Source organism: Ipomoea nil, unplaced genomic scaffold (assembly GCF_001879475.1).
Source record: "Ipomoea nil cultivar Tokyo-kokei standard unplaced genomic scaffold, Asagao_1.1 scaffold1303, whole genome shotgun sequence".
NCBI classification, from domain to species: Eukaryota; Viridiplantae; Streptophyta; class Magnoliopsida; order Solanales; family Convolvulaceae; genus Ipomoea; species Ipomoea nil.
Window position 1 is genome coordinate 98,818 of NW_017617731.1, and position 72,089 is coordinate 170,906.

Genomic DNA, 72,089 nt, shown 5'->3' on the forward strand with positions numbered 1-72,089 from the left:
TACTGGAAATTCTGAAATTTCCGACCACCTGAAAATGATCTTAAATTAAGTTGATACCAAAAAGTCCAAAAAGTGGTCGGAAATAGCAACAAAGGTTTTTCTGGATACCAAAAGTGGTCGGAACAAGACTTTCAACTTGATTTAAGATCACTTTCAGGTGGTCGGAAATTTCAGAATTTCCAGTAGTGGGATTGGAGGTTAACTTTCCACCAACTAATAGCACAATTACAAAAATTGAAAATATAACTAAAAAGTGACCGAAATCTATCAAGATCACCAGCATAATTAGAATCTACAAAGCCCACAATGCCAATAGGTATAGAAGAATTCTGATACAAAACCATGCCCAAAGAAGAAATACCCCTCATGTACTGTAAAATCCATTTGATAGCGTTCCAATATTTCTTACCAGGGTTATGTATATATCGGGTCACAGCACTTACATCATAAGTTAGATCATGTCTAATGCATACCATAGCATACATAATACTACCTACATACAACACTAGAGTAAGGAACCTTTTGCATATAAGCCACATCAGCGTCTGACTTAGGGCATAGTTTAGAAGATAACTTAAAGTGTGCACCAAGTAGAGTAGACACGAGTTTACAATTAGACATATTCAAGCACTTTTCGAACATATTTTTTTGGGATAGATAAAGCTTACTAGCTTGACTATCCTTGTGTATCTCCATGCCAATAATTTTCTTTGCTACCCAACCGTGTCATCCATCGTGCTTTCTCAACTCCAGGGATTCCTTATTTCTTTTAAATCCACTTACATACCAATATGTGTTTACCCTCTAGCAACTTTACCAGCCCCCAAGTCTTATTTTTGTGAAGATTTTCCATCTCTTCTTGCATAGGAACCACCACTTGGATGAGTTAGTACATGAAATAACCTCAAAATAGTAGGATGGATCACTATCAACCTCCTGCGCAACTAAAAGAACATAAGCAACCAAGTGAACTTCAACATAAGCAACCAAGTGGACTTCAACATAAGCAACATACCTAGCAGTTTTTTTAATTGTCATCCTAGGCCTATCTTGGGCAATAGAATATTCTTGTTGTGGCTCAACGAGAGGGTGCAATACCAATAGATACATCATCTGTAATATTATCATCAACAATAATAATACTGTCACTAGGCCTCAGTTCTAACTCCACATTCTCTCTAGTACTTTGTTTATCACTTGTACTAGGAACAATAGAATCTTTTCTAGAAGAAAGTAATGCATTGTCATCAAAAGTAATATCTCAACTTAGAATAATTTTTGAGAATCAAGAGGCAATAGATGAGAACCTTTTGACTCAGGGGCATAGCCAAGAAAATGCATTTGATAGCTCTAGGATATAATTTTCCAGAATGAGCATATGCAGGACATCCAAACACTTTCAAGACAAAATAACCAACGAGGTTACTTGACTAAAACTCTTCTAGAATTTTGAAACCAATGGATGAATACGGAGATCTATTCACTAAATAGCATGTAGTAGAAACAGCTTTGACCCAAAAATTGTGTTGCTTCCGCAACCCAGCATTAGAGAGCATACAACTAGCTCTCTCTAATAGCGTCATGTTCATTCGTTCTACAACACCATTCTGCTAGGGTTTACTTGCCAAGGTCTTGTGCCTGGCGATTCCATTAGCTACGCAGAACTCATTGAAATCTGACTCACTGAACTTCAAGTCATTATCCGTTGTGAACTTCTTAAACCTTTTCCCTATCTGAGTCTCAGCAAGTATTTTTCACCTTTTGAAAATAGAAAATGCTTCATTTTTATGTTTCAAAAAGTAAACCAAGACTTTATGAGAAAAATCATTAATGATAAATGTTGGTCCCGGTGACAGTTAGAGTATAAGTCTATAAGGGGGAGGGGGTGAATAGACGTGTATAAATTTAGAGAACTTACACAATTCGTTAAAGTACCCAAGAGGTGACTTTAACATTTTGGGAGTATGCACAACTAAAATTGAATTAACCCTTTTTAAAGTTTATTTGCACGTAATTTTTAATCTTTGTAAAATGTTGGTTTTGGTTATGAATATAGCAGTAAGTATAGATAGATAGATAGATAGATAGATAGATATATAGATAGATAGATAGATAGATAGATAGATAGATAGGTAGGTAGGTAGGTAGGTAGGTAGGTAGGTAGGTAGGTAGGTAGGTAGGTAGATAGAGAGAGAGAGAGAGAGAGAGAGAGAGAGAGAGAGAGAGAGAGAGAGGGGGGGGGGGGGGGGGGGGGTTCGGCTAACGCAGCCTACTCCACTCTTCTCCTTGGAACTCCTAGGAGGATTGCACTAGTCCCTTAGTACAATAACTGGACGTTCACGCTTTGAACACAAAGTCAATCGTGAACTCCACTAGGTTTTTCAACTCTTCACTGGGTTTACTCCGCCTCTTTCTACTACTATCGAGTAGAGACTACAAGTTGGAAGAAAATAATTCTTTCTCCAACAAAGAGAGCTTGGCTTGATGATCTTGTTATTCTCTATGAAAGCAGCTCAAGTCTCTTGTAATGTGGATATAAACTTTGTAGCTTGTCCCTCTTTCTCAAACACTAGTCGTTAGATGAAAAACACTTGTAAGCTTTGAACACTTAAAAATATTAAATTTGACCAACTCCTTTTTCAGTCTTGGAAGAAAGTATTTATATGGACGTTGAAATGGTTCCATTGGAGGGAAGCCAATTTCAAACGACTATTGACCAGCGTGTAGAGACTAACGGGTAATCCACTGGTCTGTTAGCTATATTTGTTAGCTATGTTGAGAATAGTGCCGCTTATAGATTTATGTACTTAGAAAGTCGTTCAATATGTGAATCTAGAGATGTTATCTTCTTTGAACACATCTTTCCTTTAAAGAACTCACAATTTATCTGGTGATAGTATTCAAAGAAATGAACATGTACTACTTCATGTGTCTAGTGTTGATAACAATCCTGATGAACCCAGAAGGAGTAAAAGACCTATAACAGAGAAAAATTTTGGTCCAAATTTCATAACCTACCTAACTGAACTGAAAGACATAAATGAATTGTGTGATCAATTCATCGGTCAGTTAGTGTTAGAAGAAAAATCAAAAACCTTTGAAGATAGAGGTGAATTGGATTGCCCGCCATTGAGCATGTGAAATGAATAAATCTAGGCAAGAAGTAGAACTATATGGTGAATTGAGTCTATGTGAGATGACTTCCAATGCCTTGTTCCTCTTGGCCTACATGGACTATCATAGGCAAGGAAGCACGCTAGTATCATCATTCCCTATGAGGCATTTAATCAAACATGTTGTCTACATCTCATTCCAGACCTTCTCTTCTCGGACTTAGGGCGTGAATTGCAAGGGGAAGGCGTCTAGGATTAGGCATCAATCTCTTGCAAGCATAAACCTACCTAAACCTTCATGCATGTGGTGCATTTCACACACACGAGTCAATATAAGCATTCCTCTTACAACAAGACATCAACACATAGCCACAATTACCTTGATCAATTCATACATAACACAAGGAAATGAGATCCAATTCACATGAAGATTCTAGCCAAGAATTATTGATCTAGATTGAAATACAAAAGCAATTGAGCAATCAATGGAGGCAATTATAAGAATTAGATGCAATGAAGTTACCTATTCAATAGCAATTGCAATCAATCATCATTGAAGAAGACAATCCAAGATTACAAGAGAAGTTGTCAATTCCTCCTACAACCTTGAAGATCCTCTTGCTAGGATGGAGAGATTAGAGAGAAAGCTAGCTTGATCTAGAAGTGTATCTAACCTAGAGAGAGAAAGTTCTAAGCTACAAAGCTCTCAAAATTACAAAACGGAAAGATAGAATGAAAGGTAGATAGTCAATCCCGCCACAAGCCTTTATTTAAAATGCCGATTCTGATGGGTGTACGAGCAGGCGTACCCTCGTACGCTGCCCAGTTTTCAGCATTCGGCCCCAGTCATGAACGTGAATCAACTTGTGACATCTTCTGGTTCCCTATCACGACCTGGTCACGAACGTGGCTCACTCGTGACAAGGTCTGCAGCGTTTTTCTCCATTGCACTCTTCCTCTGTTACTCCATTTCAAGCCCATATGCCCCCCTTTAAGCTCAATAGACTTCAAAACACTAAAGTGTACATATTTATAGGGCTATGCAACACATTAGCACATTTCAAAGCATTTCCAACACAAATCAACCACAAAGGATTCCAATTAAGTACAACACAACCCCTAAATGACTCATAAAAGGTAGTATCTTTAGCACTTATCATACACACATAATTGAAAACTTTAACATGCTTGGTGTAAAATGGTGAGATTTTTGGAGAAATTCTCTTTGAAAAAAGTCATAAACAAAGAAATGATGAGCAGTGGTGGACCCAGGATTTTTCTTCAGTGGGGGCAAAGAAGCAAAGGGAAAATAAATTAAAAAATGTTCAAATACAAAGTTCAAATACACATAAGATAGTTAAAATACAAAATACATTATAAATTACCATACAAGGTTTATGATGAACTACGGGATAATATTCCTCTATTCTCTTTCATATTTTGAAATCGTTGTAGAACTGCTTCATTTGAAACTTGATCAAAAATATCTTTTTCAACGTACGACACTAAGCAATCATTTAATAAATCATCGCTCATCCGGTTGCGTAAAGATGTCTTGATTAACTTCATAGCAGAAAATGCTCTTTCCACACTAGCAGTTGCAACCGGTAGGATCAAAGACAACTTTAGAAGCAAATACACCAACGTATAGTCCAAATGTCTTCCTGTTTCCACCATTTTTTGAGCTAATTCATCAATACCATCCAATGTAGAGAAAGCAGGATCAGAAGTTACATCAATAAAATAAGTCTGCAGTTGGGTATCTAGTACTTGAAGTTCAATACTAGAAAAATCATTTGGATAGAACTGTGCCAATCGAACCAATTTATCTTTATCAAACCTAGCAAATGAATTCTTTGGATAAAAACATGCCACGCATAAAAGCAACTCTGTATTCTTCTCATTGAAACGGTTGTTTAGCTCCTGAAGTTGTAGATCTAAAACCACATAAAAGCTTTCAACATGGTACCTATGAAGATGAGTCATTTCTTCAGCTTTACGGCGAGGTCTTCCTGGAACTACATAAACTTCATCCATATTAGGTATGGGAATTGAATGCTTGTTGCAAAAGAGTGAAACTTCGTGTAAAAGAGCTTCCCACCCATCATCTCTCATCATTTGCAATCTCTTTTTTTTTTTTAGAGATCAACTAGTCTCATGGCATTCACAATGTTCTGATCTTTCTTTTGTAGCGCATGTGACAAATCATTGGTAATTCCTAAGACATCCCTCATTAAGTGCAACCAAAACACAAAATCAAAACATAACATATTCTTCAATACTCTAATTGCATCTTGTTTTGGATCCTGCCTTATTTCGTCAAGAACATCAATCACCGGAGAAAATAATGTGACAATGCTCAAAAGTGCACCATAATGAGATCCCCAATGTGTATCACCATGACGTTTTAAAACTCTTTCTTGATTCAAACCAGTTCCCATTTGAATTGTATCATCAGAAATTGAATTAATTAACACCTTTAATTGTTTGTCTTGTAAACTATCCATGCGCTTACATGAAGCACAAACAATATTACACAATTGCGAGACAGTGAAAAAAAAATCTCGAACTTCTTCATTTTCCTTTGCAACACCCACAAGTGCTAGTTGTAATTGATGAGCGAAACAATGAACATAAAAAGCACTTGGATTCTCATCCATAATCAAATTTTTAAGACCATTGAACGCACCTCGCATATTACTTGCTCCATCATAGCCCTAGCCTCTTATTCTTGAAATGCTTAATCCACGCCTTGTTAGAAGATCTTCAATGGCTACTTTAAGAGACATAGAAGTAGTGCCACAAACATGAACAATGCCAAGAAGACGCTCAACAATATGTCCACTTGAATCCACATACCGAATAAACACAATCATCTGCTCTTTAACTGATATATCTCTCGACTCATCAACCATTATTCCAAATAATTCTTCATCAAGATCTTTGATTATTACTTGGGTTACCTCACTTTCAATTGCATTAGCTATATCTTTTTGAATTTTAGGGGCAGTCAGTTGGTGATTTTCAGGTGCATTTTGCAACACTACTTTGGCAATATTTTCATTATTTTTAGCAAGTAACTTTAAGGCCTCAATGAAGTTCCCTCGATTAAGTGAGTCGTAGCTTTCATCATCTCCACGAAAAGGAAGTCCTTGCCTTAAAAGAAACCGCATACATTCAACTGATGAATTCAATCGAATACGATAGTCTTGTTTCGATTGCTCTGAGTGTTTTGATACACAAACTTGTATGTGTTGCTCTTGAGTCATTAAGTCTCGACAAGCTTGTACGTTCCTTGCATGAACACTATTATGATTACCAACATGTGCACGCAACCTTTCCGGTCCTTTTTTCCAATTGTTGAAACCTTCTGTAACAAATGACTCTCCTCCTGCTTGTTGCCCGCTGCTTTCATCTTTGAATATATAACAACATAAACAATATGCTGCATCTTCTGATACACTATACTCCAACCAATTACTCTTAAACCATTTAGGATTAAATCTCCTATTAACACCCGTAATCACTCTAGTAGGAAAAGTATGATTTTTTGGTTAACAAGGACCAATTTGTAGATATGTTCGTCGCACAATATCTCTATTATTGATATGACACTCATAAATACTTTTCCTTTTAGCCGGATCAACTTCAAGTTCATCTATGTTAAATTCAATACGAGGCCTTGCACTTGACACTTCGGGACTACCCTGACTAGATGAATCCCAAAAGTTGATTTTCTTTTAAAGAATTTTTCCATAACTGAACCAAATTTCCAACAAATGAATAACATATTAACATATAATTCATTATTCATTACAAATTGACAACCAAGTGAACCAACATAATTTACACAATTAAGAAATCACAGAATAATACAGTAGCAATATTCAGATAGGCAATCATAAACGGTTTATATGAGCTTTTAATCACAATGAAAATTAATTTGTTTTTTTTGCCTTTCTGGCACTTTTGCCCATAATGAGTCACAATTGTTACCAAACATTGCAAATTGCAGTGCCAACTGCCAAGTATATTAAGTGCAGCTTACATTCTAGATAATTAAACACATTATAGTTTACATAATCACAATGAGCTTTAATAATGCAGCTTGAACATTCTAGATAACCTCTGTTTAAGTGCTCTTTCAAATTAAGATTTAGCCATTTAAAACAAACATAATTAAGAAATCACAGAATAATACAATTAGAAATTATCAAAAAATTTCCTGATTCGGTCATTCCTCATTCCTCAGTAACAATTTCCTCATTCGGTCATTTGGTCATTCCTCATTTCTAAGTTTCCTCACTGCTCACAGAATAATATAGTTATACAGACATACAATAACAATGTTTTGCTTCCTCATTCCTCATTTAGGCTTTAGCTATTGTCTATTGAGATAGCTAAATCAAAAATTATCAGATTATGCCAAAATTAAATCAAATTAGGATTTAGGGTAAGAGGGGAAACAAAAATCAAATTAGGATTTAGGGTAACTGGGTAAGAATTGAACATGAACATAAATTAAACCAGCAAATTAAAGAAAATTAAACCAACAAAATTGAAGTAATTTGAACATTTGAACCTTACCTGGCAGAGTGGCAGTTCCGACTTGTAATTTTGCGAGAAAGGCCAGAAAGGCAGAATGTGTAAACCGCACACGGAAGAGAAGAGAAGAACGGACGAACGGTGAGAGGTTGAGTCGCTGAGAGCATACCGCACACGGAAGAGAAGAGAAGAACGGGCGAACGGTGGACGGTGGTGGGCGGTGGGCGGTGGCGTCTCAGATCTGTCGAGCTTCGGCTCTTTCTTCTCGCAACCTCGCAGGCCAAGCAAACAAATGAAACTTTATATATATATATATATATATATATATATATATATATATATATATATATATATATATATATATATATATATATATATATATATATATATAAAAGCCCCAAAACGACGTCGTTTTGGGGCTGAATAATTCTGATGATGAGTGAACTTTGGAAGAGATGAATATTTGCATTTTAGTTTTAAATAAATGCCTTCGATTCTTGTTTCCTTCATATTTTGAACCTGCACTGTGATATAATTTTTTCGAATTTGGCTTAGGTTGTATTTGGTGAATTTTTCATATTTATTTTATTGGGTTTTTTTTTTTTTTTTTTTTTTTTTTTGTATATCTCATATAAATGGTAGTAGCACACATGCACATATTTCCTTATTTTTATTTGAATAGCATGATATTATAATACAAACTTCTAGTCAAGTGTTTTATGCATTCTTTGAGTTGACATTAATTTGTATGGATGAAGCAAATAAATTTGAAAGGCTATTTGGGTAAAGCTCGATCTAATACTTGATTTTATTTTTATTTTATTTTATTTTTTCTTTTTAATAATGTCTTTGCTTGAGAACATGCAAATAAATAAGTGTGGAGAAATTTGATGAAAATTATTTTATTATTGTTTTAAATAGACTTTTTACAATAAATATACATTTTAAAATATATTTTTATTATGTGTTTTGCAATTAGTCTTGTTTAAGTAATAAAGAATTGTGCTTATTATTATTATTATTATTATTATTATTATTATTATTATTATTACTATTATTACTATTATTACTATTATTACTATTATTACTATTATTATTATTATTATTATTATTATTGTTATTATTGTTATTATTGTTATTATTATTATTATTATTATTATTATTATTATTATTATTATTATTGTTATTGAGTTATTGTCAAGTGGACTTTTAGCATTTTTAGTTGGCCAGCCCAAATTGTAAGCACATGGTTCTCTTTTCTGCCAGTCAATGATGTACTCGATCGAAATAGAAAGGCGCAGAGCTAATCGACGCAAACCAGAGTATCGGAGGAGTCGTCAAACCAAAGTCCGGACGGCGTGGATCGTTAACAAATCTGGTCTTTTGGGGAATCAGTTGAATAGCGGAAGGCCTGGACGAGAGAAATACTCTGCGTTCCCTAGTTAACACTCTTCAATGAAAACCTAGCATCAGAGAAATTATGGTAGAGATAGGAGAAGCTGTTGGGGTGAAAAATTATAAATAGAGGTCGAATTCGAGAAAGGCATCATCACCTGAGGCGGTGAGCAGAGATTTTCCATTCGTCGGTAGATTTTGGTCGATGGTGGTTGTAACACCCCAGATTTTCAAGACTTTTAAAACTTATGAAATAAAGGTGAAATCTCATTAAATCCCAAAACATAATACAAGAGTACGGGGTGCTATGCCACACCTGAGCTAGAGAACTCAGGTGCACAGGCTAACTAACTAATTTCCTCAATAATGTAAATGCATAAACATGGCACGCAGGCCGAAAGGGAAACTATCTACTTCTACGTTCCAAGTTCTAGCGCGCTCTAGTGACTTATTCTTTTGTGCCTGAAAGCCAAATATATCTGTTCAGCGAGAGATGCTGGTAACCCACTCCAACGCGTTGAAATACAATACATACATATATATATATATATATATATATATATATATATATATATATATATATATATATATATATATATATATATATATATATATATATATATATATATATATATATATATATACATAGATATACGAAAAGTCATTTCGAAGCATGAAGATATATCCTACGAGACTCTAGCTTTGAAATCAGGGAACCGACTCGACAAATAGGGGTACACACCGTCTATAGTCACAACCAAGCATATACAATTCTCACACAGGAAACAGTCATAGATAAACACAACCAATAATCACAATTTAGCATTACTAGCAAGAGTCCTATCACAGTCACAACATCAATCCTTCTTATCTCATCATATAGCACACTTTGTTTGCGCCACAGGACCAATTGCATGCCCATACATGAGGGTCAGCGCATATAGCTCTGACACGGCCCCGCAGCACCCTGCCCCATCTCACACTACGGAGGGGTCGATCGCAACCGACCGATGAGCCGCAGCTCTATATAATATTTATATACCTGACCGGTCTTTACCAGCCTGGTTAACAGTTGGGATGGTTCTCAACCCATTCAACTGCCCGTATAGTGGACCTTTGTCCTATATAATATTTATATACCTGACCGGTCTCTACCAGCCTGGTTAATAGTTGGGATGGTTCTCAACCCATTCAACTGCCCGTATAGTGGACCTTAGTCCTATATAATATTTATATACCTGACCGGTCTCTACCAGCCTGGTTAACAGCCAGTATGGTTCTCAGCCCACCCGACTGCCCGTATAGCCCGATTGATCTCAACCAAATCGGGGTAACATGCACACATAACACATAGCAAGCACATGCAACCCACATTAACACATTGGGAAGGGGGAGAAAACGTATAACAAAACCTATGCGTGATCCTTCACATTCTAAGAATAGTCTTATGGGGTTCATACTTCTTTCACCTAGGTCAACGGGATACCAATTCAACTAGCATGCAATATATAAGACTCATGCGGCCTACGAACGGTACCCGAAAATCAAACTAGACATAGACACGATAGACGGAGTCCGTTGGGACACCACGGGGGTCAGGGAACATCAAACGGGGAAGCCAAAATCCCCAATTGGGGTGCAAACCAGCGGGTAGCCGGTGGGTGAGGGTTCACCCGCCGGCTGCCCGGCGGCGGCAGCCATTCCGGGCAGCGGGTGCCCGGCGGGCAGCTGCCCGCCCGCCGGCTGCCCGCTGCCGGCGTTGCCCAAGAAAGCCGCGGGTAGGTGGCGGGTCCCCTACCCCCACCTACCCCACACTGACTCTTTTTCACAAAAAAAAAAAAAAAACGCCCCGGGAACCTTTGTGGAACCCGAAACCATGCTTAGACACTTTCAAATGCAATTGATAACACACGTAGACAATTAACGGATCAAAATCAAGAAACAAACAGCACATAACCTATCATGCTTTTCTAAACATAATCAACACCCAATCATGCGAATTCCCACCCAATATACCAAGAATAATACCATACGAATCCCACGATATAACCTAGGGTTCTAATTATTTTTAAATCAACAAGAACACAATTCATCAAGATTCGGTAGGAATATCATATAAATACCAAGAACATCATATAATCATTAAGAACATCAAGAACACCATATAATCATCAAGAACGTCATATAATCATCAAGAACACCATAATTATCAAGAACCTCTCCTCATCAAGATTACCCATGGAATCATCCCACCAATCATAAATAATAATATCACAATTAATCAATACACAATAATATGGGGAAATCCTAAGAGGGGAAACATAGCTATGAAAATAGGTTTTGTTGAGACATGGGTTACCTCTTAGCCTTAATTAATTCCTTGGCTATGAAGGGTCTTTCTTTAAGCTTTCTTGCTTTCTTGATTTCTTCTAAGGGAATTCTTGGAGCTCTTTGGGTGGTGAGACATTATTGTGGTGCGGGGGGGGTGGGGGGGGGGGGGGTTCTAGGTGCCTCTTAAGTCCCCTATTTATATATTTAGGAGTCCTAGTTAGGAACTAATATTATAGGCTTGCTAATTCTATTCCTTTTGGGACTAAGGATTGGGTTTGGGGATAAGGGCCAGTGGACTATGGTGGGTCTTTCCTAATTAATTATTGTGATTTAATTCTTTCTTTTGGGTAATTGATTAAATGATTTAATTGATTTTAGGGATCGTAACACGGGGTGTTACACTCTCCCCCCCTTACGAGGGGCTTCGTCCCCGAAGCCCGGTGTGTTAATCCATTCTTTCACCCCTAGGCATCCCGCATCTTGGCCTCCTGGTTAGGAATGTGGCCCTACGTTTTGCCTTAGCTGGGGTAGACTGGATTTCTGGTGGTGTTGTGATAGAAGGGTTTTAGGTCTACCTCGGTCTCCTGCTCCTGAGCTGGACGCCCCGCGAGTGCCCAAAGTGGCCTCGATTGCTGCCACCCTCTGATCTAGTGCGCGTGTCGTACGGATCAAGGATGAGAATCCTTCCTCCATGATTTGGTTTTGCCGGTTGAGCTGTGCGAGTATGCGTTCATTGATTGAGCCCTCGTTTTGCTCCCTTGGGTTCCCTCCTGATCGAGGTTGCACCGCCAGGTGGGGTTCGTCATCCTCCTCCTGGTCCTCATTTCCCTCCAGAATTCCGCAATCTTGCATTGCCCGTTTGAGCTTCTTGTTGGAGATGTCTAATTGGTCGACCAATTCTCTTCGTTCATCCTCGGGTTTTTGGCAAATTTCTTCGAGGGTGAGGTAATGTCCTCCCTCGGTGTAGTAGATGTCATTGCGGCGTAGGTTCTGGGCGTTAAAGACCATGCCATTTGCGGTCTTGACCTCGGTGTGGCTTAGTCCACCCCCTTTTTCTCCATGATCCAACTTAGGATCATCCCGTAGGGTAGGCTAAGTCGGTTGTTTGTCTTGCAAAACTCCATGTGTTTTAGCATGAGTGCCGGCAGGTTGAACTTGATTTTATGTTTCAGGAGATAGGCAAAGGTGCACTCTAAGCTCCCTACGTCCTTGCTCTTATTATTGGTGGGCAAGAGGCTATCGGTCACAATCATGACCAATATCTTTTGCTCTGCCGATAGCCACTTTCGGTTCGGTCGCGTGGCCGAGGTGAACCCGTCCTCTCTCCCGAGTAGGTACCCGAGATAGTCCTTGTACCCCGTGTTTTGGGTATCTATCCATCCCTTTCTGTCGTAGTTAGACACACCCGTGGTGGTCAATTTTAAGAGCTTGGCCAGACGGCCTTCGGAAAGCACAATTTCCTTGCCGCGGACCTTGGTGGTGATTTCTAGTTTGTCACCCCGTTTGGTGGCTACAAGATGTTGATAGAATTCTCTCACCAATTCGGGGTACGTGTCCCCCTTGATGGTGAGATATGTATCCAGGAGACCTTGGTGTTTAAGCATATCAACCAATTCCGGAGAAAATTGGTCGGGTTCAAGGGCTTTACCTCCGATTACGGTGTAGTCGGCGTTGCTCCATTCCGGGGTGCGGGTTCCGAGGGGCTTTTTCGGCATTTTCTTTTTCTTTCAAGTGGCGTTTTCCGGCGAGTGCTCCGGTGGTGTGACTTCTCCGGCGGCGTTTCCGGCAGGGCTCCGGCGTATTTTCCGGCGGCGCGTTTTTCCTTGCGGGCAAGGTGGGCGGCGGTGAGCTGCGCTCCAACGGTGGCTTGGCGAGGGGAGGAGGTGGCTCGGCGGGTGTTGGGCGATGCGTGGCAGCGGGCGGCGGCTGGGCGTTCGCCGAGCGAAGGTGGCGGGGTGCTGGTGTGGCGGCGTGGGACCGGCGGGGAGTGGTTGGCCGGCGGCGGCGTTAGGTTGGTGGCGGCGTCGAGTGGTTGGGGTGTTTCTCCGGTGGGGTGCGGCGAGGGGCGTGAGGGAGAGTAGGGAAGGGAGTGGGGAAGAAGAAGGAGAAAGGAAAGAAGAAGAAGGGTTTTTGATTTGGGGATTTTGTGGGTTTTAGGGATTTGTAGGGGCTTTAACAAGGGAGTGTTCCCTTGAAGTTTTAAGAAACACTCATGGGCTAGTGGTTAGAGTCTTAGTCACTTAAGTGGAAGGTCAAGAGTTCAATTCTCATTGGTAACAATATGCCCTATGATGATGGGGCATTTGTCTTTTTCCTTCTTTTGTCTTCTAGTGGTGAGACTTGGCTAGTTTGTATAGTTCTAGTTCTACCCCCTGTAAATAAGACCGAATTTTGAACCGATCTTTTATTTATAATATCTCCGAAGTAATTAAGCTAAATAAGTAGTTCTACCATGAAGGTGATTACAAGAAATTGCCAACCTAACCTAGACAGAATTCGTCTTCTTGGTTTTCTCCCATGGGGTTTGCGTGGTCCTTGTCTTCTGGGCTTAGGTTTCCTTCCTCGAGATTGCTCTCGTTCCCGAGGTCGGCTTGAGTGCGGCTCATGACGAATATTTTTCCAGGAGCGTCGTAGTTTCCTCGATGAGCGGTGCCCCCATATTGTCCCATGGTGGTAGTGCGTGGTTTTTGGGGTTGGGTGCAAAGGAAGGCCTTGTGTCCTTCCTCTCCGCAGTTGAAGCATCGCAAGGGATTGCCCATGCAATCCTTGCCTCTATGGTTCTTGTTGCATTTCGGGCAAGGAAAGCTTCTGGCGCTAGCGTCGTTGTTCCCCAGAGGTGGCCTTTGGTTGGTCAGGTTACTTGGTCTTGTGTTGGCGTCGTTTCTTGTTCTTTTTACTGGTGGTGCCCTTCCTCCGGGGTTCCTCTTTCGTATTTGCTCCTGAACCCCGCGTTGGAGTAGTTGGATTCGGTAGAGATTAGCGGCACTGGAGTAAGCCTCATTGAGAGTCCGAGGTCTGCTTACCACTAGTGCTTTTCGGGCTTCAAAGTTGAGGCCCGATACGAATCTCTCTATTTTGGTTACCTCGGTGGGGACTAGTTCTGGTGCGAAGCGTGCTAGTTCAAGGAATCGCTTATGGTATTCCATGACGGTGGCTGTCCCTTGTTTCAGATGGAGGAACCCTTCGTACATGGATGCTTTCACGTGTGTTGGGTAGAATCGTTCTCGTAGTCGTGTTTTGAGGTTTTCCCAGTTGAACCCCGGTTCTTGTTGGTAAGCGGGACCCTCGTGGATCCACCAAAGATCGGCCTCGTGTCCGAAGAAGAACGAGGCTATCTCTACGCGACGTTCTTCTGGGCATTCTACTAACCCGAGAATCTTGTCGAGGGTCCGGATCCATTCCTCCAGAATCACGGGGTCCTCTTCTCCTGAGAACGTGGGCGGTCGATGGTTTGAAACTTGTCGGGCGACGTCTGAGTTCGTGTTTGATGGAAGAGGCGGGGGCCTGTTATTGCGAAGAGCTACGTCGCTTAGTGCCTGGGCGACTTGCGTTAGTTGTTGTAGTGTTTGGGTCAGGGGGTTGTGTGTGGCGGGTTCTGGAGTCCTTGATTGTCTTCTGTTTGGTGCCATGTTGTCGTCTTTCTGGGTCAATGTTTATAAGAATGTTAAGTTAGAGCTTGGTGCTCTTCTTTCGATGCGATAAGCGGGGGAAAAAGTTCTCTTTAGATAGGGGAGGGATAAAGTGAGGGGAGGTTATGTGTAGGTTTCACAATCTCACCGCGCGTCCTAGGATTCCCGAATCCTATGTCCCTAAAGTTCAAGTCTATGTCCTAAGGTCTGTCTTAATAGTCATATCCTAGGGTCAAACTTAGGCTCTGATACCAACTGTAACACCCCAGATTTTCAAGACTTTTAAAACTTATGAAATAAAGGTGAAATCTTATTAAATCCCAAAACATAATACAAGAGTACGGGGTGCTATGCCACACCTGAGCTAGAGAACTCAGGTGCACAGGCTAACTAACTAATTTCCTCAATAATGTAAATGCATAAACATGGCACGCAGGCCGAAAGGGAAACTATCTACTTCTACGTTCCAAGTTCTAGCGCGCTCCAGTGACTTATTCTTTTGTGCCTGAAAGCCAAATATATCTGTTCAGCGAGAGATGCTGGTAACCCACTCCAACGCGTTGAAATACAATACATATATATATATATATATATATATATATATATATATATATATATATATATATATATATATATATATATATATATATATATATATACGAAAAGTCATTTCGAAGCATGAAGATATATCCTACGAGACTCTAGCTTTGAAATCAGGGAACCGACTCGACAAATAGGGGTACACACCGTCTATAGTCACAACCAAGCATATACAATTCTCACACAGGAAACAGTCATAGATAAACACAACCAATAATCACAATTAAGCATTACTAGCAAGAGTCCTATCACAGTCACAACATCAATCCTTCTTATCTCATCATATAGCACACTTTGTTGGCGCCACAGGACCAATCTCATGCCCATACATGAGGTTCAGCGCATATAGCTCTGACACGGCCCCGCAGCACCCTGCCCCGTCTCACACTAAGGAGGGGTCGATCGCAACCGACCGATGAGCCGCAGCTCTATATAATATTTATATACCTGACCGGTCTTTACTAGCCTGGTTAACAGTTGGGATGGTTCTCAACCCATTCAACTGCCCGTATAGTGTACCTTTGTCCTATATAATATTTATATACCTGACCGGTCTCTACCAGCCTGGTTAACAGTTGGGATGGTTCTCAACCCATTCAACTGCCAGTATAGTGGACATTAGTCCTATATAATATTTATATACCTGACCGGTCTCTACCAGCCTGGTTAACAATCGGTATGGTTCTCAGCCCACCCGACTGCCCGTATAGCCCGATTGATCTCAACCAAATCGGGGTAACATGCACACATAACACATAGCAAGCACATGCAACCCACATTAACACATTGGGAAGGGGGAGAAAACGTATAACAAAACCTATGCGTGATCCTTCACATTCTAAGAATAGTCTTATGGGGTTCATACTTCTTTCACCTAGGTCAACGGGATACTAATTCAACTAGCATGCAATATATAAGACTCATACGACCTACGAACGGTACCCGAAAATCAAACTAGATATAGGCACGATAGACGGAGTCCGTTGGGACACCACGGGGGTCGGGGGAACATCAAACGGGGAAGCCAAAATCCCCAATTGGGGTGCAAACCAGCGGGTAGCCGGTGGGTGAGGGTTCACCCGCCGGCGGCGTTGCCCAAGAAGGCCGCGGGTAGGTGGCGGGTCCCCTACCCCCACCTACCCCCCACTGACTCTTTTTCACCAAAAAAATGCCCCGGGAACCTTTGTGGAACCCGAAACCATGCTTAGACACTTTCAAACGCAATTGATAACACACGTAGACAATTAACGGATCAAAATCAAGAAATAAACGGCACATAACCTATCATGCTTTTCTAAACATAATCAACACCCAATCATGCGAATTCCCACCCAATATACCAAGAATAATACCATACGAATCCCACGATATAACCTAGGGTTCTAATTATTTTTAAATCAACAAGAACACAATTCATCAAGATTCGGTAGGAATATCATATAAATACCAAGAACATCATATAATCATTAAGAACATCAAGAACACCATATAATCATCAAGAACGTCATATAATCATCAAGAACACTATAATTATCAAGAACCTCTCCTCATCAAGATTACCCATGGAATCATCCCACCAATCATAAATAATAATATCACAATTAATCAATACACAATAATATGGGGAAATCCTAAGAGGGGAAACATAGCTATGAAAATAGGTTTTGTTGAGACATGGGTTACCTCTTAGCCTTAATTAATTCCTTGGCTATGAAGGGTCTTTCTTTAAGCTTTCTTGCTTTCTTGATTTCTTCTAAGGGAATTCTTGGAGCTCTTTGGGTGGTGAGACGTTATTGTGGTGGGGGGGGGGGGGGGGGATTCTAGGTGCCTCTTAAGTCCCCTATTTATATATTTAGGAGTCCTAGTTAGGAACTAATATTATAGGCTTGCTAATTCTATTCCTTTTAGGACTAAGGATTGGGTTTGGGGATAAGGGCCTGTGGACTATGGTGGGCCTTTCCTAATTAATTATTGTGATTTAATTCTTTCTTTTGGGTAATTGATTAAATGATTTAATTGATTTTAGGGATCGTAACACGGGGTGTTACAGTGGTGCATATTGTTCTGGCCAATGATTTCTGGTCTGTAGCAGATGAATTTGGGAAGTGGTTTCTGATTTGGCGACTGTTAGACATTATGTGGTAGGATTATATTCAATATGATCTTAGGGATTTTGTGTATAATATCTTAGGGATTTTATTGATTCTTACTATAGTTAGTATGTATAGTCTTGTATAAATAGATGTATTCACTTGACTTAAAGATATGAAAAACATGAAGTTTATCATGGCATCAAAAGCTCCGTAGGAAAAAAAAAAAAAAAAAAAACACAAACATCAGATTTTTTTTCTCTCTTTTTATCTTCTGCCCTCACGGCGAGGTTTGGGTCGGGGTTGTCACCGGCCGGTTGTCGCCACCTCCAGCAAAAGTAGAGTCGCCGGTCGCCGATCAGCCGGACTGCCAACTTTTATGCGATTTTGCCCGGCGAGTGTCCCCCACGCGCCGCAACCATCCTTCATCAGAATCGACTTTGGTTTTCTCTCCCGAGGTCGCCTGGACTTCCTCAACACTGCTTTAGGCTCGGTTCTGACTTTGGAGATCTCGTTTGGTTTGTGTGGATTTGGAGGATTGCCTGCTGTTTGTTTGGTTTTGTAGTTTGGGTTGTCTTCCTTTTGGGTAGCATAATGTCTGAGAATAAGTCATTTGTTGTGTCTAATATTCTTCCAGTCATTGCAAGAATCACAGAACACAAATTAAATGGCTCAAATCATTTGGAATGGAAACGAACAATTAAAATATATCTGCGTAATATTGACAAAGATGCCCATATGACTGAAAACCCACCTCAGGATGACAAAGCTAAGCAGACTTGGTTGCGTGATGATGCTAAATTATTTCTTCAAATATGGAACTCAATTGAATCTGAGATATTTGGTTTTTTTAGTCACTGTGAAACTGTAGCTCTTAGACTATCTTAATTTTTTGTATTCGGGTAAGGGAAACATTATTCGAATCTATTATGTTTGTAAGGCTTTTGATCGGGCCGAAACGCTTGACAAACCTCTACAGACTTATTTTTTGGAGTTCAAGAAAACATATGAGGCCCTTGATGAGTTAATGCCATTCACAACGGATATAAAAGAGCAGCAGAAACATCGAGAACAGATGGCCATAATGAGCTTTTTGGATGGTCTTCATCCTCGGCTAGAACCAGCCAAATCCCAGATATTGTCCAGTGAGGAACTCAAATCCCTATCTGATGTATTCTCTAGAGTATTACGCACAAAGACCTACCAACCCCCTCAGTCGAGTAGCGTTCTTGTAAGTCAGAAGTCAAAGGGGGAGCCTGTGAAGTCATCATATCACAATTGGGATTCTCATGGACAGCAGTCCAATATGATTATTTGTCATTATTGTCAAAGACCGGGGCACATGAAGAAGGATTGCCGAAAGCTTCAGAATAGAAATCAGGGAAATTGGTAAGCTAATGTGGTGTCTTCCGATGCTAATAATGAGAAAACGATTGTACTCTCTGTAGATGATTACGCTAAGTTCATAAGGTACCAAGAATCCTCATCATTTACCTCAGTTGTTGCTGCTGCCACCTTAAGTAATCCCAACACTTGCCTCATCTCTTCTACTTCCATATGGGTTATTGATTCGGGTGCCACGGATCATATGATAGGTAACACTAGCCTCCTATCTACCTTTCAAACCTCTCCTTCCATTTCCCATGTCACCCTGACTGATGGATCCACCTCTAGGGTGCTTGGGTTAGGCACTGCTAATCCCACTCTTGATCTCCCATTATCCTCAGTCTTAAGCCTACCCAACCTATCTTTTAATTTGATTTTTGTTAGTCAAATCACTAATGTTTTTAATTGTTCTATAACCTTTTTTCCTACTCATTGCCAGTTCCAGGATCTTACGACGAAGCAGATTATTGGTAAAGGGCATGAGTTTGGTGGCCTCTATATTCTTGATTCCAATACTCCAAGAACTGTTGCCTGCTTCGGGATGGTTTCACCTTTTGAAGTCCATTGTTGTTTAGGACCCTTCCTTACCGTTGTTGAAAAAGATGTGTCCGCAATTTAGTAAGGTGTCTTCTTGGAATTGTGAGTCTTGTCAGTTTGCTAAATATCATCGAGTTAGTTTAAGTCCTAGAGCCAATAAATGAGCAAATGCTCCATTTGAGTTAGTTCATTTAGATGTTTGGCGTCCATGTTGTGTTCTGTCTAAATCTGGGTTTGCAATACTTTGTTACTTTTGTTGATAACTACTCTCGTATGACTTGGTTATATTTCATGAGAAGTCGTTTTGAATTGTTTTCTCATTTTCGTGCTTTTTGTGTCGAGATACAAACACAATTTAATATACCTGTTCGTGTATTAAGAAGTGACAATGCTAAAGAGTATTTTTCTGAACCCTTTTCCTCTTATATGCTTGAACATGGTATTTTACATCAATCATCTTGTGTCGACACGCCATCTCAGAATGGAGTTGCTGAAAGGAAAAACAAGCACTTACTAAAAACTGCTCGTGCTCTCCTGTTCCAAATGTGGGTTCCCAAACACTTTTGGGCTGATGCAGTCTCTACTGCATGTTTTTTGATCAACCGTATGCCATCTTCAGTCTTGCATGGTACAAAATCCTATCAATGTCTTTTTTTCTCACAAATATGTTTTTCCTATTCCACCAAAAACATTTGGATGTACTTGCTTTGTGAGAGATGTTAGGCCTCATGTCACAAAGTTAGATCCAAAATCTCTAAAGTGCATCTTTTTGGGATATTCTCTTGTCCAAAAGAGGTATAGGTGTTATTGTCCGTCAACGGGAAGATATCTAGTGTCTATTGATGTAACTTTTCATGAAGATGTTCCCTTCTCACCTTCTTCAGATTCTGAAAGCCATGGGGATGATGATGATGTTCTCATCTATACGGTTACCACCGCTTCCGCTTCTATTCCACCTTTCCGACCACCGATCACTCAGGTATATTCTCGTAAACAACAGTCTGTTCCAGAAATAGTTGACCCCAACCAAGACACTTCTTTGGTTCCAGCCAATATGCCTGATTCTTGTCCTGAGCTGGTGTCTTCGTCGTATGATCAAGATGACTTGCCAATAGCCCTCCGCAAAGGTAAAAGATCATGTACTTATCTTGTTTCATCGTTTGTTTCTTATACTCACTTACCCCCCATTTCATGCTCTTTTATTGCCTCTCTTGACTCCATACAAACCCCTAAAACTGTCAAACAAGCCCTGTCCCATTCTAGTTGGCGTAACGCTATGATTGAGGAAATGAATGCTTTGGATTTCAATGGTACATAGGACCTGGTGGCTTTACCTACAGGTAAGAAGGCCATTGGGTGCAAATGGGTGTTTACGGTGAAGGTTATTCCTGATGGGGCAGTGGCTCGATTGAAGGCACGTCTTGTTGCAAAAGGGTATGCTCAAACCTATGGTATTGATTACTCTGACACATTCTTCGCTGTTGCAAAATTGACCTCTGTTAGATTGTTCATCTCTATGGCTACTACACATGAATGTCCCCTACATCAATTAGACATTAAAAATGCCTTTCTACATGGTGATCTCCACGAATAAGTCTACATGGAGCAACCACCTGGGTTTGTTGCTCAGGGGGAGTATGGTAAAGTTTGTCGCCTTCGCAAGTCTCTATATGGCTTAAGACAAAGCCCTCGTGCATGGTTTGGAAAGTTCAGTCAAGCAATTGAAAGGTTTGGCATGGTGAAAGGGAAGTCTGATCATTCTGTTTTTTATAAGTATTCTAAAACAGGTACTATCTTATTAGTTGTCTATGTGGATGACATTGTCATCACAAGTAGTGACACCGCTGGTATTGCATCTCTTAAGACCTTTCTTCATAGTCAATTTCAGACTAAAGATCTTGGAACATTAAAGTACTTTATAGGTGTCGAGGTAATACGGAGTAAGAAAGGTATATTTCTCTCCCAAAGAAAATATGTACTTGATCTATTGACAAAGACAGGGAAATTGGGAGCTAAGCTCTGCAATACTCCAATGATTCCAAATTCACAGTTGACACCAGAGGGGAAGCTAAACTATCTGACTATAACCCGGCCTGATATTGCTTAATCAGTTAGTATTGTAAGTCAGTTTATGGCATCTCCAACTGGTGATCATTGGAGAGCTGTTGAACTACTTGAAAGGGGCTCCAGGGCGTGGAATTGTATATCAAACCTATGGACATATGAAGATTGAGTGTTTTGCAGATGCAGACTATGCAGGGTCTAAGGAGAATCGAAGATCTACAACCGGATTTTGTGTCTTCTTTAGTGGGAACATGATCTCATGGAAAAGTAAGAAGCGGAATGTTGTCTCACGATCAAGTGTAGAGTATAGAGGAATGACACAAGCTAGACGGGAAATTATGTGGATATATCACATTCGGAATGAGATAGGACTCAAGGCTCCTATCCCTACGAAGCTATGGTGTGACAATCAGGCAGCTCTCCATATTACAGTCAATCCTGTCTTCCATGAATGAACCAAGCACATTGAAGTTGATTGTCATTTCATTCGTGAAAAGATACAACGAGGCTTAATTTCTACAGGATTTGTGAAGATAGAAGAACAATTAGGAGATCTTTTTACAAAAGCCATGAATGGGCCTTGAGTGAATTACTTATGTAACAAGTTGGGCGTGATCAATATCTATGATCCAACTTGAGGGGGAGTGTTAGACATTATATGGTAGGATTATATTCAATATGATCTTAGGGATTTTGTGTATACTATATTAGGGATTTTATTGATTTTTACCATAGTTAGTATGTATAGTCTTGTATAAATAGATGTATCCACTTGACTCAAAGATATGAAAAACATGGAGTTTATCAGCGACGAATTCCGTTCATGACAATTGTGAACTCCTGTTCGACGCCGCAACTCGTCAGTTTTGGTTTCTTATTTAATTTGGTAGCACTTTAATTCTTTTAATAAGTTATTAAGAACTACCCTTTTGAGTTTATGAATTCTGGTTCGTAAAGTTGTACAGAAGTGTTAGTATGATTAATCCTTTAATTATGGGTTGCTAAATAATTCTACAAGGAATATGATGAAATTACAATGATGCTTTTGTAGTGATTTGGGTTTAAATGTTGTTAATTGATTGTGTTTTATCCTATGATTTGTGTTGAGATTAATTAAGTTAAATATGGTCAATTTAGCTTTTATTAGTCTGTCTGAGGGAATTAACTGAGTACACATCATGCCTAGTAATTACATGCTCCGTAGGATAAAAAGATAAATGATTTGGTTGTCTTATCGAATTGTTTATTTGGTTCTAAACCAAGTATTCCATAGTTCTTTTTGGGTTTAATGAGTTTTAACTGTTTGAATAAGTATCTTAAGTACATGAATGATTAAAGCACGTGATTAACTCTGGACGCCATACAGAGTAGTCATATCGTTCCCAACTAATTAACTCTTCTTGAGTTGAGCAAAAAGGTTAAAATGGCTTTAATTCATCTCTATCATTCCCAACTCGAGATCACTCAAAGGTTTATTTAGAATATCAGCAAGCTGATTTTTAGTGTTGAAATACTCCAGCACAATTTCCTTGATAGATATTTTGTACATGCGCACCTTTTGAAATTTAAATACATATATTCTTTGAATTTTTCTTGTTCATATGGTTGACTTTACCATTCGTCCCTATTAGTACTTCGAAAGGTAGGTCCTTCCATCATTCGACCTTTGCAACCTTTAGGCTACAAATGGTTGACTTTACCATTCGTTCTTCTACTCTTCGAATCTTCAGTCTTCAGTCTTCTAGTCTTAATCTTGAGCTATTCGAAAGGTAACCATTCGTGTTACTATTCAAATCGTTTGTTGAAACTGATCGAAACGTGACCATTTGAGTTATCATTTGGATGTTTTATTGAACCAAACTGTGACTACTCGAGGTACTATTCAGACTATTCGAATGTTGAGTAGAAATAAACCTAAGTCTAAATTACTAAATGATTGGTATCATCAAGATCAAGATCTAAAACAAAATGTTCCTAACAATTTCTCCCTTTTTGATGATGTCAAAACCTATACCCAAATTATGAAGCTATAATGATCCATGAAAAGAATTTTTCATTACACTCAACTCATAATTGAGTTTAACAATTGAAGTTCTAGGAATTTAAATGCTGTAAATACTTAAACTCTACGCAACCCACACAAAATATTTTATTCATTATCTCAAGAAGTGTTACAATTACATCAATTTGACAATGAAAGCTCGAATTAAATAAATATTACAAAATTATTCATTACGCAGCCTATAACCTTGCTCTTCTTGTTGCTTCCTTGCCTTGGCTGCTGCTTGATCTAGGATCTTGTTGATTTGCTCTCTTGTGGCCCTGACGTTATCTCTTATCACTAGATTGTCATAGTAATTTGTAATCCTTAAGCTTTGATAATTGTTGAAAGTTTCAAGGATATTCTCCTCATGCAACAACACCACATCTCCACCATTTGATCGACTTTGTTGAATTCATTCCATCTATGAATGAAGCAGCGTTGGTCCTTAAAATATCAAAGATGGCACTGGTAAGAGTTGCATATGGCTCATTCCATGTGACAATCCTGAAGGAGTCAAATCTGGCCTTAATACGCCTTTCAGTATCAACAACTTCAACGTGCTTCTTCTTCTTTGCCTTTTCATTCTCCTCATCAAGTCTTCATTGTCTATCAAGAGCTTGATTACGCGAACGAATAAAATCTATCATGCGTTGTGCGTCCCATTTCTTCGTCTAAGGTGGCAGGTTTTCACCTCTAAACTTTTTGTCACTTCCCTCCTGGTATGGTACATAAGTTACTACCTTACCACTTGTGTTGATGGTAGCCTTTGTCCTTCTTGCGTTGTGACCTCTACCTCTTGAACTAGAACTTGGGACTCCAAGTATGTTGACTCTCTTATCTTCCCCCTTTCTGGCAGCATCAATATCAACACCGAAGGATGAGCCGTCAATGCTTTATGCTAAAGCAATGCCGACCATTTGTCTAACCTTTTCCTTGGTCACAAAATTATGGGTGACATCTGTATCTACCAATGCTTTGGTCAGCTTGCCATTCACAATTGCTTCAACGTATGCATATCAGCCCTTTGCTCGACGTCGTCGGCATTGCTTTGGCATTAAGGGCAATGATGATTTGGAGCGACCCCATCTTACCCGTCTCCTCTTCTTCGTGATCCTTGGCCTCATGTTGTTCAACTATGGATGAAAGGGATCCAAGCTTCGGACAATCCTTCATTCAATATGGCCCTTTACACACGTAGCACATGAGCTTGGACACGAAAGCATTCTTCTTTTCCTCATGCTCTTTTCGGGTAGCTCCCCCGACCCATCTTCATTCTTAGTTGGTGGCCTCTTTCCGTTGCCCTTCTCTTGGCTATCCTGCCGCTCTCCCCCACCTTTAGTAGAATTCTTGTCCTTTCTTATTGATGGATCGAAGTGGCTTTGAGAACGAATGTCAATCAATGACAACAATCGCTTCGTCTACTGACTGAACATATTTCATCATTGTACCTCTTATTTAACCCACTACTGCAACTTGTAAATGGAATAGAATAATAGATCTTTCTCGAATAGATTGGGGATTTGAAGCATAAGAGTCATGAACTCTTGCACATAGTCTCGGATGGATCCTCGTTGCTTCAGCTCCCTAAGTTGCATATGGGCTTCATAAATTATGTTTTCGTCCGATGTAAATATCACTTTAGCTCCTTCTTGAAATCATCCCATGTGTCTATGTGGCAGGTCCCCCGTTCGATATCGACATGCTTTTGTCTACACCAAAGTATGGACGTATCTATGAGGTATGGGGTAGTGGCCTTGGTCTTCTTTGCTTCTTCGGTGAAGCAAAGGTTTACAAAGTATTGTTCCATTTGTCACACGAAGTTTTTGACTAACCCGGTCTCGGTACCTCTACTCTCAGGCTTGGGGTGGCAATAGTGCCCTCCCAACTAGCAGCAACCCTTTTAGTCACGCATTTTCTTACCTTGCTGGGTTGGAACAAGTTACCTCCCTCGTTCCTCGGTTGTATCGGAAGCACAAACATCCTTCATGCTAGCTATTGCAACGAATTAGCAACCCTATATTCGAACGTGGCTCTGATACCAACTATCATGGACTCGTTCTCGCTGATGTCTCATGCGGTCTTAGTTACTCTTTTCCTTGCAATAGCTAAGCCAGCCTCGCTCGGGGCATTGTAAATGATGCTAATAAAACGATGGGATGTCTTGAATAAGCAAGTAAGACAAGATCTCACAAAAACAAACTTTATTCGAAACTTGGATTATGATTGTTACAAAATGAACCCATAAGGAGTATTCAACTATTTATACCTATTCCACTGAAGATCCGCTTAATCGTACGACTATAATTTTATCCCTAGACTCCTCCGTAAAATTCTATACAATCCTCTTATAGGGTCTAAAAGGTTCTAAAAGATTTTACTAGTCTCTACACCTCTAATATTTGGATGTAATTAACTTCGAAAATGAGTAGCAAAGTAGCTTGAGGCTCTACAGTAGTTTGGGTGGGAAGTTGAGAATTGATGATGACGATACACGTAGACACAGTATAATATGAAGTAGAATAGAATAGATGGGGTTTTACACTTGTAAATCTAATTGGAGGGAAGAATATGTGCAGTTAATTTAATTCCACCATTACTGGTGGTACCTTCACGAACAAGACTCGAAACTCACCTTCGCGGCTTATCCGCCCCCTCTCTCTCGCCCTCTCTCTCACCCTCGCCCTCACCCACCCAAACCCCCATAGCGCTGACTAGCAGTTGAGAGCAAGAAAAATCCAATCTGGATTTCTTCTCCCTCGTCGATGAGACCCCATGTCAAAGATGAAGCATTTACTCCGGAAACTTCACATCGGCGGTGGCGTAACCGATCCCCATCATCACCCGCACCACCGCCCACCACCGATTGATCCGCCGCCGTTTCGGGAATCGGACTCCGCGTTGACTCCGGCTTCGTCCTCCTCCGAAACGACGCCGTCCTCGTCCGCCGCATTGCCCAGGGTTGGGGAATCGAATTCGGCGTCGGATTCGGCCCCGGATTTCAATTACTTTGAGGAGGAGTTTCAGGTCCAATTGGCTTTGGCGATCAGCGTTTCCGACCCGGATTCCCGTGAAGATCCGGAAACAGCTCAGATCAAGGCTGCACAGCAGATTAGCTTGGGATGTTCACCTTCCGAGACCCTCGTCGAATTTCTGTCGCTTCGTTACTGGGTATCTATCACAATTTTCTTTCCATTTTCGCTTCATAACTTAACTATTTTGTTGAGGAATCTGTCTGAATTTTTGCATTTAGTGTAAAGAGTTTGAACAATTGTCTGATTATTGGCTCATAGGAGACTGGCAGTGTAGAGTGACTACACTGCTTCTTCAGTTATTTCAAATTGCTAACTGAATTAATAAATTTAATGCTTGAAGTTTTGGTAGGAGTTTGGTTTTTCGAATTCTGTATTATTTATTCATTTTGTCTGATCAGTAATCCCTAAATACAATTCCCATTTCCCAGGTCTACCTTTGGTTCACGTGTCCTGATAGCCAAGGGCTATTAACATTTCTCTGTATATATCCCATAGATCCCCCCCACCTCTCAGCCATTGGAAAATGTGAATTAACAAGTCTGAGTGCATAGTATAGTGTAAATGCCTTTTCCACTGCATATACTGGTTATCTGTTTACTTAGTTCCCTGTAGTCTGCTCTTCACCTGTTGAATCATTAGAAGCCTTATTGAATCTTTGTACATGGAATTGGGACACTGGGTAATACTAATGCCCAAGTTTGGTTCTTGATGAATTCAAAATGGAAAGTATAAGATCTTAATAAAAGGGAGAAAAGGTACAGTACTGAAAGAAAAATTGCTTACCCATGCACTTTATTGTCATTGTTTTTGGATTATGTTGCATATAGGCATTATTCTTGACATGCTTATTCATTCAGTTTGAAGTTTGCCTCCCCTTCTCTTGGTTCTTTTCAATTTTTGTATGTTGCCATGGTTTGATCTCTGTTCTGATAGAAGTTATCCAAGATGTGTTTTTATGTCTATAGAATTGGTGTAGTTTTACTTTCAATAATTGAATAATTTCTTCTTTTAGTACCATTTTTTTATTAATGCTCTCACTTTGCTTTCCTCTACTATGTAGTAAGTAATTCTCATCTGTTTAAGTTTGTGGAAACTCTCAAAAGTATAAACTAACACCTCCATTTCATTTTGAATGATCTACTTAACTACTTTCTATTTTTGTTTTTCCAAAAACATGACCCCTCCATGTTCTAAATATTACAACTTTCATCAGTTGAAATTAACATAATTTCCTACTTGGTCGCAAAAAGTACTTCCTTAGTTCCTTTTTCAAAATTCAATAACAAAAGTAAAAACTAACACCTCCATTTCATTTTGAATGATCCACTTTCTATTTTAGTTTTTCCAGAAAGTTGATCCCACCAAGTTCTAAATATTACAACTTACACGAATTGAAATTAACAAACTTTCTTACTTAGTCACAGTGTGGTACTTTATTATAAAAACTTCTTCCTTTTTCCAAAATTCAATAACTACTTTAACTTCATATCTCACAACAACTTGTATATGTACATATGCACGCATACATGCACATACATACTCTGTATGTTCAAATTTATTACTTTATGCTCAGTCAGAGTGACAGTAGGAGCATAATTCTTTTAATCCATCAACCTGTAATACTGTATGATGATCTCATTTATAGCTTAAATCTCCTTGCTAGTTGCTACAGCTGCTCTCACTCCTTGCCCCTAGTAAATTGATCATATGACTATAGGGGCTTTGTTAATTTCAGCACCTGACTTTCAAAAGTGTCAATTTAGTACCTTGACTATGCAATTTTTATCAATTTTGGTCACTCCGGTCAAATTACCGGTCAAATTTCGCCGGAAAATTTTAACGGATAAAATAATAAGGGCACCGACTCTGAATGACTTAAAATAATAAAATACCCTTATTATTTTAACTGTTAAAATTTTCCGGCGAAATTTGGCCGGCAATTTGACCGGAGTGACCAAAATTGATAAAAATTGCATAGTCAAGGTACTAAATTAACATTTTTGAAAGTCAGGTGTTGAAATTAACAAAGCCCTTATAGTCATATGACCAAAACTGAAATTTTCTCTTTATTTACTTGTTTATAATTTGTAAGACTTCCCTTCTGCTTTTCATTCTTCTTTTCATGAAATTAAGATTGATTTAATTATTTATTATAATATTATTCTCTTCTTTTGAATCTTGACAAAAGTAACACTATTATGAGTAGCCTAACTTCTTTTATGTATTTGGTGCTACCAATTTCACATTTTCACTTATGTAGAACCCAAAGGAATGATTCAATCTTATGTATCTTACTATCTTAACAAAAGATAAGTAGCTTAGCTTCTTCTCTGCATTGGGTATGGCCAATTTCACTAATGTAAAATCAATAGTATTGATTTGATTTGATTTGATTAGACAAGATCAAAGAGTTGTTGGTCTCTCTCAATATAAGAGAGAGAGAGAGAGAGAGAGAGAGCATCAAGTCAGGGCCTGAAATAAATTACTCCTCTCCAAACTCTTGAGAGCAGGCTTACATTTCTCCAAAGGCAAGAAATGTGATGAGATCACCAAACCCATGCTTAATCCATCAATATTTTGATGTACACTTGTTCTGTTTGGAATCACTATAATCACAAATAAATTTTGGCATCATTTCACATAAAGTGTGTTCTAATGTCATTTTGAATGCTTTGTCCCTGATCTTTACAACATTGATATAACTATTATCTTCAAATAGCAAAGTATTTATCCACTAACCATCTGCAAACCAGCTCATTTTGTTTACGTATTTACTTGGTCTTTATATATGTTTATTTGTCTATTTTTCCCAATTTACTGAAGAGCTTTGCTTTATAAAAATGCAGAACTACAATGTTGTAAATTATGATGAGAAAGTGATGGATGGGTTCTACGATGTTCATGGAATTAATTCAAATGCAGTGGTTCAAGGAAAAATGCCACGCTTAGTGGATCTTGAAGCAATTTCTGTTTCAGATGATATTGACCATGAAGTCATCTTAGTGAACCGGGCTACTGATGTGGAACTGAGACAGCTGGAGGAGAGAGTGTCCTTTATGTCAAGGGAGTGTCGGGCTTTAATGAAGCTACCCCTTTCAAATATCATGATTCAGAAAATTGCTGCTCTGGTTGTTGATAGAATGGGAGGCTCTGTTAATGATGCTGAGGAAATGTCTAGGAGGTGGATTGCCAGGAGTTTTGAATTGAGGATTTCTTTCAACTCTATTGTACTCCCCCTTGGCTGTCTTAATGTTGGACTTTCTCGGCATAGAGCCTTACTTTTTAAGGTTGTAAGGGCTTCCATACCTAGATTTCTCTCTAGTTACTTTTGGTTACCATTTATTGCTCTGAGCATCCTATTTTGTTACTATATCTGTCACACTGCTTATAAAACTTTATGCTCTTCTAGTAGGGCCTGCCAGTATTTAAGTTCTGTTATCTGGAATGTTATAGAATATAACAATATATTACAGCATTGGAGTTTAGTCACTCGATTCTCATTTCATGGGAAGTCTGACTTTTAGGCATGAAACAATGACCTTTTCTACTGCTTAGATATCTCTGAGTAAAACTTTTTTTTTTTTTTTTTTTTTTTTCAAGGATAAAGTGAATTTTTAATAGAAAATTATTATTACTGTTGAGGAGATGATTTGTGTTACTAGAGGAAAAGAAGTCCTTGGAAAAATATATTAGCTCCTGAAAAGCATTCTTCAAGCATTTCCTGACATTCAGATAATTTGCTTCTAGGTACTTGCTGATAGAGTCAACCTTCCGTGTAAACTAGTCAAAGGGAGTTACTATACTGGGACTGATGAAGGAGCTGTTAATTTGATAAAACTTGAGAATGGAAGGTAAACTTTTTATCCTTTTATTAATATATTGACTTTCTTGGTAGTGTTTGCATTTTCATTTTTGCATATAGAATTTCTTCAAACATTCTGATCATTGCGCACTATTGTGGTTGTCTTATTTTTTGTAAATTGAAATCTTCACTATTGTAGTTTAATAAAATTGTCTGTTAATTGAATTGCAGTTAGCTCTATTTGCGATTAATGTTTTTGATCTATGAATTATGATTCTATTCTTACCACATTTTCATTTTTCAATGGGAAGCTGGAATTTATGTTGATATTGTAAAATGTAGTTTCAAGTTTAATTAAATTTTCTCGGTCACAAATTGATTGTTTGTATGGGATTGAGTTATGTGCATGCATGTGTTACATATTTGCAGCAAGAATGGCACAAGCATAGGCAAGACTTATGCACATCTTAAAATGTTAACTCTAGTACTCTACAAAAAAAATAGAGCTATCTAACTCTTAATCTTTTTCCTTCTCTATCCTTCTGGCAACCCCTTCCCCCCAACTATAACCAATAATCATGCCTTCATGAAATTTGGATTATTTTGAGATTCTTTTTTTTACTCCTAATTTTGAACTCCTAGAATTTTTAGCCCTACCTGCAGTCATTGCAAGACTTTTACTTGTTTGGTCTCTGAAGAGTCTAGGAAATGGTCAACCTTGCATGGATGTTGTGTAAGATATGGGCACACCAATCTTTTAGATGTATGTTTCCATGCAGTTCATACAAAAACTATTCAAAAAAGTGGACACCTGCATTCTCTTTCATGGAACTGTACCTTTTGATTTTTAAAAATGGACACCCAGCATTCTCTTTCATGGATTTATCTTTTAAAGGAAAAGTATCTGTACTATTTATTTACCTTTTTCTATGAAGTGTTCATTTATCCTTTTGAACTTAAGTAGAATATTATCTTGATGCAACTTACCTGAAATTTGGTTGATGTTGCAGTGAGTATATAATTGATCTAATGGGTGCACCGGGTACCCTAATTCCTGTTGAAGCACCCAATTCTCAATTTCAGAGTCATGCATTAGATATAAAGAGTGTTGTACCTATTCCTGGTAGCAGTGCTATCAATTCACTTCCAGTAACTTATGGAGGAATGGATGTTGAACTGGATTCACGTCCTGCTGATGTAACTGCCAATGCTAGGCCTGCAAGTTCAAGAAATTCCATTATGAGCATTGAATCAAAAGGGGAACCACTAGGTGCTTTAGATAGCACTCCATGCAAGAAGGTTACATATGGTCCTGGAAATCTTCTTCCATTACTTAGCAGCTCATCTGAAAGTTCAGCACTTTATACTGACAATTCATCAGTTCAGCAGGCTTTTCAAGTTAACAATGTTTCTGATTATGTCAGCAATGTTGGTCTTCAAAACGTTTTTCCTAAGAGTAACATTTATATGCCCTCAAATGTGGTTTTAGTAGAAGAGAAAGGAGTTGGAGAAGATCATTTATCAGAAAAATTGGTTGTTGATACTGGAGTATATCAAAAAAGAAATGAGCATTCTATTGTACCTTTTGCTGGAGTACAGTTTCCAAAACAGCTTGAAAATAATGCATCTACTGATGCTTCAGGTGAGGTGTTTGTATTTCTCAGAATAAATGAATGGAAAATCCTGTATGTTGTTGATATATTTCATATTTGTCTTTTTATATACAATATAAAGTTATTACTTTCTTGAAGGGGACAAGTACTACAGGGAGAAGGCTGGAAATGTTATTGGTAATAATTGTAATGAGAAAGAGTCCTGTCTGAAGGTGACAGAAGTGGCAAGTTACTTCCCATCCAAGTCTTACACTGTGCTCAAAGAACAAGTTGATCCCCTGCTACTTGGGGTGGCAGATTGGGAAATTCCTTGGGAGAATCTTCAGATTGGTGAACGCATTGGTATTGGTACGACTGCAAACTTTGGCTTGATTCATGATATATTGAAAAGTAGTGCAAGTTTTAAGCGTAAACTTGACTGACCATATATGACAATTAGTGCAAGTTTTAAGCCGCTTCTCATTCTCGTCTTTGGAATTGGCTGTAAAACACAATTCTGAAATTTTCATTGGATAAGATTTGCACTGTTGTAGCCTGTGTGAGGAGAGAAGATCAAAGGCTGTTAGAAACTTTATTATGATTTTTAATATTTATCAACTATACAATTTTTAATATTTTAGTAGAAATTACATAATTTATTATGATGAATGCCAGCCCTTTTCTTGATAGGTCAATAAAACATGTGAGTGCAGTCTAAATTGCAATATATATTTGTCCCTGACTAATTTGTAAGATTGTAAAATTCATTTTTTGAGAAAACAAGATTAGAAGATATAGTAGGTCAGATACTTACTGGTATTGCCAACTTGTCAATTCACTAATGAAGTCAACTTTTACTAAGTTAGCATATGTTGCTCAAGAGTGAAAGTTTCTGTAATTTGAGCTGTACATTCATCCATTGATTACGCTTGTCTTATGAATTCTTAAATTGCAGGGTCATATGGTGAGGTTTACCATGCTGAATTGAATGGCACGGTAAGTCTTTTCCTGAAATGGGAATTCATTAGCCTGATTTATCTGTCCTATTAAAAAGAATGAGGAATAAGGAGCACATGGTTTACCATATCCTTCCTCATAGGGCATGAATAGCCAATCAGAAAGTGGTTCTGTTTTTATCCTTTTTGTTGCAGAATCTTGTGTTTTAATTTTAACACAAACCGCAACCTCATACATGTCATTGGTGTATCTTGACTTGTGCTTAAAATTTTTGCTGATTGTGATTTCTATTCTTATGATATTTGTCTTTAGAATGAAAATAATAATAATAATAATAATAATAATAATAATAATAATAATAATAATCTTCATTCTAACAAGGTATGCCTATGTGAAGAAACTTTATTTTGCTTGGAATGCATGTGAAGTCAGAAAATTTAGAAGGTTTTAGGGGATTGCATTCCTTGTTCATGGTTAAACTTTAGTTTCAAGAGCTCGTGGAGTTTTATTCTTGATTCACCTTCTGTAAGGTTGTATTAGCATTTGAATAAATTCTACTTACCAAAGAGGCGAAGCCCTGCTTATCTGACTTTGAAATCATGTCAGATGTTCTTGCTAACCAGTCTGTGGTAGTAGTTAGTTAATTTTGTCACATGGCTAGATCAGTATCAGCTGAGCATAAGAGAAGCGAGAATCTGTTAAAATCTCTCCTGTTATCCAATTACAGGATGTTTTCTGCCCATCCTGAGCTCTATCTTAGCATTGATTATGTTGTTGCAGTGGTTTGGAGTTGTAATTCTAATGGATTAGTAATGCAAACTTAATGCAATGAAATATGACAGGAGGTTGCTGTGAAGAAATTCATGAATCAGGACATCACAGGCGATGCACTAGAACAGTTCAAATGTGAAGTGAGTACTGTAGATATGCTATACTGTCTATTGTACTCATCAAAATAAATGTTATATTGTTCATTATAATTATAATTATAATAATTACAGTATAATTTATAATTCACAACGAGTTAAGTTTCTTCATGAGATTTGCAGCTTTACCTGTTTCTCACCTCATGCAGGTTGAAATTATGTTAAGGTTGAGACATCCAAATGTTGTCCTCTTCATGGGAGCTGTCACTCGCCCCCCAAATCTATCTATACTAACTGAGTTTCTACCAAGGTTGTGATCTCTTGGCCGTTTTGAAATTCTGGGTTGCATCTATTGGTTATCAATTGCTTTTACAATCTTGCAGCATTATATATTTTTATTAGCTTTTGTAGCATCATTATCTGAGTTCCTGTTGTCAGAGATATCTTCAAGCACTACTAATGCCCTATACGCACTTCAGTAATATTCTAGAGGGATGGAGCACACACACTGGAGTTTGCATTTAATTGATTTCAATAGGACAAAAAATGTATTTAAACTATGACATTCAATAGTCTCTATTCCTATAAGCATCTCCTTGCTGCCAAAAGGAGAGGTGTCCATTATTAGTAATTTAATTATACTCTTATTCCTCTTTCTTATTTCTCAAGTGATTGATTCCATTGATTTGTGTGCAGAGGGAGTTTATATAAGCTATTGCATCGTTCAACAATTCAACTTGATGAAAGAAGACGAATGCGGATGGCTTTTGATGTGGTACCAACTGAATGATGTTTTTGTTTGATATGTTGAAGTCAGATTTTGGTTTGTTCATTAATGTTGCCAATTTCTTCCAGGCAAAGGGAATGAACTATTTGCATACAAGCAATCCTATGATTGTGCATCGAGATTTGAAGACTCCAAATCTACTTGTTGACAAAAATTGGGTTGTGAAGGTATGATTGATGTGAAAGTGTGTAAAAATGTGCTATAAAATTACAAGAATAGGTTTCTACTTTTTTTTCCTTCCAAAGAAACTCCAAGGTTGTGCGTGATTTGCATGCAGGTTTGTGATTTTGGGATGTCTCGAATGAAGCACCATACATTTCTCTCCTCAAAATCTACAGCTGGGACAGTAATGCATCTTCAAACTGATAACTTGTCTAACCTGTCATTTTACTCTCTTCACCAAGAGTTATAACCTCTCTAAAAACTTGTTTCCAATATGCAGGCTGAATGGATGGCACCAGAAGTTCTGAGGAATGAACCATCGAACGAAAAGTGAGATTTTTTCCTTGAAACACAAGTTGTTTGTAAAAACAGAATGAAATCAAATTTTGCTGAGGAATTTGGTTTGGGTGCTTTCTTTTCAGGTCTGATGTGTACAGTTTTGGTGTAATTTTATGGGAGTTAGCCACTCTGCAAGTACCTTGGTCAGGGATGAACTCAATGCAGGTTGTTGGAGCTGTAGGTTTTCAGGGTAGACGACTCAGCATTCCCTCTGAGGTTGATCCCACGGTTGCAGAGATTATAAGTGACTGCTGGAAACAGTGCGTTTATATTTTTGAATTTCGTTCTTTGATCATGTATCCTTGGTGTTTTTTTAGTTGTGACTTAAAGGAGTGTCGTGTCATTTTTGTTGTGCAGAGATCCACAGGCACGACCTTCGTTTGCACAGATCATAAACTGGCTCAAGACTTGTCTTCAGCATCTAAACATCAAGGAAGCAGAAACTCGTACATATCAGCGCCAATAATAAAGAGGTTATGTTTTTACAAACACATAAACTAGGAGCCAGCCAGCCAGCAAAGAAACATTCAACATTCAACAAGATGGTGGTGGATTGAAAGGTGTTAGGGTTCATTCGAAGTGGGGACTCAACACCGCCAATTCATACACAACCAAGCCGCATTGTATCCTTCATATCTGAGGCTGCACCAAGTGCGGTCCAAAGTCGAAAAAACAAAAAAAAAAAAAACAAAAAACAAAAAATCAAAAAACAAAAAAAAAGGTCATTTTGATTTTCAGTAGGATTTAGGGTTAGTGAAGGTGTGGGTCCAGCCTGCCATTATGCAAGCAAGCAAGCAAGCCCCTTCAAAGGAGGTGGGTTGAATCTGTGGAGGTCATTAAGGAAGCAATTGTAAACAATTGGCCTCTACAGATTGTACCAATACAAGAATAATTCAAAATCAAGAATATTTTTTTGTTCTCTTTTTTTAATCCTGTGTGTTTCTGCTTTCATCACTTCTTTGATTCATTCCTTTCATTTCATATGTTGTTAAAGATAATGCTATTTATGCACACGTACGCTTGCTTCATCAATCATCAGGCAGGGGCAGTGCAGGGCATATAAATTTGTTCGTGTAAATAGTATTACTACTATTTTTTTTTTTTTTTGTTAATAATTACTGAAGAAGTTAAGAAGAAGAGTTGTATTGACTATTGAGGTGTTGAAAGTTGATGTATAAATTAAGGTGAGAATGGGTGGGGGTTATGGTTATCAGCAATTATACTGTGGCCCATGGTCCAAAATAGCAGACACTATAGTGTATTTAAGCTAACACTGTTTTATTATATTATCAAATGAAACTGCAATTGAATTGAAATTAAACTGTAGGTGTATCGAAATGAAACTGCAGTGTATACAAAATGAAATTGAATAACAATTTCACATATTTAAGTGTATATTGTCTAACGAAATTGTAGTTATATCAAAATGATACTGTATGGTCCACAATATAATTTGCCTATGGTAATGGAGAAAGAGGAGAAGTAATGTGTGGGGCGTGGGGGATTATAAATTCATTAATTTATAGTTAAGATCGCCGCCTTGTATTCTTATCAACTCTCTCTGGTGACATTTGCATAATTTATTGTTTCCTGGTTTCTGTTGATCTTTGGCTATGTCTAAATTCTGATTAGTATACTATAGTGGTCCACGGCGGCAGCAGACTAGAGTTTTCGTTGCCCTTTCAAGGAAGATGAAACACTAGTTTAAAATGCCATGTCAGTGATCTATATTAAAGATATCGATAGACATTAGCTAGAATTAAAATGAAATTCTAAATTTAGAGCTTCTAAATCTTATATTAGGGAAACAGAAAGTGTTGACAGTGTCACAAATTTGTGAAAGGGACAATGATAAAATAAATCCCTCAACTATTGGCAAAAGAGTAATTAGATATTTGAATTTTAAAAAGTTTCAATCACACTATAAGTTATAGGGTTGAGTTCACATGAGGACTACAATATATAGAGGACTGTGCGGACTGATTACGGGCACACGATAAATTAATATCAGGCACACAAGAATATATGTAAACATCATGTTTCGAACACAGGCTCTATTAATTAACAAACCTATGCACACGACATACAGGCTAATGACACACAACTACATCAGTCCTCACGGTCCTCTATAATATAGTGGTCCTCATTTGAACCCAACTCTCTCTCTCTCTCTCTCTCTATATATATATATATATATATTCAAGGAATAAGGGTCAAATTGGCCACTGAACGTAACGCAATAGTGCAATCAGACCACTGAACTTAAAAAAAGTGCAATTACCCCACTCAACGATTTAAATGCCTCCAATTTCACCTGTTAGCCGGTTTTCAACCCATCCTTCCGGTTAATTGCTGACTGGGCTGATGACATGGCATTAATAATTGTTTTCATTTATTTTTTTTTATTTTTTGTTGCATCCAGCGTGTAAGAACAGCAATGTTCATCAACTCCGACTACTTCTCTCAGTTCTCTTTGTCTTCTACTGCTGGAAGATACATGCCAACACGATGAATTCCTCATCCCCACGCTACTCACCTTCGCCGCCGGAGTCATGCCAACGATGAGTTCTTCATCCTCAAGCTCGCTCAACCTGGCATCGTCAGTCAGTATGAGGAAATCCATGCGCCAGAACGTGGACGGCAGAAGTGCATTCATATCTCAGGGAACGCAAAATCAATATTTTGAAATCGAAAAGCACTTCTTTTGCTGTTGTTCTGCTGTTTTTCTGGACTTGATAGCTCTGGTAAAGCACTTCTTTTGGGACTGGACCATAGCTCTGATCTAATAATGAACAATGAAAAATGGAGAGTGAAAGCAAGAAAGAGAGGAGCAGAAATGGTTAACAAGGTGAGGCGATGGATATTGGCCTAAATGCATGCGGTGGTCGGAGTACATCCAGCATTTTGTCTGCATTTTTCTCTCCATTTTCTCTGCATCTTTCTCCATTGATATCTTCTTCATCTCCTTCAATTATATCCTGCAAAAATGGATCCAACGACAAAAGGATTCGGGGTGAAAATCTACGATGTATCCCCACGGCCAAACCTCACCAAGTACCCATAACAGTGGCGGCAGCGGGCTTCGTCTCCGACCTTCCACCGCCGCCGGGAGGCGGCCGGAGAAAACGGGCGATGGCGAACGGAGTTTAAAAAAACGCTCTCAAAAACGTCTCTTCTTGCCAACTTCCTCCCACCGGAACTCTCCTCACCTTCGAAATGGTCCTCCCGAGCGTGTAAGGAAAGGGCGATTGCTCCGGCGTGAGTGCCGCCATGATTTTGGTCCTCCTCGCCCTCTGCGCCCTCTCATGCTTCTTCTTTCACTTCACCGACAGCTTCCGCGGCCCCAACGGGAAAGTGTTCTATGGCTTTGTCACCCCCGGCGGCGACGGTGAGTAGCGTGGGGATGAGGAATTCATTGTGTTAGGCATGTATCTTCAAGCAATAGAAGACGAAGGGAACTGAGAGAAGTCGTCGGAGTTGATGAAGATTGCTGTTCTTACATGTTGGACGATGCAACAAAAAATAAGAAAAATAAATGAAAACAATTTTAATGCCATGTCATCAGCCTAGTCAACCAGTAACCGGAAAGATAGGTTTAAAACCGGCTAACATGTGAAATTGGAGGCATTTGAACCGTTGAGTGGGGTAATTGCACTTTTTTTAAGTTCAGTGGTCTGATTGCACTATTGCGTTACGTTCAGTGGCCAATTTGGCCCTTATTCCTATATTCAAATACAAACAGTCTTTAAAATACAAAGGTGTGGATTGATTAGGATCGTTAGATTCTGAAATTGGATGGCTAGGATTCATTTAATTATTTATGTAGATTTTATTTAACCGTGCACCAGGTTAAGGGGGGTAATTTTGGTTTTTTACTATTGTTTTAATCGGATCAAATTCTAGGAATTCAATGAGCATTAGATATTTTGTCTTTTCTGATCTCTCTCTCTCTTTTTACAGTACGGTTGCCGAAGACTCTCCCATACCGTTCGATTCGCATTCTTCATCAGCGGACGATGATCGTCGGTGGGGGGCCGCATTGGAGCCAAGGGACGGGGACCACCAACTCGGGGTGTAGGTCGAGATATTTTTTGCCCCCTTTTGTCGTTTTCGGTTTTTTTTTTTTTTGGCTGGTTTTATCCTCTATTTAAAAAAAAAAATTGTTTATCATTTGTTGGGGGGGGGGGGGGGGGGGTTGTGGGCGGTATGCATGTGTTTTTCCATCTCAGGCGACTTGTGTGTGAGGGTAGGGAGCTGCTGTTGGTAGTCACAGGGGGGTGATGCTGGGGATTGCTGCTGGCCATTTTTTTTCTTATTAATTTTTTTCAAAGTCCATTGTTTATTTCATTTTCGGTAGTGATTTTGGTTGTTTCACTATCTACATTTGTTGTTGATTTTGGTCATTTATGCTTGATATAATGTCATTGGTGTGTGCGCTCTTCGGTGGACATCATTAGTCGTTAATCTAAGACCAAAAATGAAATTAACTCATAATTCTTTATATATATATATATATATATATATATATATATATATATATATATATATATATATATATATATATATATATATATATATATATATATATATATATATTTTTTTTTTTATAGTTAGGAGAGATGGTTGAAATATATTTAATTCTTCATACTCGAGTTTTTCATTAGGTGAGATGTCATATAAGAAACACTAATATTTTTATTATATTAGATCAAATAATTAACTTATAAGAAACTATGAGATACCTTACTTGATGGTATATATAGTTTCATTATATTGACTTTGACCTCATTTTGGACTTATATTAGAATTCCATTACTCAGGAAGAAAGTGTAATTATTTTGCTTGAACAAGAACCTATTTTCACATGCATGACCACATTAAATATACATGTTTGATGGTTAAGGAAATTTATTTAGTTGTTCATGCACACAGTTTAACACAAATGTACACATATGTGTTTATTTACTAAGTCTATAAGCTAGTAGTGGATTAATCGCCAACCAATTGTGGATTGCTTAGTAAGATGGTCAAGAGATCAGGATCTATCAAATTATTTTGGACAAGCCGGGCAAGTGTAGCTTTGGCAGCAATTAATGCAGGATCAAGTTGTAATCCTGTAAATGATGGTATCGTAGGATTTCCATGGATGATTGATGTGCTCTCTTTTGCAACTGGCTTTGAAAAAGAAACACAGATTTTGCACGGAGGTTGCACTTTTCCCTCCTCTAGTTCTTCTATTGGATTTAGGGCACATGATGATGAAAAATGCACCTGTCATTTGCACGGAGGTCGCACTTCTCCCTCCTCTAGTTCTTCTATTGGATTTAGAGGCACATGATGATGAAAAATGCACATGTCATCCTAGGATTGGTGCTCCAAATCCAGGATCAAGTTGTAATCATGTAAATGATGGTATGGTAGGATTTCCATGAATGATTGATGTGCTTTCTTTTGCAACTGGCTATGAAGAAGAAGCACAGATTTTGCATGGAGGTCGCACTTCTCCCTCCTCTAGTTCTTCTATTGGATTTAGGGGCACATGATGATGAAAAATGCACTTGTCATCCTGAGATTGGTGCTCCAAATCCAACACAAATTGCAACGTCAGAATTCAATCTACTTAAGTGTAGGAATATCGCTCAGGCGAATCAGTTTGTGTCATCTATCCCGGAGGTTCCGTAATGGTGTTTCGTGTGCTTGGTTTATTGAATTTTAGTTCGGAATTTTTGCTACGTTGTGACTTTCTTTTTTGCTTTGTTATACAACTAACACTATTACTGTATTTGGTTGATGAAGCCATTTTTAATTAGTCATGTACTCAATTTTTTGCTACGTGGAGGTGCACACACATACTCACACTGTTACTGTATTTGGTTATGCATGTGTTTTTCCACCTTAGGTGACTTGTGTGTAAGGGTAGGGAGCTGCTGTTGGTAGTCACAGGGGGGTGATGCTGGGGATTGCTGCTGGTCATTTTTTTTTCTTATTATTTTTTTTCAAAGTACATTGTTTATTTCATTTTCGATAGTGATTTTGGTTGCTTCACTATCTATATTTGTTGTTGATTTTGGTCATTTATACTTGATATAATGTCATTGGTGTGTGCGCTCTTCGGTGGACATCATTAGTCGTTAATCTAAGACCAAAAATGAAATTAACTCATAATTCTTTATACTTTTTTTTATATAGTTAGGAGAGATGGTTGAAATATATTTAATTCTTCATACTCGAGTTTTTCATTAGATGAGATTTCATATCAGAAACACTAATATTTTTATTATATTAGATCAAACGATTAACTTATAAGAGACTATGAGATACCTTACTTGATGGTATATATAGTTTCATTATATTGACTTTGACCTCATTTTGGGCTTTTATCAGAATTCCATTACTCAGGAAGAAAGTGTAATTATTTTGCTTGAACAAGAACGTATTTCCACATGCATGACCACATTAATTATACTTGTTTGATGGTTAAGGAAATTTATTTAGTTGTTCATGCACACAGTTTAACGCAAATGTATACACATACGTTTATTTACTAAGTCTATAAGCTAATAGTGGACTAATCGCCAACCAATTGTGGATTGCTTAGAAAGATGGTCAAGAGATCAGGATCTATCAAATTATTTTGGACAAGCCGGGCAAGTGTAGCTATGGCAGCAATTAATGCAAGATCAAGTTGTAATCCTGTAAATGATGGTATCGTAGGATTTTCATGGATGATTGATGTGCTCTCTTTTGCAACTGGCTATGAAAAAGAAACACAAATTTTGCACGGAGGTTGCACTTCTCCCTCCTATAGTTCTTCTATTGGATTTAGGGGCACATGATGATGAAAAATGCACCTGTCATCCTGGGATTGGTGCTCCCAATCCAGGATCAAGTTTTAATCCTATAAATGATGGTATGGTAGGATTTCCAATATGGATGATTGATGTGCTCTCTTTTGCAACTGGCTATGAAGAAGAAGCACAGATTTTGCACGGAGGTCGCACTTCTCCCTCCTCTAGTTCTTCTATTGGATTTAGAGGCACATGATGCTGAAAAATGCACCTGTCATCCTAGGATTGGTGCTCCAAATCCAGGATCAAGTTGTAATCCTGTAAATGATGGTATGGTAGGATTTTCATGGATGATTGATGTGCTCTCTTTTGCAACTGGCTATGAAGAAGAAGCACAGATTTTGCACGGAGGTCGCACTTCTCCCTCCTCTAGTTCTTCCATTGGATTTAGGGGCACATGATGATGAAAAATGCACCTGTCATCCTGGGATTGGTGTTCCAAATCCAACATAAATTGCAACGTTAGAATTCAATCTACTTAAGTGTAGGAATATCGCTCGGGCGAATCAGTTTGTGTCATCGATCCCGGAGGTTCCGTAGTGGTGTTTCGTGTGCTTGGTTTATTGAATTTTAGTTCGGAATTTTTGGTACGTTGTGATTTCTTTTTTTTTTTGCTTTGCTATACAACTAACTCTATTACTGTATTTGGTTGATGAAGCTATTTTTAGTTGGTCATGTACTCAATTTTTTGCTACGTGGGGGTGCACCCACATACTCACACGAGGTCCCAAGAGATCTATTTATGCACAATTGATTGTCTCTTTATTAGGAACAAATTATGCTCTTAAAATCTCCGTGTTTATTAAAATCTCTATGTCTATTATGTGGTGGTTATCATGTGTGTATGACCGAGTGCATAAAATTATATTACCGTGTGCACAAGCCTGCACAACTAGATAAATTTAAATCATGGATAATAACTCAATGATTTGGCTAGTTGACTATTAACTTATAGGATTAGTAAATGAATATATGTTCGCACATTGGCGCCAAACTGTGTGCATGCACATCTATATAAATTTCACAAAAGTGACTACTTCACTATTAGCTTGTGGGCTTAGTAAATAAATATACGTGTGCACATAGACGTTAAACTGTGTGCATGCACAACTAAATAAATTTCACAGGAGTGACTACTTCACTATTAGCTTGTCGACTTAGTAAATAAATACATGTGTGCACATTGGCGTTTAACTGTGTGCATGCACAACTAAATAAATTTCAACCATTGATAATAACTAAATAAATTTTACATAAGTGACTAGTTCACTATTAGCTTATAGACTTAGTAAATAAATACGTGTGCACATTTGCGTTAAACTGTGTGCATGAACAACTAAATAAATTTCAACCATAGATAAAAACTAAATAAATTTCACATAAGTGACGAGTTCATTACTAGCTTGTAGGCTTAGTAACTAAATACACATGTGCACATTGGCGGAGAATTACGTTGTCCCCAAAGGCACCATCGTGTACCCGTCGATTCTAGACTCGTCATTTCAGTGGTTCCCCGTACCGGAGAAGTTCGACCCTGAGCGGTTCATGGAAGAACGACAAGAGGACCGGATTTACAAGAAGAACTTTCTAGCCTTTGGCACTGGACCTAACGTACCGTATTTACTCCACTACTTCTACAAAATAAATGGAATTATAAATGAAAAAGCTACAACGCCAAACCCTTAGGCGTTATTAAACACAATAACACCAAAAAGAAAGTAGAATTTTCCTTTTGCATAACCCAGATTCCAAATTTCTGATTTGGAATCCCATGCACAATTCCCTCCTCCTCGATGAATGCATCCCACTCTAGAAAAGGTGCCCTAATATGGAGCTAATTGAGGGATCACACCTTGTGTGAAATATATGGATCATATCAATATTAAAATGTAATACTTATCAGAAAAAATTAATATTTTTAAATCAAAATATAAGTGTACTACATTTTTTCTTTAAAAATATTACATTTTTCTATATTACATTTTTCAGTATAATTATTACATTTCTATCTTGAATTTTGATCCGACCCAAATCATTTAACTGACTCAGACGGTCCCACACAAATTTTTGTTATTTAACCATTATCATAACAGTTTGCATTAATAAATTATGGCTGAAGATCAGATTCTGAAATCCAAATTGTTAGACTTAAAAATATAGCCATTTTAAATTAGCAAATTGCAAGCATGCGACTGGTGCAAATTTAAAGTGGGGAAAAAGTGCAAAGCCTGTGTCCCACACTCCCACCACACAACAATCAGCACCTCCTTCCCTTTATTGGTACCAACTTCATGAAGGTGACACTGTGACAGTATTGAAATAGAAAGAATAATAGCATTTCTTAACTTTTTTATAAATTCAAATTTGGCATTCGCTTTTCAACTCCTCCACCACCTTCACCCACTAGGTTATCAACCATCACTTTCCTCACCCATATTAGAAAGAAATAAAAGAACACAAACAATGCTTTTATTGGATTTCCTAAGAAAACAACAAAAGCTAAACAGCATATGCATGCAACAAATTATGTGAATTCAAGCCCATATTGCCAGAGATGACATCAGTAGAGACCCTAAAAACAGGCAAAAATATGAAGCTATCTGAAGCCTGGTATTGCAGCTCATCTTTTTGCTCAAGAAATCGGCGGCAATTAAGTCCACCAAAGCCATGTAGACTAGGATTCCGGCAGAGATAGAGTCGAAGATGCCCTCCACTACCATCGCTCTAGGGCTACTCGGATTATAGAATGAGGAAACACACAGGCCCGCAGCAATCCCTAAGGGGGTTGTTACAGCAAAAAACGTGGCCATTAGAGTGGAGCGTAGAGTCCTAAACTGGGCCTGCGAAATGCATCCTCCTAAAGCAAACCCTTCAAAGAACTGATGGAATGCTAGTGCTGCAATCAAGGGTCTAATTGTGCATGGACTTTCTGAAACCCCAAGCGATAGACCAATAATCATCGAGTGAGATACTATACCAAGTTCCAAAACCTGCATTGAAAGAGAACATAGTTACAATTAAGTGACAAGTGCAAAGGCAGTGTGGGAAACTCGGCAGTGGCAGTGTGGAGATTATGTCCAAAGTGGACAGATCCCTTGTGCGCACCGGCCTTTGGCCATGTTTGCTGAGCCATTAAGTACTGTGATTTACATCCTCCCAAATGCTCTGTCGGGCCGGGTGTGGGGCCCTTGGGGTTGAGGATTCAACCTTTTGGGGGAAGGAAGTGCAAAGGCATGCAACTGACCATAAAAAAATTATTTAAGACTCCATCAATATCAAATAGCATACCTAATGTTTAAAATATTATGGAGTACAAGTCTATGGGGGAAAAAAAAAAGGCAAGAAACTCTATAGAATGCAACCTCTCCTGGATTCAACCTTTTGGGGGAAGGAAGTGCAAAGGCATGAAACTGGCCATAAAAAAAATATTTAAGACTCCATCAATATCAAATAGCATACCTATTGTTTAAAATATTACAGAGTACAAGTCAATGGGAAAAAAAAGAGAGAAGGCAAGAAAGTCTATAGAATGCAACCACTCCTGCTAAAGTCAACTTCAGTTAGGCATGAGTACAGTAGAGAGAAAGGCCCAAGTAGCAAACAAGTAAATATATAACCAAATAGTGACAAAAAAGATAATAACGTATTAGCAATGAGCATAGAGAAAGCTACTATAAAGAATAAACCCATACGGAAATGGGGATTACCTGCGAAACAACTACATGCCTCACACCATTTTCCTCATCCCCATGACCAAAACTGTGTGAGTGGGAATGTGAATGACCATGTGAATGCTCCTTTGTATGGCCTTCACATGCACCTGCTTCTTGAGAGTGGCTATGTCTATGATGAGCTGCATGTGCATGCATCCCAACAATGTGAATTGCGCCTCCTTCTTCTTCCCCAAACAACTTCCCATTCCTCCCTTTTGTCTCCACTGGAACAATTACAGTGTCAGACTCTGAATCCACAGATTCAATATGTGCTGTTTGACTTTGTTTCTCTTGCTTCTTTTCATAATACTGGGTCCCAACAAAATCAACAACCAATGTAGCTAGTGCTGCCATCATTGCAATAAATCCAGAGAATGGGAATTTCAACCAAGGATATTCAGGTAGACAGGGATTAGTCAGTTGCTCAGTTGCATCAGGTAACATGTGAACAAAGCCGGTGGCAAGGATGACACCAGCTGCAAAGGCTTTGGCAGCAACAAAGAGATTAGAATCTGTTTGAAGGAACCGTCGCTTCCTGCCAATTAATGGGACTGAAACTCCAAATGCACCAGCAATGAGAATAGCTGCAATAGCAATCATTTTAAGGATGAAAGCAGATCCGCTGTCTTGGCAGTCCCCTAACTCTTTTTCAGAATTGCCACAGCTGTGGTTAGACAAAGATTGAGAGACATTCTGCAAAAAGGAGTCTGTTTTGAACCATCAAATACCGAGAATTAGTTGTTTATCTTCTGACGCTTTATTAGAAAACGCACATTGTTCATAAAACTCCTACATGTCTGAAGTGCAGACTTGTCAAAATTTTAAACATTATTACTTTTACTCTTCTTTCTAGGTTGGGAAGAGGGGGCAGAAGCTCAAGCTTTAATGCCATAAACATTTGAGCATTATAGGAAATGTTAGTCCGAATTCTTGATTATTTAAAGGGTTAAGACTAACAAGTAACAAACACATGCTGAAACAACTAAATAAACTGGCCTACACATCACACCTAAGAATGGGTGAACTTTAAGAAATTTGCACAGAAAATGAGGTTTCCATTATTAGACTAATGCACCTATATATATAAAATGGAAAATACTACTTGGACTCCCAAGTTCTACTTCCTACTTTTATTTCTTCACTCAAAACTCCCTAATTTTATTCCCTCACTCAAAAATTTTAATTTCCTTGGACGCACATAATGAATGAACCTATCATCTCTTGCCACATCAGAGTAAAAAAGTAGAGAATAGGAGTTCATTTAGTAGAACTCATATAAAATTATAAGTGTTTTCTCGGACACGCTTTTAAAGCGTCGAGAGAGAAAAGTACTCCCTCCGTCCCATTTTATGTGTCTTACTTCCCTTTTTCATTTGTCCCAAAATAATGTCCTCTTTCCAAAATTGAACATAACTATCATTCTACATTTCCCAATTTACCTTTTTGACTTTTCAAATTTCTAGACAATTAATGAGGTAAGTACAATGTACTTCGTACAAATAACACCTACTTTTGAGGTGTAAAATTGGAAAGTTAGTAACATTTGTTTTGTTGTATTAAAAACCGTGCAAACAATCAAATTAGGGACGGAGGGAGTAATCAAGAAGCTAAAATGACATTTTTTTTCCTGACCAATGGTCATTCAAATCTGAACCTGCTAAAGTCAACCCAACCCACCCCACCAGAATTAATTCCATACGCGTAGAAACAACATAAAATCAAATTACTTCAATAAGTCGGTGAAGAGAAGAAACCCCCCAGCAAATAATCAAACAGTTGATGGGCAAGTAACATAACACAAAATTTCAAATTCAGAGGACCTTTATACAATTTTCGAAATAAAATGCAGAAAATAACTTAAAACAACACTTCAAATCCATTAATACGAGCAAATTAGAACTGTGACAAGGAGAACCTCAGCATCTCCAAGTTTCGATGAAATTCAGTTATATCAACAATAAAACGGAAACACGAGATTACTAATTCAGACAACCGAAAGCTGAATTCTCTATCCAAAAAAAAAAAAAAAAAGTTCAATATTGATCACCAATTCATGGCAAAAACCAGAGACAAAATTGGAGTTTGTTGATTCACCTGTGAAGACCTTCGTCTTCGCTCTAATTTGATCCATGCAAAACGGAAGAAGGCCCTAAAACACACAACACAGAGCAATCACAACGAGCACAAGTTTAAAGAAAGAAGGAATTCAAACAAAAAGGTGACATGGGCGTTGAAAAGCGAACCTCAACGAGTGACATGATTAGAGAAGAGAACAGAAAACTCTATTCTGTTGTTATATTTGCGGTGGCGAATCTCGATGCAGTGGAAACTCGGCCTGAGAGAGTGATAGCCGATAGGCAGATTATAGATTGAAGATTCTGGGTGGAGAGGGGCTTTTATGATTTATCGTGCGTAGCGGCGCACAGATTACCGGTAACGTATGGATATAGAGAGAGAGATGAGAGAGAAAGAGAGATGTCGACATTTTGATGAAGAAATGGTGTCAACTTTGAGACAGTAAGGTGCCTTGGCAGGGGAATGAGAAAGAGGGTGTCGACACATCTCAGTAATTTATAAGTCCCATCCATTACCCATGAGCCAAACCTCAACGATTTTGTACTATGTATCTATTTGTAGCTATATTACCAAATTTCTTTCTTCTCTCAAGAGTTGGAATCCCTAATCGGAACAAAACATACGAGATGATGTAAATTACAGTAATTCAGTAGTTAGCTGTCGAGTTTCGGACATTGATTTATTACTTTAAGAGTTAATGAACGATTTAGTTCCTCAATCACTTATTCATTGATTTGGTCCTCGAAAATATTTTTTTTTTAATTAGTTCCTCCGGCAGTCAATTTGGTCCCCGAAAATAATTATTTTTAGTCAATTTAGTCCTTTCGACCATCAATGGAAGACAGCCTGAGGGACTAAATCGACTAAAAATAATTGTTTTCAGAGACCAAATCGATAAATAAGCAATTGAGGGACTACATTGACAATTAACTAATAATTGAGGGACCAAATTGTTCATTAACTCTTCCTTTAAATATTATCTATTCAACCAATGAGTTAAGTCTGTATAGACAAACCAAAATCGCAAGAGTTTGATTCTTACTAACATTTTCTTGTTCAAATTTTATTATACAAGATTTTGTAATATAATTTATCAAGATTTATGAGTTATTACATAAGAGTGAGTTTATTTATGTATATTCTCAAATTGTAATAGTTAATTTTTCTCTGTCACCCAAAACAAAAATAGCAAAGCAAAATTTTGTAATCCATTTGATTAGTGTTAATTATTCCGTGTTCGTTTTGGAATTTAATAAAGGAATAATGATTGATTTTTTGTTCCGTGAGATTACCAAATTTCTAAGCATAAGAAATAAAATATTTATGAAGCAAATATTAGGGATAGCAAACTTTCCCCGACCTCGTGGGGATTTTCAATTCCCGTGATCTAGCGGGGATGGGGACGGGGACATGGACGGAGATATCTTTTCTTGTTCATTTCATCCTCGGTGCATTATATTTAATTTTGTTTATTTAAATATTAAAAATTATATTAAATTACTAGTTTGAGTATAGAGTTGACTAGATAAGGGATTTCTCAAATTTGAAAAGTCTTTGTGGAAATAGGGACGAGAATGGGGAGCAAGGCGGGGTTCGAGGACATAGACAGAGAGTATGCTCCCCGCCTCGTTGTTATTCCTAAGAAATATTGAATTACTTAAAATTTTAGAAGAATGAGATTATTTTAAATATAGAATTCATTTTTTAAAATATTATGTTATCTAAAGACGTTTTACATTTCTAGAAGAGCTTTTCATTCCATTTTTTGATCCTCTAACATGATATACTAGATTGATTTTGAAAAAACATGAAATATAATTTGTATTAGTAAATTATCCCTGCAATGCACGGATAAAATTTTTATATTATATAATTAAATAATAAAATTAATGATGAAATTATAAATAATTTTAATATTTCAAAGTGTACATTTGTTTGAAATTATAAGATTTGTATATTAGTATTGAAATTGATTACTTAAAAATTATATTAAGAAAAGTCTAAACAAAAAATACAAGGAAGAACATGGCTAATTGATATTATTTTAAGTAACAAAAATATACTATAATCAAATAAAGAGAATCTCTATGTTTAATTATCATAGTAATATTAAAGTGTTAAATACAGATTGGTAATATAATATGGACGTAATATGTGTATGTTTAATTTCCTTTAATTATGAATGTAATATGTGTATATTTATTTTTCTTGAATTACCCACCATAATATATGTATATTTAATTTCTTATATGAACATGAAAAATTATCATTAATTCCAATAAAAATGAGGTGGTTTTATTATGATTACTATATGGTAATTAAGGAATATATATTATTCTTAATTAATATTATGCTAATTATGATGTCCATGTAATCTTAATAATTATGATAATTAAGAAGTATATATATTATTCTTAATAAAATAATATGGGTATGCTTAATTTTGTTTAATTATGGACGTAATATGTGTATATTTAATTTTCTTTAATTATGTTTGTAATATGTGTATGGTTAATTTTCTTTAATTATGTCCACAATATGTGTATCATTAATTTTCTTAATTGATTAGATAAAATATATATTACGGCAATTAAGTATAAAAAACAGTTTAATAAAAGTATAATGTGTGAATTAATTTTTTAATTACCATAATTATTAAGATTTTATTCAAAAGTAACCATTAGCATAATTTTATGTGTAATAATACGTGAATTGGAATAATTTACATAATTGTATAGACGTAATAATTTGTGAATTGGAATAATTATCATAATTTTTTTTAATCTTCTTCAATTGTGGTCGTAATATGTGTATTATCAATTTTCTTAACTGATTAGATAAACGTTATATTACGAAAAGTAATAATTCCTTAATTGCTATAATTCCTTATTCAAAAGTAATCAAAGAAAGCGCACGGGTAATTGATATTATTTAAAGTAAAAAGTATATAAAATCGAAGTAAGAATATTGTACCTAAGTTGATGCACTAAAGTACCTTAATTGCTATCGTTAGATCTAAATGCACTAAAATAATAAATTAGTATGTTTAATTGTAATTTTTAAAAGTTCAGGTACCTAATTACTTTTTTCATATAAACTTTATGATTTATTTGGCTTTTTCCCCTTTAAAAATTAAAAGGAGAAAAAGAGGAAGAAAGTAATATTTAAGCTCTATTTTACATGCCTATCTAAAATTTGAAATTTTGGCTAAAATATTAAAGTTAGAAGCAAGAAAATGGAACTTGGAAACTTTAAAACTGGGGTAGAAGTATTTGATAAAATTAATATTCAAAAATTTAATAAATAATAATAATAATAATAATAATAATAATAATAATAATAATAATAATAATAATAATAATAATAATAATAATAATAATAATAATAATAATAATAATAATAATAATAATAATAAATGACACATATGTATTAACGGCAATTTGAATATATATATATATATATATATATATATATATATATATATATATTCTAATCATATGAGAACCACTCCCCAAGTGAGAACTTATGGACAATCAAAACCATTGATCTGTAAGATCGATGGATGAGAAATCAAGTAAAAAAAATGAGTTTTTGAGTCATTTTCATACATATTACAAAGCTTTAAAATGACCGGGGTCATTTTCATAAATATTACAAAGTTTTGTTTATTTTCAACCGTTAGATAAATCTACTACATTAGTAGTTTAGATTTGTCCACAGTTTCTCACCTGGGGCATGGTTCTCATCTGATTATGGAAGGGTTTGGCTGAGAATATGCTCCTAGGTAAAAAGTGATGACTAATCTGATCCATCAATTTGCGTAAACCAACAATTGCAAGTAGCTTAAAAATAAGGGAAAAGAAATGGGTCAGTTTTATAAATATTTCAAACTTAAAAATATGCCACAATTATAAATTGACATATGTTTTTGTACTAAAACTCTCAACTATTGGTGATGGGTGGCATTGATCAATCATTACCTTTTACCGGAGGGGTTATTCTCATTTCAACCAACCTAGTAGGGGTGACCACAGCTCGGTTCTGATTTTGAAAAATGGTGAACCAGAATCAAAACCTTCAATGATGGTTCTAGTTTCGGTTCTGTAATAACCTGCGGTTCCTGTTTGAATAGTCGGTTCTAATTGGATTTTTATTTATTTATTTATTGTCAATCTTGTTTTCAATGTTTAAAATAGTCCAAATTCAATAATTAATTTTTTTAAAGAATTCATTCTAAAATTGTTTTTTAAATAGTTATATCAAATATATAAACTTTAAAGTTAAGCTAAAAAAATAAAAATAACTGTTATAGTTAAACTTTAAATTTTTATTTAAAATTTAAACTTTAATCAAATACTGTGTGGTAGGGAATACCCCGACCGACATGCCTTCATCTTTTTATTCTTATTTGTGCAGGTTACAGGTCGGATTTCTCAGAAGAACCCAGTCGGTTCCCGACCGGGCATCACCCGACCGGCGTCGTCGACCACCGAGTGGTAGCCCTTAGGCGAGAAAGCTGAGAAGAGATACGTGGCAACGCTATGTGCTGATAGGCAGGGCACCCGGGAGGACGACACGTGGTTGCTACGTGAGTGACATGCCGAACGGCCGGACTTGTGTCTCCGGCCCAGCGACTATAAATACCCGCGGCTGCAACAATGTGAGGGACTTTTTGGACGATCGAAAGGCTATTGTTAGAGCATCCCGACCGCAGTCAGTCGGCCCTCAGAATAGCCAGTGTAGATTGTACTTAGGACCTTCACATTGATCAATAAAAGACATTTATTTGCTTTAATTGGTCTTATCTTAGTTTATTTACCGCTTACGTGGCAATTAACACTATCATTTTGGCGCCGTCTGTGGGGACCGTGCACGAAAGTTAACGTCTTGACGAGCACCCGTCCTTTCTATCACAATGTATCCCTTCGCATACAACATGTTCGGCGACGATCAAGCGGATGCGGCGAGCTCATCCGATCATCAGCCGACCCAGTATCAAGGTCAGACAATCGACCTTAATCTCAACCTCTCACCGCCCCATCCAACAGCTCAGTATCCGGCCGCCCAACAGCCGGTCAATTACATCCAGCCAGGATATCCAACACCCGGTCAGCAGCCCCAGTTCCCCGAGCAGTATCCTTACCCGGTCTCACCTCCTCCATACGGGTACTGGCCCGGTCAGCCGATGTTCTGCATAACACCGGCCGGCTATCCCCCTTACACGCCTGCGTACACGGCTCCAGCTGCCGCCCCTCCGATTTACCCGACTGCTCAAGTAGAGCCGGAGCATCAGCCCACTTCCCGGGCTCGACGCTCGGCTCGTTCGCGGTTGGGGTCGGTGGGTGCCGAAGCGATGGAGGTACCACGGCAGGCTCTACAGGTACAACCGGAGGTCCAGGCCCAAGCGGAGGACCCCGAAGAAATCAACCGGGCGGCGGCTTTTCAGCGCCTCCGACCGGCGATGCGACAACGATTGGGACCACAAGACCCGAGCCAGCGCTCGGGAGATGTACAGATGCAGGAGGCCAGCCAGGAGGCTTCATCCGAGCACAGTGGGTCGAGATCTCACCGTCGACGACGCGCCCGGGAAACAACCCAGGTCCAGACGGCCGAGCTCAACGAGACCCGAGGATTGCTCCATGATCTCCAGGCAGAATTCGCTCGGTTCCGAAACGAGCATGCAGTGAGGCCTCCAGTCGACCAGTCGTCCTTATTGAGGACACCCTTTACAGCGGAGATAATGGCTCAGCCATACCCACTCGATCTACAGGTCCCGGGGAACAAAGGTTACGATGGCCGTACGGACCCTGAGGTCCACGTCAATGACTACTACGGAAATATGATGATGATGGGCGTATCAAACGCCGTCATGTGTAGGGCTTTCTACTCAACGCTTTCCGGTCGGGCGGCGGAGTGGTTCCGAACGTTGTAGCCGGGCTCTATTGCGGACTTCAATGCCCTGGCGATCAAGTTCGTGCGAAAGTTCATCACCTCCAAGGTGGTGAGGAAGCTCTATATGTACTTGGAAAAGGCCAAGCTGCTTGAAGGGGAGAGCTTGGCCGATTTCCTTGTTAAGTGGAAGGCCGCGGTCGGGGAAGTCGAGCCAATGGATGATGCCACCGCCACCCACATGCTCCACATTTCTCTCCGGGCGGGTTATCTTTATCAAGATTTCATCCTCCATCCGCCGGCTACATACAAAGAGGCCCTTCGAAGGGTCACAGATTATGCTAACGCCGGCGAGGCAAACGCCGTGAAACGCTCGCAGGAGGTCGGGTCTTCATCCCGTAAACTGGCCGGCAGGGCGGAACACCGATCGGGTGATGACCATCCCCGATCCCGCACCAGGCCTGGTGAGTTTACGATCCTGAACCGATCCGCAGCAAAGGCCATGCAGTACGCACAGTCCTGAACCGATCCGCAACTATTAGAAGATCTGCTCATCCTTGGAAAGTTGGACAAGTGTGTGGGGAAGAGAGAGGAAACGAAGAAGAATACCGGTTGGAGAGATCATCGGCGTTCCCATCACCGCTCCGATCGTTCTGATCGTGATGGACGCTCCGATCGGTCGGGTCAGGACCGTAGAGACGATCGCCGAGATGACCGACGAGACCCTGACCCTCCATCAAGCAGCCGACCGGTAGGCAAGCTGACCATCCACGTAATCATTGGTGGATTGGATGACGCTTCCCGACCGAGGGAGAACTGCCCGGTCGCCATCGTAGATTCCCGAGACACCGGGAAGAGACAAAAAATGGAGCCCATAACCTTCTCCCTCGAAGATCAACCTAGCAGTGGTGACCACGGCATGGAGGCTCTCGTGGTTACTATTGACGTGAACGGGACGGACGTCCAGAGGGTTATGGTAGACACTGGGAGCAGTGTTAACGTCCTTTATTTGGACGTGTTTGAAAAGCTCAAGCTCGACAAGCGAGAACTGACTCCGGTCGGTGTACCCTTGTCGGGATTTACCGAGGCTCTCATCTACCCCGAAGGGAAAATTGTGCTCCCAGTTGAGATCGGCACCCCGCCGAAGTCGATCAAGACCGAGATGGAATTCGTTGTGGTCAATCTACACTGCCTCCACAACATCATCTTGGGCCGACCTGCGATTATGAAGATTGGTGGGATTATTTCAATACCCCACCTGTGCATGAAATTCCCCACCCCTAATGGGGTCGGTGTGGTCCGTGGCGATGCCCAATCTGTCCAGAAGTGTTACACCCGAGCGGTTAATAGGCGTGATTCTGGTACGTCTTCTCGGGTGAACACGATCACCAAGGAGGTTTCCAACGACCGGAAGGAGCAACCCGAGCCTTCCGAGGAGATCGAAGAAGTTCCCTTGTCCGAGGACCGACCAGACAGGAAGATCAAGATTGGCCGGGCCCTCACCCCCGAGCTCCGAGCAGAAATTCTGGAAATCCTCCGGGAGTTTGCTGATATCTTCGCATGGGGGCCTGAAGACATGCCCGGGATCGACCGGACGGTCATTTGTCACAAGTTGGCCGTCGATCCCGCAGCTAAGCCGGTCGTGCAGAAGACCCGTCACCTTTCATCCGATCGCCGCGAGTTCGTCAGAGAGGAGGTCAAGAAAATGGCAGCGATCGAGCACATCCGACCGGTAATCTATCCCGAGTGGGTGGCCAATATTGTCCTTGTTCCTAAGCCCCCAGCTTGGAGGATGTGCATTGATTTCACCGACCTCAACAAGGCCTGTCCGCTCGACCCATATCCGTTACCGAGCATCCACCAGATGGTCGACGAGACGGTCGGGGCCGAGTTGATGAGCTTCATGGATGCATTCAAGGGATATCATCAGATCATGATGCACCATGAAGATGAAAGCAAAACAGCCTTCGTCACCCCCGACGGGCTGTACTGCTACCGAGTGATGCCGTTCGGCCTACGCAACGCAGGAGCCACCTATTAGCGGATGGTCAACATGCTATTCGCCGATCTATTAGGCCGAACGATGGAGGCATATATAGATGATATGCTGGTCAAAAGTCAGGATCGATCCGACCACACTCGGGACCTCCGGGAATGCTTTCAGATCATGAGGAGGTACCAGCTGAGGTTGAACCCAACCAAGTGTACATTTGCGGTTCAAACCGGGAAGTTCCTCGGCTATATGATGACCAGGAGGGGAATCTAGCCCAACCCGGCCAAAGTTAAGGCAATTCTGGACATGCAACCACCTTCTACCGTTCGGGAAGTCCAGCAATTGACTGGTCGGTTGGCCGCACTCAGCCGGTTCCTCTCCAAATTAGCCGAGCGCGCCTTACCCTTTTTCAAGGTATTGCGCAAAGTGAATGGTTTCGTCTGGGACGACGAGTGCCGAGCAGCCTTCGACGAGCTAAAAGAGTATCTCATGTCACCAATTGTGCTCTCGAAGCCCGAGCTCGGGGAGGAGCTAGACGTGTACCTCGCCGTATCCGATCGAGCAGTAAACGCAGTATTGTGCCGAACTGATCCGGAAGGGGTCCAGCGACCGGTGTACTATGTAAGCCACGCGCTACATGGTCCCGAGCTCCGGTACTCCCAGCTTGAGAAAGTCGTCTATGCCTTATACATTGCCGCAAAGAAGTTGGCCCCCTATTTCCAGGGTCGAGCAATTCGCGTGTTGACCGATCAGCCGATCGGGCTAGTCCTTCGCACTGCTTCATCATCCGGTAGCCTAGTCAAGTGGGCGTTAATGCTGACCCAGTACGCGATTGAATACCGACCAAGACCAGCCATCAAAGGTCAAGCCCTTGCAGATTTCTTGGTCGAGTGCACGGCTCGGGATACCCGACCTCCAGAGGTCGAGGACCCCGAGGCCGAGTGGTGGTCGCTGGCTACTGATGGGTCTAGCAGCAAGAAAGGGACAGGAGGAGGAGTGGTAGTGACGAGCCCGGAAGGATTCAAGGTGTACTTCGCTCTTATGTACCAGTTTCACCCGACCAACAATGAAGCCGAGTACGAAGCCTTTGTCAACGGCTTGCAGTGTGCTCGGGACTTGGGGGCTGAGTATATCCGGGCTCAAATAGATTCTGCGCTCGTGGTCGGGCAGGTCCTCGGTGACTACGAAGTAAACGGTGAACGATTACAATCGTACCGGCACCTTGCAATTGAGAAGCTTGCCCTGTTCCGGGGGTACACCGTCCGGCACGTACCTCGATTGGATAATGCCGATGCGGACATCTTGTCCAAATTGGCCCAAGACGCCCCGGAACATATGTCAAAGATCGCTCGAATTTTGGTGATCCCAAGACATAGCATCCACCGATTGCCGATCGCACCTATCCAACTGGCAGAAGATAACTGGATCACTGATCTAATGGAATTCCTTGAGCACGGTCGGCTCCCAGACGACCCTCAGCGTGCTCGGAAGGCCAAGCTCAGGGCTCCTAGGTTTCAGATTCAAGACGGTCGTCTATATAGGCGATCATACGGGGGCCCGCTCATGCGTTGCTTGACCGCGTTTGAGGCGGATCTAGTGATGAAGGAATTGCAGTCGGGCATCTGCTCGTCACATCAAGGAGGCCGATCGTTAGCACGTCGTATCATGTTGATCGGATATTATTGGCCGTCCCTCCAGCTTGATTGTGAGAAGTTCTGTAACACCCCAGATTTTCAAGACATTTGAAACTTATAAAATAAAGGTATTATCTCATTAAATCCCAAAACATAATACAAGTGTACGGGGTGCTATGCCACACCTGAGCTAGAGAACCCAGGTGCACAGGCTAACTAACTAATATCCTCAATAATGGAAATACATAATGTGGCACGTAGGCCGAAAAGGGGACTATCTACTTCTACGTTCCGAGTTCTAGCGCGCTCCAGTGACTTATTCTTCTGTGCCTGAAAGCCAAATATATCTGTTCAGCGAGAGATGCTGGTAACCCACTCCAACGCGTTGAAATACAATACATATAGAGATATATATAGATATACGAAAACCATTATGAGCATGAAGATATATCCTACGAACTCTAGCTTTTAAAACCGGGAGTGACTCAACAGTTAAGGCTAGACACCAGCAGTAGACATAGCAAGCATACGCATTTCACAATAGATAAAGCAGTTACGACAAGGTACAAACGGTAATCATAATCCCATCATAGACAATCCCCAATATGAACCCCATAGTCACATCCCAAGGCATCATAGTCACAACTCGTCCATATCACACACATAACGCACATTGTTGGCGCCACGGGACCGATCGCATGCCCATACATGAGGGTCAGCGCATATAGCTCTGACACAGCCCCGCAGCACCATGCCCCGTATCGCAACACGGGGAGGTCGATCGCAACCGACCGATGAACCGCAGCTCATCATAATGTTTGATCGCAACCAAACAGTGGACCGCAGCCCAAGAGAGTGTCATCTGACCGCAGCCAGGATAAAGGACGAACCGCAGCTCGTATAGAAACGTTTGATCGCAACCAAACAGTGGACCGCAGCCCAAGAGAGTGTCATCTGACCGCAGCCAGGATAAAGGACGAACCGCAGCTCGTATAGAAACGTTTGATCGCAACCAAACGGTGGACCGCAGCCCAAGAGAATGTCATCTGACCGCAGCCAGGAATACCAATCTGACCGCAGCCAGCTTCTGAACCGCAGCTCAGGATAACCAATCCGATCGCAACCGAATTGGGGTAGCACGCACACATAACACATAGCAAGCACATGCAACCCACGTTACACATCGGGAAGGGGAATAAAGCGTATAACAAACCTATGCGTGATCCATCACATACTAAGGATAGCCCTAAGGGGTTCATACTTCTTTCACCTAGGTCAACGGGATACCAATTCAACTAGCATGCGATATAACAGACTCATAAACCTACGAACGGTACCCGAAACATCAAACTAGACATAGGCACGACAAACGGGGTCCGTTGGGACACCACGGGGATCGGGGAAACATCAAACGGGGAAACCGGGAGTCCGAGGTAGTGTAGTTTCCAGCGGGTAGCCGGTGGGTGGGGGTCCACCCGCCGGCTGCCCGCCGACTGCCACTGTTCCGGGCAGCGGGTGCCCGGCGGGCAACTGCCCGCCCGCCGGCTGCCCGCTGCCGGAGCTGCCCGAGAACACCGCGGGTAGGTGGCGGGTCCCCTACCCCCCACTGACTCTTTTCATCACTTTTCGCCCCGGGAACCGTTGTGGAACCCGAAACCATGCTTAGACACTTTACAACGCAATTAACAACAACAAGTAGACAATTAACGGATCAAATACGGGAAACGAACGGCACATGGCCTATCATGCTCTTCTAAACATAATCAACACCCAAACATGCGATTTCCCACCCGATAATCCAAGAATCAAAGCATACGGTACAACCTAGGGTTCTAATCACTTTTATATCAACAAGAATGCGATTCCTCTTCTAATTGCAAGATTCGGTAGGAACAACACATAATCATCAAGGATACCAATTAATCATCAAGAACATCATAATCATCAAGAACAACACATAATCATCAAGAATCCCAATTAATCATCAAGAACATCACAATTATCAAGAAACTCCCAATATCAAGATTATCAAGATTCCCCATGGAATCATTAAATCAACATCAATGATAAACATAGTAATTCGCCATTCACAATCATACGGGGGAAACCCTAAGGGGAAATCATAGCTATGAAAATAGGTTTTGTTGAGACATGGGTTACCTCTTAGCCTTAATTAATTCCTTGGCTATGAAGGATCTTTCTTTAAGCTTTCTTGCTTTCTTGATTTCTTCTAAGGGAATTCTTGGAGCTCTCCTGGGGTGGTGGGGCGTCTAGGCGTGTGGGGGTTCTAGGTGCTCCCTAAGTTCCCTATTTATAGATCCAAGGGTTTATTTAGAGTTTAATCCTATTGGGGTTAGGGGTTGGGTTTATATATTTGGGCCCATGGGCTATGGTGGCCTTTTTCCCTAGTTAATCATTATAATTTATTCTTTCTCCTGGGTTATTAATTAATTAATTAATCAGTTGGTTTTAGGATTCGTAACACGGGGTGTTACAAGTTCGCTCGGGATTGTGAGACGTGCCAGTTATTTGCCCGGATGCCCGGACGACCGGCCACCTTTTATCAGCCGGTCACGATTGCAATTCCTTTTGCAAGGTGGGGGTGGACATTTTGGGACTATCCCCTCAACTTGCCGGCCGAAGAAGATTTGTCATTGTCGCCATCGATTACTTCTCCAAGTGGATCGAGGCCGAGCCGTTAGCCACGATCACCTCTCAACAATGTGCTCGGTTCTTATGACGCAATGTGATTTCCAGCTTTGGTGTGCCCGTGCATCTCATCAGCGACAATGGCCGTCAATTCGTAAGCCAATATTTTTAGAATTTTTTAGCCACGATCGGGACAACCCATGTCCGGTCGTCGGTGGCTTACCCGCAGGGAAACGGACAAGTGGAGAACGCCAATCAGACAATCCTGGAGGGTCTGAAGAAGAAGCTACACTCGGCTGGTCGTAGTTGGGCCGATGAGTTACCCTATGTTTTGTGGACTTATCGGACGACCTCGAGAAAAGCGACTTTGGAAACGCCGTTTGCCCTTGTCTACGGAACTGAAGCCCGACTCCCGATCGAGGCATAGATCCCGACCGCCCGTGAGCGAACATACAATGCAGAAGAAAATGAACACTCAATGGTCGTGGATCTCGACGGGGTCGAGGAAAAGCGAGAGCTAGCCGCTCGGCGTATGGCCGAGTACCAGAAGAGAGTCAAGATTTCAAAGGATGTCCGGGTCAACCCTCGGTACTTTCAAGTCGGAGATTACGTCCTACGCCGACGGGAAGCCAGTCAACCTTTGGAAGGCAGGAAGCTAGCTCAAAATTGGGACCGTACGTCATCAGCGCTGTGGTACGGCCAGGGACATACCGACTGGAGACGACGACCGGTCGAGTGATCGAGGGCACTTGGAATTCTGAGCACCTCGTTATGTTTAGGCATTAGCCTATTTTTTGTAATTTTAGGCGAAGTGCGGGCTCGACCTGCGAGTCGGCTTCGTTCGTAGTTCGATTGTAAATTATCATTGTGAATATTTGCTTAACCGCCTGCGAGTGGGAAAATTCAATGCATATACGATTGGTGATTGCTCGACCGTTTGCACACGGCGGCCCGATCGGTTTCTCATTACCTTGATTAAAAGTAGGAGAATCCTAGCCTCGCTCGTAACCTACCCGATCGAGGTCCAACATCAACATAGAAGAGGGGCTCTACGCTCCATGAACACCTCTCCCTCGGTTCTTACCGATAAGGGTTTGCAACAAAATGGCTCTAATAGCCCTCAACTTAAGTGGCTCTAATAGCCACCTCTCGAATTGGCTCTAATAGCCGTTTACAACTCAGTCGGGCGAATTGATCGACCGGCTAATGCGCTCATCTTTGGCGGACACTCGGGTCACACCACCGATTGGGAAAGCCAGAGCTACAGCAAATTTTCCCGATCCGTCCAGCTTCTTTCCACTATAGTGTGGGGGCTTGGATGAAGGAAGTGTTCAAGGCCTAATGATTGGGAACACCCCGACCTAAGAGGCCAAACTTTTTCGAAGGCCTAGTAATCGGGAATATCTCGAGTTATGAGGTCAAACCTTTTTCGAAGGCTTAGTAATCGGGAATACCTGGAGCTATGAGGCCAAACCTTTTTCGAATTTATGACAAGGCCTGAAGGTCGGGAAACTCCTGAGCGGGCAGGCCACTAAATGTCGATGTCTTGGCAGGCCAGTAGGCCATTCTGTCGGAATGTGCACGATTAGGCCATAAGGTCGTGGGGTCGGGCATTAGACGATCGACATACATGCAAACGGAAATAAAGCGTAACAATTATGAGCCACTTAAGTTTAACAAAAAATAGATTTCATTAAAGTTTGAAAATGTGCCCGGTACAAGAGCGGGACCGGGCTCCCGATCAAGTTCGTTTAAAACAAAACGAGAAGCAGTTTACAACGGTCGGAATCTACACGACCTAACTACTTCTTCGGGGCGTTGCTCGGCTCGGCATCTTCATCTTTGCGGCCAAAAGGAGCCAGGCCGGGATCGGGGATCTCTGCTGGGAGGGTCGTTAAGACCAATTGGAGATCGTCGCCCTCGAGCGCCTGCTCCATGTTCTTCTGAGTTTTCTCCCGCATTCTTCGTTGGCCGGACTTGAACGCCCACCGACCAAACGACCAGATCAATTCCTCCCCGACCGTCGTCTTCGTGACTTCCCGGAGGAACTTGGTGCCCGACTCCACGTCCTTGAAAAGGAATTGGGTGAGTTCGGCCGTATTGTTCAGTCGGGCCTTCAGCTCGGCTGCTTCCTCGACCGCTTGCTGGGCGACCTTCTCGGAAAGGTCCCGGTCTTCTTTGGCCTTCTTCAGCTCCTCCTTGGCCTTCTTGAGCTCGACCTGGAGGTCTTTGTTCTCTTGTAGTCGCCGGTCGACGACCTTCTTCAGAGCATCGGCCGCGTGGGCCAGCATCCGCGGCGCTAAAGGAGCTGGGCCGCTCGGGAGATCTGCAAAATAGAAAACGATCAGGGTTAGCCCGAGTAAGGATACTTTGTATGAAAGCAATGATGAAAGAAGCCGAGTTCTTACCTCGGCCAGGTCGTGGCCAATTTTCTCGTGGCCAGGGTGGAGGCAGACACCCGAGTGACCAGAACATCCGACGCGTCGACCACATAACCTTCGGTTGTGGTGACGGTCGTGGAGGCACCCATCAGCCGGGCAATCGGGATTTGTTTTTCCCCGGCCGGCTTAGCCTTCAGCTTCTTTTTCCCCAGCACTATCTTGGCTATAGGGGTTTGGGGTGCATCATCTTCATCGAAACCGGCCATCTCTGCAAACAAATAAGGAAAGATGGTTAGATCGAGATTAGGGGTGATCGGGAAGTTAGGTCAGGATGATTGGTTAGTGTTAGACCTTCATCGGCCATCTCGACCCGAACGGCCTCCCTTGCGATTGTAACCCCCATTGGCTTGGGCAAGTCGTACTGCGGCGGAGGCAACCGGGCTTCCTCGTAACGCTCGGCCGTGCAGAAGATCTTATATTCATAGATCTCACTCGAGATCTTTGCAACGGCGTCCCGGAGAGCTTGAGTCTCGACCGACGTCACTTGTTTTCTATAGTGGGTGCTCCCACCTTCTCAACCAGGAGGATCCAAGGGTCATACTTGACCGAGAAAATCCTATTTTTCCACCCCCGATTGTTCCCGGGCAGGTTGTCGATCGCGCATAGATCTGCCAGGGACTGGGTCATTAGGAACCCACCTCCGTACTTGGCCGGGAGAACCTTCACCTGGTAGATGAAGTTGAAGAGCTCCATTGTGCAGGCCACATCGTGTCGAGCGCGAATTTGGGGAAAGCAGGCGATGATCCTGTGGGCGTTCGGGCAAATCTGGGCCGGGACGACTTGGTAGTATCCCAGAAATGCCGTTAAGAGGGCCGGGAAGGGGAAGCTGATCGGGGTCATCAGGGAGTCAAAGTGCATCCCGATCCATTTTCCCTGATGGCGGTCTATTACGTTCCCGAGCTGCCGGCTTGTATTGAACTCCACCCGACCGCCGAGTCTTGCAGCAATTTTGGCCGCTTCACCTTTGGTCAGCTTGCTCATCTGCTGCTCTACGCTATCCTATTTAGGAATGCGAATCCTTCGGCGACCGGTGCGGTCGGGTCCTCTTCGACCAGTTCCAGTGTGTTTTCCCGATCCCCCGCCCGAGGTGCAGCCTGGGGATAATCCCCAATTATCCTGGTGGGCGTTTCCCGAACGCCACCGGTAGGGGAGCTTTCCCCGCTTGTTGAGGTCTCGCCGCTGCGGCTGCTTGACCCGCTTGAACTCGTTGATCCTTCCGAGCTAGAAGACCTCTGTTGGACGGGGGCTTGTCCTGGTCGTTGAACGACCTCCGGTGAAGATGCTTCAATGTCTTTGTCTTCGCTTATCTGCTCGACCGCGTCATCATAATCTCTGACCGAAGCGTTCTGGCTATCCGTGTCCGACATGGTGACCCGTGGTCGGGACGTTGTTAGAGTCGGGTACGACCCGGTTATGGTCGATGAAGGCCTAGAGTTGGCTGTGGAATGAAAATATAAAAGAAGTAACTAAAGAGCTAAAAGAGAGGGACTTACCGATTGATAGTACTTTGATGGAGAAAAGCTGGAGGCTGGTTGCTTGACTGGCTTGCTAAGGAAGTCGCTCGGGATGCTCTAGATGCTCCGATCGGCTCACAAGATTAGTAAAAGTTCAAATGAACTACATGAAGGCCTATTTATAGGAAGGCATTTGGGCGGGAAACGGCCCAATCGCGTGACGCGACCGCTCCGGACTCCGAGGTGATTGATGGGGTCGCAGAGGCCGGCAGAAGGCGACACGTGGCGTGAGGGAATGACAGCTGGCCGGTCAGTTTGGCGGCTGTCGGTTGGACTTCTACATCCCGTCCCGTTTTTTCCCGGGCGGTCAAAAAGGCCCGGGCTGGGGGGGCTCTTGGTAGGGAATACCCCGACCGACATGCCTTCGTCTTTTTATTCTTATTTGTGCAGGTTACAGGCCGGATTTCTTAGAAGAACCCGGTCGGTTCCCGACCGGCATCGTCGACCACCGAGCGGTAGCCCTTAGGCGAGAAAGCTGAGAAGAGACACGTGGCAACGCTATGTGCTGACAGACAGGGCACCCGGGAGGACGACACGTGGTTGCTACGTGGGTGACATGCCGAACGGCCGGACTTGTGTCTCCGGCCCAATGACTATAAATACCCGCGGCTGCAACAGTGTGAGGGACTTTTTGGATGATCGAAAGGCTATTGTTAGAGCATCCCGACCGCAGTCAGTCGGCCCTCAGAATAGCCAGTGTAGATTGTACTTAGGACCTTCACCTTGATTAATAAAAGACATTTATTTACTTTAATTGGTCTTATCTTAGTTTATTTACCGCTTACGTGGCAATTAACACTATCACCGTGTAATTGTTATTTAACCTTTAATCAAATAATTGTTATTTAAACTAATAAAATAATATTTAAACTTAAAAAAAAAAATACGAGTTGGAATCATAACCTTTTGGGTTCCAATTTGGTTCTTACAGTACACGATGTGGTTCGAACCGGACAGTTACTAGTGCAATCCATATCGAAATACCAGGTTGTTTAAAATGCACAATAAAGACCTACTTATTTTAATCTTATTATAAAATAAATAAAAATAGGCCATTTTGCTTCTTTAAATATATTGATATTGATTTCTACTTTCTTATTCGTACAATAATTCTGGGTAAAAATTATATTCTAAAATTATAAAATAGTGTAATACAATTCCCTTTGCACAATCTATACTATATATAATAACAAAATCCTGAAATTTTAACTTCCCGCCCAATTCCTAAAAATTCTCTCTTCCCAATAAAATATATTGATTTCTACTTTCCCATTCGTACAATAATTCTGGGTAAAAATTCTATTCTAAAATTATAAAATAGTGTAATACATTTCCCTTTGCACAATCTATATCTATACTATATATAATAACAAAATCCTGAAATTTTAACTTTCCGCCCAATTCTTAAAAATTCTCTCTTCCCAATAAAATATATTGATTTCTACTTTTCCATTCGTACAATAATTCTGGGTTAAAGTTGTGAAGTGCTAAAAGTTCGGCAAGGCATAACTTTTGACTCGGTTTTCCGTTTTGGACAAATGTTTTTTTTAAATCGCGTATTTTTTCGAGATCTATCCACTGCAAACTGCCGTAGGCGGTTTGGTCCACCAATTTCTAAAAAAAATGCTTTATTAAATAGTTTTTAAGAAAAAACTATGAGAACATTATGTTTCATTAATGAATTTTTAAATTTTTTAATTAAAAAATTGTCCCGTGCATTATTTAATAATCTCTCTTTATAATTAGTCAAATTATTTAATTATGATAAATTAGGGAATAATTAATGATGGTAATAGAAATCCTAGAAGAATATAGAATTGAAGTATATTTTATTATTGTTATATTATTATTGTGACTCACGGAATACAGTACAAGAATATTTAATTATGGTTATATTATTATTGTGTGCCTCACGGCCATTATATACTAACAAAACTTGAAAAGAAACTAATAATAATAATAATAATAATAATAATAATAATAATAATAATAATAATAATAATAATAATATAAGTGGTAAAAATAATATCTAGAAGTAATTAAGTGTTAATAATAATAGTAAGAATATTAACGTAAGAATTATAACATAGAATAAATCGTAATAATTAATAACTATAGTCTAGGATTAAATTTGGAATTGTCAGGAAAGATAAGCGACGTCTGGTGAAGTTAACTCTTAAATAATTATATATCAATTTAAATATTCTTAATATATTACAAAAATTTCATTTTGTGCATCGTACGGGTGAAAATACTAGTTTATACTAGTAATTCACCCGCGCGATGCACGGGAAAAAATTATGTTATTATAAATATAAATAATAAATAGAAAAAATGAAAATATTTTAAATTGTTTAATATAATAATATTTTTGAGCTTCCATTGGTCAAGTATTTATTATTTTTATAGAATACAAAATTACAATTAAAATTTTGTATGGTTAATATAATCTCTAATTATGTACATATTCACCAAGATTATGTGGTCTAATGGTACCCAGGTTGGATGTTCATTTAGAAGGTTAGGAGTTCGAGCCTCAGTGGAGGCGTTGGTTCTTTGTGTTTGTGTTTCAGTAGATTTGAGAAAGTATATGACTTACAATGTAATAGGGAGAGAGAATTTATGTAATTACATTGATTTATTCTTAATTGTATTTCATCTATATTATAATTTTCACAATACAAATAATAACTAAGATAATTACATTTTAGAAAGCAAATTTTAAATTCTGTATGAGTAAATTTAAACTCTAATTGAACATATTTTTTTATATGATTATATAATATATTCTTTATGCACATGTCATTCCATAAACCCAAATGTCATTCTATCGCAAATTATGCCCTGGAAACGTGTTCACCATGAATGGTGAACACGGGTCCAAACGGCGCCGTTTTTACGTAAAAAAATAAATAAATTTCGCGGATGTAGTGTTAACGGCACGTGTTTAGTCAGATTATGAATTTTCTGCTATGAGATTATGAATGTACTATAAATTCATAATCTCATAACAGAAAATTCATAATCGCATAAAAGAAAAACATTTATTAAATTATGAATTTTCTGTTATGAGATTATGAATGTACTATAAATTCATAATCTCATAACAGAAAATTCATAATCGCATAAAAGAAAAACATTTATTAAATTATGAATTTTCTGTTATGAGATTATGAATTTACTGTAAATTCATAATCTCAAAACAAAAAATTCATAATCTCATAACAGAAAATTCATAATCTCAAAACAGAAAATTCATAATCTCATAACAGAAAATTCATAATCTCATAACAGAAAATTCATAATTTCATAACAGAAAATTCATAATTTATGAATGTTGAAGAAGCTTGCGCTACAGAGGAGCAGTCATGGTTTCGGACAGGAATGTGTAGGCACGGGTCCAAAGTGAATGTGCAAACAGCAGTCATGGCTTCGGACGGGAATGTGCAGGCACGGGTCCAAAGTGAATGTGCAAGCATGGATTCATAATTTATGAATGTCCGAAATCATTGCTCACCTCAAATTAAAGTGAAACCGCGAAATGTGAAAATGAAGAAGAAAAGTCACGCGATTAATTAAGAAAAAAAAATGAATAGATAACGGTCACCATTGTGGAGATAATTCAAATGTATTTTTTTTTCTTTTAAAAGTCCTAAGATTAGAAATCCAGAAAAACATTAAAGACCCATACGATATATACATTTATATATATATTAAAATTTTTATTTATGGCTTAAATGATTTTTTTTTTTTAATTCTAAAGTCCAATAATTGACCCACGGCCCGCAACATTTGCTTTCTTCATCCCTTATCGCTTCTGTCATTTCTTTGAAGCATTTGAGAGGGAGAAAAACTATATGTAGAGACTTGCATTAATTGCACAGTTTCAGATATCGAATAGGCTTTCATCGAAAATTTAATTAATATTGTAATTCCAAGAAGCACCATAAATAACAAAAGCATATCAAATAGGCTTTCATTGTAAAGCCTGAGATTTAATTAATATTGCATCGTGTCATATTTTCTATTAATCGGGAATCGGAATCTTTAGTCCCAATATCATAACATTTAATAACTCCATTAATTCAATAAATGTAATCCTTTGTTATGGGCGAGAAAAAAATAGCTATTTTATTTTTCAAATGTTGTGTTTTTTTTTTTTTTTTTTTTTTTTTAGTAAAAGATGTTGTGGTTATTTTATAATTATAGCTAGTAATAATAATAATGTTGGTAATTAATTGTAATAATAATTACTTCCCAAACCATATAGCTTTATTATAGTTAAGATATGAAGTGTAAATGCTAACCAATAATCATTGCTCGAGGGGAAAAAAAAACAATAAAATTATATTTAAAAAATAGACAACAAATATTTTGTTTTTTAAAGCAACCAAAACATATCATCAAATGAGCAGTACACTCAGGAGGGGTGTCAACCCAAACCCGAGGAACACACTGAGAGTTCACTTCCAAATAGACAACAAATATAATCAAATAATTCATACATCGATCATCGACTCTAAGTTTTCTTTGAATTAAATTTTAAAAGTTGAGCGATTATCAAAACTAAAATTTGAAAATATTACCATTATCAAATGAATAAAATTATTATCTAGAAAATTACTTGGAATTCACATTTCCCCCAAATGGACATCCTTTGCGTAGGGGGCTTTGAGTGATAATCTCTCTACGGACTACAGCTTCTAATTTAAAGAAACGAGCGAGATGTTTCTCTCGAGGGCTTAACGATTTTGGTTCGCCTAACTTAAAGGTCATGAATATAAGCGATAGTTGGTGGTTTAGGAGTTCAAATCTCACTCAGAATATATATGAAAAAAAATCCAAAAATATTAAAAGGTTTGAATTGAATCTTTGTACACACATAAAGGTTAGAATTTGATTAGTGAACTGATTGTGATTTACCTTCCCAGTAACTTTGTGGTTTGTGCGGAACTAGCCAACTGGGGAGAGAATGTCACACATTCTTTGTGTTACCGTCCTTCACAATATAATGCGTGTCAATCTGGTTCATATCAAAGTTGCCTGTTGTTAAAGACATGATGGCGACACTATTTCACATGCCATATCCATATTTAAATTGTCTTATTATATCCTCTATAGAATTTTGCAGGTACACAACACAGAAGATTCAGCAAAAACAAGCAATGCAATCAATTATTTAGATTATAGTCTCTCTCTCTCCAAATGAATTCTACTTTCATATCATCAAATTTATAATTATTTTCACTAATTTAGATTATAGTCTCTCTCTCTCCAAATGAATTTTACTTTCATATCATTAAATTTATAATTATTTTCATTAATTTTCTACATCATTGCAATACTACCTCACATTCAATAATGATATCACACCCACATCACATTGTAATATAATACTATCACATTGTAATATAATACCAAAATAATAATACTAAATAAATAAATACAAAAAATAAAAAATAAAAAAGGTAAAAAATATTGCCAGCAGTGGCTTGAAAGCTTTCAAGCCACAAAAGATTAACAAACATTTAAAATAAAAAAAATAAAATTCTACATAAGCTTGCAAGTGCTAAACTTTCAGGGATAAAGACATACTTATATATCCTTTCAAAAAAAAAAAAAAAAAAAAAACAGCCTTATATATGTAAAATTAAAAAAAAAAAATCAAAATTACTTTACAAGATCTTAAAATTAAAAGGTCAAAACCAGGTTATTGGCTCAAAACCTCAAATTAAGTCTGCAAATAGTTTCGATTATATAAATTTAATTTGGTAAAACAAATAACTCAACAGCGAGGTGCTAACTTTATATGTTGAACTCTTGCCGGACCTGGTCTAAAATCCTCCTTGGGAGCTCGGCGCGAGTTTCTCTTCGACTACCCCTACGTCGGTGAGGGTGAGACGAACTGCTCTCATTGGAATCACCCCTGCCGACTTCCTATAGGGCGGTCAACTGACATCTGGCCTTCATCACGCACGCCCAAACGGTCCCTAATTGGCGGTCGGATTCGCTCAAAACCACTCCTACTAGGCCTAGATTCCGCGTCCAACCTTTCCACCGAACCCACCTGGGTCTGAATCGGCCGGCGAGGTTGGGGAGAAGGTTCGCGGTGAGTTGAGGGTGCTCTTCGTTCTAACATAGCGCGACGGAGCTCGGGTTCCCTTGCTTCGAGCCCCCAGTCGGGGCAGCTTTTGGTATGCTCGGACCCGACATATACATCGGTGACGGGTACGCGCCCGGAACCGGTCGATAAGGATATGTAGGAGAGTAGAATCGCGGCGAATTTTGCCACCACTAGAAAGTTGGGTCCGGCACTCCCGCCGTATTCATGGGATATGGGTATGATAATTGACTGGGAGCAACCAGGTATGTTGGTCCTTGTTGGATCACATTTATGGGATCGGGCGGAGGCACTCCCCTCACCTGGGTTTGGTTAAGATCCATGTGAGAATAATGGTGCGATCGCAAGTCCGAGCTACTGTCATCGGCTTCATACTCATTGAAGAAATCCATATAAGGATACATATTGGAGATCGGTAAAGCACAGTGAACGACTTGTTTTGTACCAGTCCCCACAGACGATGCCAAAATGATGTAGTAAATATGGGCGTCTACAAAAATGATGTAGTAAATATGAACTTCTACTACGTACTACGGTGCTAGGGTCAGTGTCGGTTACGGTCCCTTAACCTAAAAGATTTCAACGAGATTTTTTTTTTATGACGAGGAAAACTCATAGTCACTACCTAGAGTGTGCATTGCATAATCTCCGCACAGGTGTACTCACAATCCACATATGAAAGTAAATTGCAATAGGGAAGACCATGTATGATGGGCTTGACCAAGAGGACGTTGACAAGAATCGAACCCGTTACCTTCTAGTAAAATAACCATTGTGTAAATGTCTAAGACTAGGTTTGAACTAGGGACCTCTAGCGCTTAATGAGATATTTTTAACAATATATTTAATTTAATTGTACATTTCACATTATAAAAGAAAGAAAAATGCTATTTTTTTTTGTCAGGTCATAAGGTGTCCTGAACAAGCCCTAACTGTAGGAGGCATCTTTAAGCCCATACAATACTCAGACTAATCCTCAGGCCAGATTGATTTTTTCATACGAGAGGGGGTTCGAACTCCTGACCTCTCTTAAGGGATGAGAGTGCACACTCACGCCAACCAAGCTAGTTAGAAAAATGCTATTGAGGAGAAATTTACCCCTCCTAAATTTTGGGTTTGATGTCACATCAGGAAGAGAAATTGGTAGGAAAGTGAATGCTACTGACTCTATTACATTATAGTATCTGTTCAAACATACTTTCTCAACCTAACGAAACACACAGAGTCAAGAACACTTCCACTGAGGCTCGATCTCATAATCTCTCACATGAGAGAGGTCACTATATGTCATCTGAGCATAAGGTGCTTGACAAGAGTATATAGACATTAGTCTAAAAGAAATATGAAAAAATGTAACAAAAAAAAGAGAGTATATTAACAATTGTAAATTTGTAATATTGTATTGCACCATAAAAGGTTTTGAGTTTTTATTTTTTATTTTTGCGTGTGCGCGCGTCCTACGTCTTTTCAATATTTAGTAGTCTTTTCAATAAAGTCACCTTAAAATGTCATTTTCCCTTCATTAAAGTCAAGTTTGATACATTCAATACAAAATAATTCAAATGTTATTCATTATACGGAAAATAGAACTTTTTCCCCTTGAGTTATATATTTATCACATTTTTCTTCTTGAATTATTTAAGTGACTGTTTTTCGCCCTTGAAATGTTAAATGAATATATTTACCCTTAAAATAAATATTTCATTTATTTTTCTTCTTCAACAAATTATGACCACGATTTGGTTCAAACCGAACAGATACTATAGCAACCAAATTGAAATATTTGAATTACAATTTAGAATCGAAACTTGATATTTAGAGTTTATTAAAACAGCAAATCGGAACAGCCGGTTCATGTTCCGAACTGAAACAAATAAAATACATTTATTGTTGAATTTAGACTATTTTTTAAAAAAAATTGAAATAAAGACGGTTCAAAA

At 39.5% G+C, this 72,089-nt stretch overlaps 3 protein-coding genes across 3 annotated transcripts; 1 reads left to right on the forward strand and 2 right to left on the reverse strand.

Moving 5' to 3' along the window:
• Nucleotides 1-4,508: 4,508 nt before the first annotated feature.
• On the reverse strand, nt 4,509-5,150 carry LOC109184991. The gene has a single exon (XM_019334986.1). The coding sequence runs from the start codon at nt 5,148-5,150 to the stop codon at nt 4,509-4,511; it is 642 nt and encodes a 213-aa protein (XP_019190531.1).
• Nucleotides 5,151-26,267: 21,117 nt separating this feature from the next.
• Nucleotides 26,268-36,201, forward strand: LOC109185013 (serine/threonine-protein kinase EDR1). Its single transcript, XM_019335008.1, has 14 exons — nt 26,268-26,902; nt 29,613-30,053; nt 30,514-30,617; nt 31,579-32,210; nt 32,320-32,529; nt 33,116-33,156; nt 33,960-34,028; nt 34,193-34,293; nt 34,680-34,758; nt 34,839-34,937; nt 35,048-35,116; nt 35,213-35,262; nt 35,355-35,531; nt 35,629-36,201. Exons 1-14 carry the CDS (start codon nt 26,507-26,509, stop codon nt 35,735-35,737), a joined length of 2,577 nt encoding a protein of 858 aa, XP_019190553.1. The 5' UTR covers nt 26,268-26,506; the 3' UTR covers nt 35,738-36,201.
• Nucleotides 36,202-44,433: 8,232 nt separating this feature from the next.
• On the reverse strand, nt 44,434-48,387 carry LOC109185014 (zinc transporter 4, chloroplastic-like). The gene is made up of 4 exons (XM_019335009.1): nt 48,076-48,387; nt 47,927-47,981; nt 45,827-46,539; nt 44,434-45,109 (listed from the first exon to the last, which is right to left on the reverse strand). Exons 1-4 carry the CDS (start codon nt 48,088-48,090, stop codon nt 44,654-44,656), a joined length of 1,239 nt encoding a protein of 412 aa, XP_019190554.1. The 5' UTR covers nt 48,091-48,387; the 3' UTR covers nt 44,434-44,653.
• Between the last annotated feature and the right edge of the window lie 23,702 nt (nt 48,388-72,089).

Bases quoted from the DNA above. Each gene is read 5' to 3' on its own strand.
- LOC109184991 (XM_019334986.1), bottom strand. From the start codon at position 5,150: ATGGATGAAGTTTATGTAGTTCCAGGAAGACCTCGCCGTAAAGCTGAA.
- LOC109185013 (XM_019335008.1), top strand. From the start codon at position 26,507: ATGTCAAAGATGAAGCATTTACTCCGGAAACTTCACATCGGCGGTGGC. The intron at 32,211-32,319 runs GTGAGGTGTTTG...ACTTTCTTGAAG, and splicing joins TGCATCTACTGATGCTTCAG to GGGACAAGTACTACAGGGAG. The intron at 35,263-35,354 runs GTGAGATTTTTT...CTTTCTTTTCAG, and splicing joins AATGAACCATCGAACGAAAA to GTCTGATGTGTACAGTTTTG.
- LOC109185014 (XM_019335009.1), bottom strand. The intron at 46,540-47,926 runs GTGAATCAACAA...GGTTCAAAACAG, and splicing joins GAAGACGAAGGTCTTCACAG to ACTCCTTTTTGCAGAATGTC. The intron at 45,110-45,826 runs GTAATCCCCATT...CTTTCAATGCAG, and splicing joins GGCATGTAGTTGTTTCGCAG to GTTTTGGAACTTGGTATAGT.